This window comes from Ovis aries, chromosome 18 (genome assembly GCF_016772045.2).
Source record: "Ovis aries strain OAR_USU_Benz2616 breed Rambouillet chromosome 18, ARS-UI_Ramb_v3.0, whole genome shotgun sequence".
Taxonomy (NCBI): domain Eukaryota; kingdom Metazoa; phylum Chordata; class Mammalia; order Artiodactyla; family Bovidae; genus Ovis; species Ovis aries.
In genome coordinates this window covers 56951500-57022904 of record NC_056071.1, presented here as the reverse complement: position 1 = coordinate 57022904, position 71405 = coordinate 56951500, and the positions used below count along the sequence as shown (strand labels likewise).

Below are 71405 nucleotides of genomic sequence, written 5' to 3'. Positions count from 1 at the left end.
TTATGTCACTTCACTCTCTCTCTCTCTCTCACACATACACACACACACAATACTATCCCATAAGAAAACTTGCCCAGAGAAGTTGCTAGCTCAGATTCCAAGGTAGGATTTGCACTCTGAACTGATCTTTCTCTACGTGGACAGACTGTCACTCTGCTGGAACATCAGCTCCAGTTCTGTTCACTGCTCTAACCCAAGCACTAGGACAGGGCATGGCATACAGTAGGGGCGCCGGCAATATTCACCGGGGAAATGAATGAAGGAAAGATGCTTATTGATATTCGGGCTCAGGCATGTGAAAATAAATGATTTGCTCTTCGCTAGTCCACAGTCTGGGTTTCTGCTACTTGGTCTGCCTTCTGCAATGAGTTAGAGGTTGATGCAACAGCTTCCAGGGGTCAGCATGTGCTTGGCTACAGCTGGAGGGACAGGTAGCCTGACCCCACTGCACACAGTGACTGCCCTTTGGGTCCTGACACCTGCCCCTGTAATGCTCTGGACAGAGGTTGTGTTTGGGTGTTAGACACGCTCTGCTATCACTGTGCTGTGTGACCTTGGGCAGGTCACTCCACCTCTCTGAACCTCACTTTCCTCATCTGACAAATTAGGAGTGCTTACTGTTGGGAAGGCTCATAGGAGGGAATCGGATGGCATCCTAGCGTGTGCCCAGCTCCATGTCGGTTTTCCTCTTCCCTTTCTGCAGTGGTGGGGTGGAGTGGAGGCTCAGAGAGGTTACCTGTCTTGCTCGAGGTCACACAGCTAGTAAGTGGGAGAGCTGGGATCTGAAACCTGGCATCTCTGCCTCCAAAGCCCAAGATGGCAACTTCCACTTCTAACTATTGACATCAGAAAGGAAGTGGTTGCCTTTTTCCAAAGACTAACATTGTTCAAATGTGGCCCTGAGGTCCTCCACAAGAGGGACACTTGTTGAAAGAAGAGAATCAGATTTTCCCCAAGTTTCTTGAATCAGAATCATGAGGGTGGTGTAGAGTGGATCCAGACATCTGCCTTTTTAATCAACTCCCAAACGTGTGTGGAAAAGGAAATGGTCACCCACTCCAGTATTCTTGCCTGGAAAATCCCATGGACGGAGGAGCCTGGTGGGCTACAGTCCATGGGGGTCAGTGTGTGACTTCCCTGCAGTTTAATATTTCACCACCAGAGGGCTCACTACTATTTCTTAATGGCACAGGCATCTCCTCTGATGTCAGGTATTCCCAAAACCCTCACCCTGGGAGTTTGGGTGAAAAAAAGGTGGCTTTTGTGGTTGGGAAAGCACACCCTCTGCTATTCTAAAAGAATGTTAAATCTAGCTCATCTAGCCAAACATTTTCTTTTATAGAGGGGGATAGGAGCCTGGTGGGCTGCAGTCCATGGGGTCGCTAAGAGTCGGACAGGACTGAGTGACTTCACTTTCACTTTTCACTTTCATGCATTGGAGAAGGAAATGGCAACCCACTCCAGTGTTCTTGCCTGGAGAATCCCAGGGATGGGGGAGCCTGGCGGGCTGCCATCTATGGGGTCGCACAGAGTCGGACACGACTGAAGTGACTTAGCAGCAGCAGCAGAACCGGCTCAAGGCAAGTAAATTGCAGAATTGTGCTCAGAAAAATATACACACAGCACTGTCCATACCACCACACACCCTCTCCTGAGCTCAGACTTGACTACAGGTTGGAAGGGAAATAGAAACTATCAGAGGCTCAGGGGGGAGATTTCAGCCTGTCTCTGAATTCATTCATTCATTTATCCAGCTGCTTACTGCGCTCCTGCTATCAGGAGCAACACTGTTACATTCTCACTGGCTGGATCCATGCACTGTAGCATATAGTTGTGAAGGGTAAGTTCAGGAGTTTGGACTGACTGTACAGGGACTTACTTACTGGTCGTAGGTGGAGACGAGGGTTAGGAAGGGATTCCCAGGGAAGGGACATCAGAGCTGATATGAATGAGGAGTTACCAAGTTAGAGGAGAGAGGTTGGGGCAGGGAACAGCGTTTCAGACAGGTGAACACTATGAAAACATGTTCTGTGGAAGAATGAATCGTGGGATGATGATGGGTGCAAAGACCCCACTGTGCCCAAGGATCAGGGCGTGAATGATGGGGATGGGGGAGGGTGGGAGAGCTGGCATGGGGGACACACAGGTGCCCAAGGGACCACCTTGGCCTTCGGAAAGCAGGAGACAAGGTTTGACCACAAGCAGCGACAGTGTGAGGCCGCCCTAGGCAAGTCCATGAGCCACAGAGCAAGGGATTGGAAAGGAGAGACAGGGCAGGCTTCACGGAGGAGGAGGCATTTAGCTTGATCCTGCTTTGGTTTGATTCTAAGACATTAGGCTTTTCTCTCTGACTGGGCAGAGCAGGTATCATCTTAGCCATGAGGCTTTTCTATCTGATCCTGAGCAGGTAATTTCAGAAGGTCAAAGTCATTCTGGACAAGAAGGAAGGGAGGAGATCTGGATTTCTGCTCTTGAAGGGCCAACTGAGTCCTTCAGACTCTGTCTCCCTCCCTCCTGTCTATGAGCCCTGCTGGCTCTGCACAGCTCTAACCAAAGGCAGGGGGGACACACAGTCTTGACTTTAGGCCCCTTTGCACTCCTTAGCTCACAACCACCTGGGTCTCAGCATTTAGGACTGTTAAGGATTGTGAGGTAAAGGAGGACAGGCTTTTATAAGTGATCGTGCAGACGTGGCTGCAAAGTCTGTGCTGCTCTTTCACTCAAGAGGTAGAGACTATTTTCCTTCCCTCCGCCAGAATCAGAGCTTCTCCCTGTGACTTGTCTTAATAATTTGGAGGAGAAGCGATGCTGTGTGAACTTCTGAGGCTGAGCCTTGCAATCAGCAGCTTCTGCTTTCACATGCTGGTAGACTCCTTCTTGGACGCCAGCTGCTGGGTAAGGAGGCTGACCTGGGGCAGCCATGCTGGGAGGAAGCGCAATGGAACCAAATAGGGAGGGAGGGAGGGAGGGGAAGGGAGGTCACAGGGAGGCGCACGGGGCACCAGAAACGCCAGTGAAGCCTCAGGGCCTCTCAGCCCCGAACAGCCACACTGTACACACAGCTGTGCACACAGCGGAGTGAATGACTTCAGCCAGCACCCCATAGAGCAGAAAAACTGCCCGGCAAGACTCTGCCTGAATTCCCCACCCACCAGCCTTCAAGTAAGTGAGAGAGTGATCGCTGCTTTCAACGACTGAGATTCTGGGTGATTTGTAATGTGACTGTGAATCTTCCAAACAGTCCAGACTTAGGGTTTTTTTTAGAGCAGATCTTTTTTCTTTTTTTTTCTAAGAAGGACTCTAAAAGCACAGGTCACCTGACAGACGTTAAGTAGCAAGACACCACACAGGACAGGCGCTGTTCTCAAGAGTGAGGAAGGCGGAGGCTGGAGAGGAGGCACAAGTCCATTCACCAGGTCATCAGTCATTTACTGAGCACCTACTGTGTGCCCAGTGCTGTGCAAGGCTCTGGGAGTTGGGCTTTGGGGAGGACAAAGTCCCCGTTCTCATGGAATGCATGCCCCAGTCCAGATGATGAAGGGGGCATAAATAAACACATAATTAATAGACTATCAGATCACAATCACTGTTGGAAGGAATGTGTCGGGGGGAGATACAGACTGATTGGGGGGTGGCTGGTCAGGGCAGCCCACCCTGAGGAGGTAACATTTGAGCCAAGACGTGGATGAGGAGAAGGGACAAGCATGCAAACAAGCATGGCTGGGAGTCCAGGCCGAGGGGAGAGGGGGAAGCCCAAGTCACTCAGGACATCACTGATGAGGCAGGCGATGGGGCATCTGAGACACCCCAGGGGGATCTGCACCCACGGCTCCTGTTGCCACAGACATCTTCTGGAAAAGAAAGTGGTGTCCCTCCTCCTCACTCCTCACTCACCATAGAAACCCTGCAGAGGGAGCCGGGGCAGGCGGAGGAGAACCAGCCGGCAAGGGCACCAGCCTCCTGCAGGTGCATGAGCAGAACCAAACACAGGAGAGGCAGCTAGCTGACCATGAACTCTGCGTCAGTTCTGATCACTGCTTTCAGCGCAGGCATGGATGGATTGGGTGTACACAATGCTTTTTAACTCACAGTGAGTTAAAAAAAAAAAAAAGCAAGAACCCGAAAGAGGCTGCAAAGTCACTCAGATAGAAGTCTTTGTGGGTTCTAATTAGTCAGTTGCCTTTGAGACCTGGGCAGCGGGAGCCGCTGGTGCTGCTGAGGACATGCGGATAACAGGAACTGGAGCGGGGAGGCGTGGAAGTAACAGGCTCCCCAGCTAGAGGCCGAGAGGAGGGCTGTGTAGCTGGGAATGGGTACTGGAGAGCTGGGTGCCAGTTCTTTGATGGTCAGGGGTCTCTGGGTGGCCTTCAGCAGGTTCCTTTCCTTCTCCGGCCTCAGTTTCCCCCTCTGTAAATGAAGGTGGCCAGAGCAGTAACGGCTGCACATTGGACCTTCTCAAGGACCAGGCTGTTAACAGGACAATGAAGCAAGTTTCAGAAGCACCGTGAGACATTCTCAGTGCCCAGGTCTGCGTCTACCACATAGCAGATTTTTGTTGTTCAGCCAATCAGTCATGTCTGACTATTTGCGACCCCATGGACTGCAGCACAGTAGGCTTCCCTGTCCTTCACCATCTCCCGGAGTTTGCTCAGACTCATGTCCATTGAATCAGTGATACTATCTAACCATCTCATCCTCTGTCATCCCCTTCTCCTCCTGCCCTTAATCTTTCCCAGCATCAGGATCTTTTCCAATGAGTTGGCTATTTGCATCAGTGGCCCAAGTATTGGAGCTTCAGCTTTGGCATTAGTCCTTCCAATGAATATTCAGGGTTGATTTCCTTTAGGATTGACTGGTTTGATCTCCCAGCAGTCCAAGGGACGCTCAAGAGTCTTCTCAAAAACCACAGTTTGAAAGCATCAGTTCTTCAGCATTCAGCCTCCTTTTTGGTCTAACTTCATAAACATTTGTTGAAGGTCTAGATGAACCTGGTGTCTGACCTTCTGACAGCCCCAGTGGACCTTCTGATTGTCCCAAGAGAGTTGTAAATCTGGATTTCTTTCTTTCTTTCTTTCTTTCTTTTTTTTTAATGTGACCTGTCTCGATTTTGGCTCACATAGTAAAGAATCTGCCTGCAATGCAGCAGACCCAGGTTCGATCCCTGGGTTGGGAAGAGCCCCTGGAGAAGGAAATGGCAACCCACTCCAGTATTCTTATCTGAAGAAGTCCATGGACAGAGGAGCCTGGTGGGCTACAATCCATGGGATCGCAAAGAGTCAAACACAACTGAGCAACTAACAACAAAGCAAGGAGTCATCCCAATTTTAAAATGCGGGTCTCTAATGTAAATAAGTTTTATAAATCTGTCCACACCAAACAGTTCAGCTTGTACTGGTTCAGCCTGTTTGCTGCCAGTTTGCAATGACCTTGGTGCCAATAGATCTTCAAGGCCTTTTCCAATCCTACGTTCCTGGGAGGAAAAAAAAAAAAAAAAGGTTTATGTTTCATTCAGCTTGTTAAAGGATTTGAGACTGGCTTAAGGGACCTTCCCTAGATTCAAATTTAAAAGTTAAAAATTAAAAAATTAGACTCACCATCAGGAGAAATGTAAATAAAGTCAGAATGCTGATCAAAGCCGTGATAAAAAAACAACAAACCTGGAGGGCTTGCCCTACCTGATTTCAAGATATTATCAAAGACACAGTAAATTAACAGAAACAGAACGCCACAGCTGGAAAGTCACAGCAAGTGCATATTTATGAGTTAGAAGTTTTCACTAGGCTATTTGCTGCTGAGTTTCCTAGAGACCAAAGTCACAAGGGTAGAATTTTCATTGCTCACACGCGCAAGGATGCTGGTCCCTCCCTAAAGCAAACCCCAGCTTCTCCCTGGGGAACAGCTCCAGCTCTCACAGCCTACACACCCTTCCTCCTTCCTCCCAGGATGCAGAGGAGAAGGGCTGTCTGGATGGCCAGAATAGGGGGTTTAGGAGCCGCCTCCCTCGGGTCCACTGGGAGAGAAGGAGGGCTCTGTGCTCAGGCCTGTCCCACGTCCAGGCTGGGGAGGACGATAAACAGGAACGTTGGGGTGCTCCGGGTCCAGCCCGCTGTGTCCAGATAAGGGTCAGGCCGAGACGCATCAGTGCCATGCTGGCTTCCTCGTCTTACTCACGCTGTTGTCCCACATCCTGGAATGCTAGCTCCTGCTCATCCACAGCCCCCTCTCTTCCCTGATCCCACCACTCAGCCCCCAGTGCCAAGCTGGAGATGCCTCTTCTAGACACTCCTTCATATCACCGTGGATGTTTAGGTCAACAATGGCCAGGTGCCAGAAATTCATATAGTCGATGCTTCAATCTAACACATGGGGTTTCCTGCCCTTCCCTCTCCAGCCAGCATTAGACCATGTCATCCTCCACACTTAAGCATTCTGCCAAACATCCATAATATCCCCTCTTCGGGGTCTGCCGGGAATCCCAGGTGGCACAGTGGTAAAGGGTTTGCTTGCTAGTGCAGGAGACACAAGAGATTCGAGATCCATCCTGAGATCAGGAAGATCCCTTGGAGTAGGAAATGGCAACCCATTCCAGTGTTCTTTCCTGGAAAATTCCTTGGACAGAGGAACCTGGTGGGCTACAGTTCATGGGGTGGCTAAGAGTTGGACATGACTGACGGTTGACCATACATACATGCAGGGTCTACCAGCATTTATTCAGGCAATCCCCTGCCCCTGGATGTCACAGCCCTGCCCTGGATGCCCCTGTAACAGCCAAGTTGCAGCCTGTGCTCCCCCTTAGCTAACGTGCCAGGTCTCCGGGCAGTGGAGGGGACGTTCCAGGCTGAGGTGGGGACACCTCCATCTGCCCTCCCAGGTGACCTAGGGTCCAGGCAACTGTGCTGTGCCAAGCTTGCAATCAGACAGACCTGCCATCTGGCCTGGCCTTGGCACTTGCTGTTTATAACCTCCAGGGGCAGGGATTTCCTTCCCTGAGGGCTGAGCCTCAGCGTCCGCATCTGGAAAAGAAGGCTGTCCTTCCAACCACAGAGGATTTTCCGAGGATCAGCTGGAAAAGGAAGCAGAAAAGAGCCTTGTGAATCTCCAAGCTCGGCTCAAACACTGACACCTGGTCATCCCATGCCCTTCAGTGGGGACCGGCCATGCTCCCTGTGTGCCGCCTTCCTTTCCAGAAACCAGCACTCTGCTCTTCACCTGGCTCTCCCTGCACTGACGGCATCATCTTGACCTTGATGGCAGGTGTGTGGCCACGTTCTCCTGCATAGGTGCTGAGGCACCTATGACCTCAGCCCCACTGAGAGTGACCCTACTATGTGTCATTGACTTCCCTGCCCTGGCTTTGGGTGGGGAATCTCACCTGCAGCTCACCCCCTCCGACAGGGGCTACAGGCCTGGGTCGGGGCATAGGCCTTAGGGGTGGCCACAGGCCTTGGAGGGGTCACTGGGAAGCCCAGATCCCGGCCAATGATTGATTGACTGGTGAGAGCCCCTTGCTCAGGGAGGCACAGAGTGCATTAAGGTGGGAGGGCAGAGGCAGGAGCAGCCAAGGCAGAGAGTAGCTGAGTCACCCTCAGGGCAGCGACGTTCACCCCCTCGTGAAGGCCTGGAAGCTGAGCTGATGGCGCCGAGGGCAGTTCCAGTCCTGAGGGTGAGCTGACGGTGCCACTGCCCAGCTCCTTCCTCCCCTGCTGACTTCCTTCAAATGAGCCCAACTACTGTGAAAGCTTAGTACTGCTGGTATTATGCCCATTTTACAGATGAGGAAACTGAGGTCTCCAGAGGTCAAATCCTTTCCTCAACTCACTGGTGAGAAAGTGGCCGAGCCAATGTTCAAGGACAGTGTTTCTTTCCTCAGAAATGCCAACCTGGGTGACCAACTCACTTGTCCACTCAGCCCAGGGCTGGGTCTGTAGGAACTGTCAGGTAAATGTGCTGCAGGTGGATGGCTTGCTTCATAAGGAGGGAAAACAACCCTGCTGGCTGGGTTTAAAGCAAGTCTGCCCTTGTTCCAACCCCCTCTAACCCTGCTACCATACCTTATTCCAAATGCAGTTCCCATGAAGTCTGTGCATTTCTCCACACTCCGCAGGTGTGCATTGGAATGTATCTATGAGCACTCAGGCCCAGTCTGCCCCAGGAGGCAAGGAACACTCTAGAAAGCTCAGTGATTTGTTTAGAATGGAATTTCTCAACACAACACTATTGGCATTCAGGGCTGAGTTATTCTTTCCTGGGGGGAGGGGTGGGGGTGCTATCCTGTGCCATGAAGGATGTTTAGCAGCACCCCAGTCTCTACCCACTAGATGCCAGTTATCATGCTCCCCCCCAGTTGTGATAACCCCAGACTTCCCCAGACATTGTCAAATGTCCCCCAGGAGGCAACATCGCTCCCACTGAGAAACACAGTGGGAGAGAAGCCGACAGCTCCTCACCAAGGACCCAGTCAGCCTTGGTTTCTGCTCTAATTTGTGAATCTTACACAAAGCACAGACACGAGTCTTACATTCTCCTTTTTCTTTTCCAGCACTTTCCCCAGGCTGAGCCTCAGAGCGTCCACCTCTCAGGGATGTTTGCATCTGGTCGTCTGCAGGGCGGCTCACCAGGCTCAGCAATGACAAGGTTTCTAGTCGCCAGCAGATGGCGCAAAAAATCCTTCCCAGGCCTCTGTGGTTGCTGCTTTCTTCTCCGATCTGAGTTACTCTGAGAATCTGATGCTGAAAGGGGCTTTAGTGCCCCGGTTCTGAACTGTGGGGCCGGCGTTGGATTTTGCCCCCCAGAGAACCTGTGAGACATTGGATTGTCCCAGTGGAGAGGCTGATACTGCCACCTAGTGGGCAGAGACCAGAGACACGGCTGAACACTTTAGGGTGCACGGGACAGCCTCCCCGACCAGGAATGATCCAGCCCAGAATGTCAACTGTGCCGAGGTTGAGAAGCCCCAGTTTATAGATGAGTAAACTGAGGACACCGAGGGAGAGTTTAATTGTGTGGGTGGCTTCCCAGCATGGTTTTGGGATGTGGTGATAAGATGAGGTGAAAACTGTGATGAGGGTTTATAAGCACTTATGCTTGAGGGCAGAGGGTCTGATTTCTTTGTCTCTCTCCCTGCATCCACAGAAGTTCTCAGGAAAAGTTGGCTGAACTGGATTGAATCAGCCCCTCCACATCTGAAGATGGGCAATAGCTATAGCTGCATTTTGACACTGCCTCCTGATCAGATACTAACGCTGCCCAGACAACTGGGTTGAGAAGTGCCATACTCAGCAGATAAGAGTCCTAGAATCAACTAGTCATGTCTGCTAAGAGTGCAGAACCAGATAATCAGAAATTCAGCCTTTTGCTGATCCCAGAATAAATGATCAGAAGCCTGGGAGCAAAAGATTCCATTAAAGAAGACTTTTCTTGTAAATCATAAGCCCTCTGAATTGATTTACTGTAAAACAGATAAACAAATATCAAGATGCATTTAGGACATCCTAGAAAACATGGACAGTGCTTCTGAAGAGTAGCAGGTGTAGACGAGTTTTGCGATTTCATCTTCTGTTTGCAAGATGGAGAGCACTTGGCTCGCCTAAATTGCCCTGCATCTCTTTGAGGAGATGCTGGGCACATGTCTGCCGACTTTTGCCCAGGTTGCTTCATGCAGGCACACTGTCTTCATGGATACTGCTTCCATGCTCACCTTTCCTCTGTGGAGTATTTGAAGCCAGACACACCAACATATCCTGACTTCCATCTTCGCCACGGCTCAGCCTGGCTGAGTCCATCTCTCACCCGAGCTGCGAGTTCTTTCATCCGTGAACAGGAGTAATAATGCTCCCTTGCATCACCGGAGGATGTATTTCCCCAGGTAAAGGATGGGGATGTGTTTCCTAAACTTGGAAGAGCCGACACCTGCCACGACTCACTGAAGAACTGGGCAGCAGATTAGGCAACATCATCGTGTTCTCCCTATGAAAGGCGTAATTGTGAGGGCTTTTTGTTTTTTGTCTTAGTTCCCTCATCCTTCAAAATCCTGAGACTGATAAACCTTTGAACTGTTAGCTCCAGCATGCCCATTGCCCTCATTTTATTGTCTCTGTTAGGTTTTTACCAGACAAGGATGATCTTGGCTGGGCTCACTTTTCCAGGTGACAGTATTGCTACCTGGGGTTTCGGGGTTTCCTGTCTCCTACTTGTTCGTCTGCCCTGCACCCATGCCTCCCCACTCCCCTCGCATCTCAGAGCCTGACTCACTGAGCCCAAAGAGGTTCTCGCATCAGCTCCCCGTGGGCCCACCTGGGGGTCCTTTAATTGTGTCTTGAGCTTCGTCAGCCCTCACCACATTTTCCAAGGGGTCGCCACCAAGGCCAGCTTGGAGATCAGCTGACCGATTCCAACTGTTTGGAGGAAATCAAGACTTAATAAGGCCCATGAGGATCGCGGCAGGGTCCGAACCCGGTTGGGTGGGTGGCAGTGTTCATTCCGTCTGCCCTCTCCATCAAGGAGTCACGGGGCCACGCTGCTGTCGTTTGCTGGGATGGGGCTGAGGTAACAAAAGCATGGCAAAGCAGGAGGAGGAGATGGAAGAGAGTGATGGAAGGCCATCAGCGGGTCAAAGAGAGTGAACAACTTCCTAGAGGGTGAAGCAGAGCTAAGGAAACTGTCAGAGAGAGAGGGGGACAGTTTCCCTCTGGAGATGAGACATCTGAACAGAGGCTTCTGAAGCCAGACAGTATCTCCAGATCCCAAGAGGCTTCTGGAAGCACAGTGGTCCCCAGGGGCTGAAGCTCACCTCCATTTCTAAATTGCTGGGGGCACAAGTCCCTTGGCTCTCTTAGCCTCAAATTCCTCACTTATTGGTGGGGACACCTACCCCATAGGGCTGTGGTTAGGCATAAAGTAAGTCATGCGCATGACCTGCTTGGCATGTAATAGGTACACAGTGTTACTCTGTTTGTCTCACATCTATAAGGTAGTTGCATTAAAATAGATTCATGTCAATGTATGGCAAAAACCACTACAATATTGTAAAGTAATTAGCCTCCAATTAAAGTAAATACATTTTTTAAAAATTAAAAAAAATAAAAGTAGAATAGAATCTAGAATAAAAGAGATGAAAGACGCCCAATTTCCAACAGGTCCCATCCAGGTGCCCCTCCTTTGGATACAGATAAAGGGAGCATGGCCAGAGCAGACAGGGATGATGAGAGCCCTGGAGACGAGGCCCTGAAGCCTGGCTAAGGGAAGGAGGCACTTACATGGGATGAGAGATGATACAGGCATGAGCTGGGTGTGTGGGGAGGAGCCTGAAGGCCAGGCAGCCCGCATCCCCCCAGTCCTCACTAAGTCCCCTGCAATGCAGGGCCCTGGGACACTATACCAGGCACATTCCTTGCTCCCAAGGAGTCTGCAGACTTCCCTGCCCATGGATGTCTGGGGAAGAGGAGGTTCTAATGCTCCAAGGTCCACAGGCCTCATGTTTCATGCAAGATGGTACCCGGAGTCCTTCTGATGACCCAGGAGGCACCAATGGCCCAGCCTCACTTCCTTTCCTGTCTCACCTCCCACCAGCCTCCCCTTCACTTATTCCAGTCCGGCCTCCCTGCCCTTCTTTCTGTTCCACCAACACACTAAGCTCGGCCATACCCCAGGGCCTTTGAATGCCCTATTGCCCCTGCTTGAGAACTCCTCCAAGGTGGGTTCCTTTTTTGTGCAGGTCTCTCCTCAAATTGGCCTCCGTAGGGAGGTCTTTGGGGACACCCATGGGAAAAGCTTTGCCCAGCCTCTCCCCAAAGTCACTCCAAATCCTACTGTCCCGCTGTCTCTTCAAAGCAACGATCTTTACCTGCAGCCACTGTGCCCATTTATCTGTTGTTTCTCTGTTTGCCATTTCACCTCATTAGATTTTTTTAAATATTTTTATTTTGTAGTTTATTTTTAAGTAAAATATTTTAATAAAAATTTTAAAAATTACACTCCATTTACAATTATTATAAAATATTGGCTGTATTCCTGTGTTGTACTATATATATATATATATATATATATTTTTTTTTTTTTTTAAAGCATAATTAAGATTCATTTGGGGCTCCCAGGTGGCGCTAGTGGCAAAGAACCCACCTGCCAATGCAGGAGACATAAAGAAACTCATATTCGATCCCTGGGTTGGGAAGATCCCCTGGAGGAGGGCATAGTAACCCACTCCAGTATTTTTGCCTGGAGAATCCCATGGACATAGGAGCCTGGAGTTCATGGGGTTGCAAACAGTTGGACAAGACTAAAGTGACTTAGCACACGCATGCAAGATTTATACAATTTTCACAGAGCAGTAGGATACAAATTCTATTAAAGTTCCCATAGACTAAACTAAGAGACACTGGAACATATCCAGGGACATAAAGTTAGGTGCAAAAATTTCACAGTCTAAGGGCATTAAAAGACACTTACTCCTTGAAAGGGAAGCCATGACAAACATAGACACCTTATTAAAAAGCAGAGACCTTTGCCAACAAAGGTCCGCATAGTTCAAGCTATGGTTTTTCCAGTAATCATGTACAGTTGTGAGAGTTGGACTATAAAGAAGGCTGAGCACCGAAGAGTTGATAGTTCCAACTTGTGGTGCTAGAGAAGACTCTTGAGAGTCCCTTAGATTGCGAAGAGATCAAACCAGTCAATCCTAAAGGAAATCAGTTCTGAATATTCATTGGAAGGATTGCTGCTGAAGCTGAAGCTCCAATACTTGGGCCACCTGATGTGAAGAGTTAACTCGTTGGAAAAGACCCTAATGCTGGGAAAGATTGAAGCCTGGGTGAGAAGGGGACGACAGAGGACGAGATGGGTGGATGGCATCACCATTTCAATGGACATGAGTTTGAGCAAACTCCGGGAGATTGTAAAGGACAGGGAAGCCTGCTGTGCTGCAGTCCATGGGGTTGCAAAGAGTTGGACATGACTTAGTTACTGAACGACAACAAGAAAGGATATTGAAATCATACAGAGTCTGTTCTCTCATCGCTGTAACCTTCATGGGAGCAGACACCTGGCTCTACAGGGATCTCAGGGTCTCCAAATTAAAGCATAGGAGATGATCCACTGGGACAGGAAGAAAATATCAGGTTTTTTGGTTTATGTTTTCTTGTTTTAATTAAAAAAAAATGAAGTTCCACTCCTATATAATACATGGGTTAACACTGGCTCTGTTACTCAGTTACCTGACACTCAGGCATAGTCCATGTGCAGAATCCACGTTATGTTGATGGGGACACCCCACAGTGCTATCCTTGGTCCTTGGTTCCACTTCTGATGATTGTAGTTTCTGGGTGCCTGGCTCAGCGGGTTGACAGAATATGCGGAATATATTACCCAGGGGTTAATTAAAGCAACTCTTACAACATGATTAGCCCACTTAAAGAGATTCCTACAAGGCAGCTGTGGATTATGGGTAATCAAGCTTACTATGCACGGAAAACTGTTCACATAGGAACTGGCGGGACCAGCATGTGTTGCACTGACGGCTGCTGGACACAGCTGTGCAGGTTGCAAACTGCACAAGGGCGCTTGCACAGGAGGCAGGCGGCGGCTGACATCAGTCCACACTCTAGTGGCCAGTCCTTCTTCCCAAGTGCAGGGCTGTGTCCTCCTAGACAGAATGCCTTTTCCCCACCTCCCTCTCCTGTTTTTCATACTGGTTCCCCATCAGCCCCATCACACGGGGCTCTGATACTCAAACCATTTCTCACAAGGAATCAGCCAAAGTGCTCAAGACGTCTCGAAGACCATTTGAAATACAGATTATCCGCAATCAGTAACCACTCCAGGCCTTGCCTTGTGACACTGCCCAGTGATTCTTCAATAGCCAACTCCTCCCCTCATGCCAGCAGAAACCGGATTTTATACGGAGTAGCCACATGTGCTACAAAAAAGCCCATTTTCCAGCTTCCCTTGCTACTATAGAGTTGCAAACAGTTGGACACGCACTTCCTACTAAAGATGATAATCAAGCAGAAATTTGGCTAAAGAGAAATAATGGGATGTCTTCTAAGGATTTGGGGGGAATTTTCTTTTTTTAATGTAGATAATACCCTTCCTCCTTCCTCCTTTCTGGAATGCAGATGTGATGATGAGAGGTGTGGCAGCTCCTTTGTGATCTTGAGAGAAAGGACAAGGCAGTGGTAAAGGCTAGTGCTGACGTCTCTGCTTGATGCCAAGCACTGTTATCTTTCTGCTGTATGAAAAAAAAAAAAGAAGAAGAAGAAGAAGAAACAACCCTCATTTGTTTAAGCTGTTATTTGACCAAGTTTTGGGTTGCTTGCTACAGAACACAGTTCTAGACAGTTGACTCCTCAGCAGATGTTGTTGTTTGCACTATTAGCTCCGATTGTATGGAATAATCACAATTAGCCAGCTATTTAAAAACTAATACTAACCTTTAGATATTTTCAGCAGTGTTTAAACTCATGTATATTTCAATCAGTTATGTTGTAAAATGCTATCTAATTTAATAACACTTTTTAAGAATCTCTTTAAATATGCTTTCTTTAAGTATAATACACATATAGAACCAGTCACATATTGCTTAAGTGTGCAGCTTATTAATTATTCACAAACTAAACCCATCCAAATAGCCAGGACCCAGATCAGGAAAGATGATGTGACCAGTTTCCCAGAAGAAGCTTCTTTTTAGATATCTTTCTTAATAATGAAAGCGAAAGATCTCATACTGTTTGCTTTAGAACAATGACTAAACTAATATATGGAAAAATAATATGACAAAAAACTGAGATGGACCCATTTGTTAGCAGATACTGCTTAATGAACCAGAGAAAACATTGCTGGAGACTTAAAATGGGGATTTGAATCAAACGAATTCCTCACGTGGGTGGTTGGCTCTATAGTTGGATGACAGTATCGAGACTAACATGTCTCAAATTAGGACGTTTGCAAGATTTGCAGATGTTGTTTGAGCAATGAAATATGCCTTAAAAAAAAACTATTATTTTCGGTGAAACACTAATGGAAAGGTGTACTGGAGAATATTTTTCAACATTTATTTCTTAAGTCAAAACTATTTTTATGGGGAAAGAGTATAAGCACAGATGCAGTATTTGTTTAGACTGGAAGATATGAAGGATTCAGGGTATATTTTCAGAAGTAACACCACATGTGAAATTCTTTTCTTATATACATGTAAGCAAACTATACTATCAATGTGTTATATTATCAGAATACACTTTATAGTAAGATAGTCATTTTCAAAGTCTTGATTTGAAAGATATTATCAATATAATAAGTTTTATAAAAAGAATCTTTCAGACTGACTCTTTAGAAAATAAGGAATTATATTGAAAGCTTTGATACTACAGAGAAATTTTCAGCTTATCTTTTGTAAAGTACTTGAAAGTATCATTCTTAAAGATGAGATGTGTTTTGTGTGTGTTTGTTTGTGTTTTTACACAGCATAGGTATTTCAAATTTGTTGACTTTTTCCTTTGCAATAAAAGTGGGTCTCATTTCCAACTGGCTTTGTTTCCAGAAAACAATCTATCTCTGATATAAAAGAGGTTTTACTTAGGAATAAGAAAGTAACCGTTTTCAAAAAACAAAAACCATCCTCATGCTTTGGATATCTTTTAAAAAGAAACATTTCTATTTTTACCCAATGTTGTTGTTGATAGCCATGTAAATATGTTACCTGTAAAAATCTTATTTGTAAACTTGAAAGCACTTGGCAACAACAGTTTCCAACCTATTTAATTTTTTTTTCCCCCCCAACAAAGGATTTCAGGGGTTTTGAACCTGGAGTATATTGCTGTGCCTTCCCTGGGAAAAGGTGACGTGTTGACTCTGGACATTCAAACAACGCAGAAGCGCAGAAGTGATGGCGTGTCCCTTCTGGGAACAAGCTTTAGGAGCATGCGCAGCTCACCCTGCTCGCATTTCCCATCCCCAGCGTGACAGTGTTTGGGAAGGAGTTTGGGTTCCAGAGTGAAGATGTTTTGGAGCAGACCAGCAGCCAACCTGTGACTGACATGGAGCACGCGGCCTGGCAGACATGGCAGAGGATGGGTAGTGATGCTGCCTGACTGAGCCGCAGGGTAGAAAGGGCAGAAAAAGAAGAGATGAGGCAAGCAGAGCAAGTTGGGACCATACTGAAAAGGACCATGAATCGAACTGAAGCGCAGACTGTGGCTGGAGGCCCTGAGCAATCTGGGAAAGGCTGTGAGTCCGGGGAGACTAGGCAGGAGCTCTCACTGCTAAGAGGATTGGAGAGAGCATCACTTTCATCGATGCAGAGGAGCAATGAGGTACATCTGAAGTGGGTTCACTCAGCACTCTCACCAAGAATAGGGACCATTAAAGTCTTCATTTTTATACGTTGTCAGGATCCCAGTCAAGCATCCGTGGTGTAGATTGCAAACACCACCCCGACTCCGCGCGCTCTCCCTCCACGCATGCGCTTTGCACATGGACGCATAGTGCGGTCCATTCAGATCCCGGTTCGACAGCAAGACTTACTTTGATCTACAGATTAAGGTGGCTAGTTCTCAGCCCTGGCCTTGCATGTTTCCACTTGAGTTCTTTTGTCTCTGCCATCACCAGGAGAAGATAGACAGGCTGGTCTAGGGGAGAGTGAGAGAGAAGTGGAACACAGCTGAGTCACTCAGGCATACTGGGGGAAGCCAGCTTAGATTAGGTGGCAGTCAGCCAACTTCCTGACACACCAGCAAGCCCAGAAAAAGTCAAGAGCACCCAGTCTCCTAGCTGGCTTTGTATGAACATACCAGCAAGGCTGATCCTATACCACTGAAGTCCTATGGTTGTTTGTTATTATTGGGCAATGAATAACTGATCCCCTAAATACTGCTGAGAGCATCCTGGGTGCTTTTGAATTGTCTTCTTCTTTCTTCCTCTTCCCCTTATCACTCTCTCCTCCTTGTCTCCCTCTCCATTTCCTTCTTCTATTGCTTTATATTTCTCTCTTACTGTACACCAGTTTATCCTCTCTTAGTCCACATGGCATGTGACGTTGTACAGGAGACAGGGATCAAGACCATCCTCATGGAAAAGAAATGCAAAAAGCAAAATGGCTGTCTGGGGAGGCCTTACAAATAGCTGTGAAAAGAAGAGAAGTGAAAAGCAAAGGAGAAAAGGAAAGATATAAGCATCTGAATGCAGAGTTCCAAAGAATAGCAAGAAGAGATAAGAAAGCCTTCCCCAGAGATCAATGCAAAGAAATAGAGGCAAACAACAGAACAGGAAAGACTAGAGACCTCTTCAAGAAAATTAGAGACACCAAGGGAACATTTCATGCAAAGATGGACTCAATAAAAGACAGAAATGGTATGGACCTAACAGAAGCAGAAGATATTAAGAAGAGGTGGCAAGAATACACAGAATAACTGTATAAAAAAGATCTTCATGACCCAGATAATCACAATGGTGTGATCACTCACCTAGAGTCAGACGTCTTGGAATGTGAAGTCGAGTGGGCCTTAGAAAGCATCACTATGAACAAAGCTAGTGGAGGTGATGGAATTCCAGTTGAGCTGTTTTAAATCCTGAAAGATGATTCTGTGAAAGTGGTGCACTCAATATGCTAGCAAATTTGGAAAACTCAGCAGTGGCCACAGGACTGGAAAAGGTCAGTTTTCATTCCAATCCCAAAGAAAGACAATGCAAAAGAATGCTCAAACTACCACACAATTGCACTCATCTCACAGGCTAGTAAAGTAATGCTCAAAATTCTCCAAGCCAAGCTTCAGCAATACGTGAACCATGAACTTCCAGATGTTCAAGCTGGTTTTAGAAAAGGCAGAGCAACCAGAGATCAAATTGCTAACATCCGTGGCATCATGGAAAAAGCAAGAGAGTTCCAGAAAAACATCTATTTCTGCTTTCTTGACTATGCCAAAGCCTTTGTTTGACTGTGTGGATCACAATAAACTGTGGAAAATTCTGAGAGAGATGGGAATACCAGACCACCTGACCTGCCTCTTGAGAAATGTGTATGCAGGTCAGGAAGCAACAGTTAGAACTGGACATGGAACAACAGACTGGTTCCAAATAGGAAAAGGAGTACATCAAGGCTGAATATTGTCACCCTACTTATTTAACTTATATGCAGAGCACATCATGAGATAGGCTGGGCTGAAAGAAGCACAAGCTGAAATTAAGATTGCCGGGAGAAATATCAATCACCTCAGATATGCAGATGACATCACCCTTATGGCAGAAAGTGAAGAGGAGCTAAAAAGCTTCTTGATGAAAGTAAAAGAGGAGTGAAAAAGTTGACTTACAGCTCAACATTCAGAAAACGAAGATCATGGCATCTGGTCCCATCAATTCACGGGAAATAGATGGGGAAACAGTGGAAACAGTGTCAGACTTTATTTTTTGGGCTCCAAAATCACTGCAGATGGTGATTGTAACCATGAAATTAAAAGACGCTTTTAATTCCTTGGAAGAAAAGTTATGACCAACCTAGATAGCATATTGAAAAGCAGAGACATTACTTTGCCAGCAAAGGTCCATCTAGTCAAGGCTATGGTTTTTCCAGTGGTCATGTATGGATGTGAGAGTTGGACTGTGAAGAAAGCTGAGCACCGAGGAATTGATGCTTTGGAACTGTGGTGTTGGAGAAGACTCTTGAGAGTCCCTTGGACTGTAAGGAGATCCAACCAGTCCATTCTAAAGGAGATCAGTCCTGGGTGTTCTTTGGAAGGACTGATGTTAAAGCTGAAAATCCAATACTTTGGCCACCTCTTGCGAAGAGTTGACTCATTGGAAAAGACTCTGATGCTGGTAGGGATTGGGGGCAGGAGGAGAAGGGGACGACAGAGGATGAGATGGCTGGATGGCATCATCGACTCGATGGACATGAGTCTGAGTGAACTCTGGGAATTGATGATGGACAGGGAGGCCTGGCGTGCTGCGATTCATGGGGTCGCAAAGAGTCGGACACGACTGAGCGACTGAACTGAACTGAACTGACTGAGTCCACATGGCGGAGCAAAATCGCCAAGGGCTCCACGCTCACATCTCTTTTCTCCAGCAAACAGTCAGGTGGAGCGTAAGTTAGTTTGGAGTCCAGATTCTGAAGGGCCCAGCCCTCCTCTGGAGCTCTCTTGGGGCTAATCAGTCATGTATAGAGTTTGGGTACATGTTGAACCACTGTGGCAGCTGCCATAGCAACAAGAAACATCCAGAGATCGGGAAGGGAAAGTTTTTGGGTAGTGGGTTCTCAGCAAATAAAAATAAAAGACATCAGCTACAGCTCTTATAGGGTTTCCCTGATGGTGCACTGATAAAGAACCTGCCTGCCACCGCAGGAGACGCAAGACACTTGGGTTCAATCCCTGGGTCTGGAAGATCCCCTGGAGGAGAAAATGGCAACCCACTCCAGTATTCTTGCTTGGAAAACTCCATGGACAGAGGAGCCTGGTGGAGTACAGTCCTTGAGGTCACAAAGAGTTGAACACGACTGCATACGCATAGCACAGCTGCTCAACTTTTTTAATTTAATGAATTTGTGTTATTTTATTATACAGCCTTTATGTTGTATAATATGGAAGGCATCATCGACTCAATGGATTCAATGTGCATGAATTTGAGCAAATTTCAGGACATAGTGAAGGACAGGGAGGCCTGGCATGCTGCAGTCTAGGGGGCTACAAAGAATCGGACATGACTTACTGACTGAATAACAACATTATGCAACTTTTAATATCTATTCCTAAAGTGTCAGCTTATATACAGTATTTGATTTCTTAGTATAATACCTGTGGTTGCTCACAAGATAAAAACATTACTTACAAAAAAAATTCCATGTCGGTGCTCATCTCATAGTCAGAACTCCTCATGTTCCCTTCCTCATGAACTAATATACATAATAAACTGTTCAACTAGTGTTGAGCAACTTGTGTCTAGTGTCATTCAGAGAAGGAAATCTCACGATGATGGTCTACTGTGTTTTTCCGAGTTCGATGAGTACACTGAAACTCATTTGAATGGTACACTTCAAATGCCTGAGTTGTTTGGAACAAGAGTTATTTCTCAATAAAGCTGTTAAAAGAAAAAGGCTATCCACCCAACAAATAATTGCTGAGCATCTACCAGCTACCAGAAACTGTTCTAGCCACTGGAAGAAAAGCAAGGAGGTGCCTGTCCTTACAAAACTTGCATCCTAGTGCTGGCAAACAGCAAATAAGTAGGGTGACACATGCTAGGGAGGAAAATAAAGCAGGACAGGGTTGAGGGAGAGAAAGCAGGGTGTTACTATTTGTCCCCAGGTCATCAGGGGAGACAGCATTGAAGCTGAAATTTGGGTTTGAGGAAGTGAGGACACATACCTGCGCTTCTAGGGTTCCCACTGGCCAAGGTCCAGGCTCACTACCAAGGGTCTGGCTGTCCAGCCAGGGCTTCTCCACTGCGGGTCATGGCACCCCAGACCTCAAAGGCCAGCTAGTGAAGGTGCCATGGCCGGCGTGATTACCTTCAGTCCTTACCACCCTCCCCTTTAATCAGAAAGCATCTCCCCTTTGTGCTCGTTATATCAGAGTGAGATATAAAATTGTGCTTTAAAAAAGAATTGTGCTGCCAAATAGAAATAATGATAATTGTTGCAAATCTAGATGTTGGAAAGGGGATGGAGGAATGAAGAAGGTGATGCCAAGATGTGAGACTAAGGTAGAGGCCTGGCAGGTGTCATGGGCTGAAAAGATGTGTTGAAGTCTTCAACCCTCATGTCTCAGGATGCGACTTATTTGAAAGTAGGATCTTTACAATAGTAGTTAAGTTAAAATGACTCCGTTAGAGTGAGCCCTACCCCCATGCAATCTGCGTCCTTCCCCAAAGAGGAAATTTGAACAGAGACAAGCACACACAGATTTAGGATGATGTGAAGAGACACGAGGGGGTGTCACGTGATGATAGAGGCAAGGATTAGGCTGATGTTGCTGCAAGCCAGGAGACATCAGGGACTTCCGCCCACCACCAGAAGCTGGGACAAGACAGAAAGGATCCTCTCCAGAGTCCCCAGGAGAGTGCAGCCCCAATGACACCTTGATCTCAGACTTCCCGCGTCCAGAACTGTGGGAGAATAAACTGCCGCTGTCCAAGCCTCCCAGTTTGAGGTTCACTGGGACACTGCCCCAGCATGTTAATACACCAGGTGCTGGGTGATCCCAGAGTTGGGAGTGCTTCATTTTGGGAGACCGGTGAGGGTGGGGTCAGATGGAGGGTTTATAAAGAAGGGACGCTGGGTCTGGATCTCAAGAGCGAGGAGGATGGCGACAGAGAAGGGCGACCTGTCAGGTGAGTATTGCAACAGCTGATGACAGGTGCTGGTAGCTTGCGACCGGCTTGGGGGTGTGGTCACCGCAGTGGCATCAGGACCTGGGGATGAGGGGCTGGGAGGGGGATCAGGGTTGAGTCGTTGGTGACAGAGGTGGCATCTCCTGAAATCATAAATACAAGCAGAGGAGTGTAGTAAGGACTGGGGACACGGGAGGCCACTTGGAGCCTAGGAGCATTTGGTAAAATGTCCAGGACGCAGTTAGACAAAAACAACCACACAGAACAGGCTTCCCATGTCTGGCTCCTTCTCAGCCTTTATCACTCACATCAGAGTTCTCTCCCTCACAGAAGCTTTTCCTCACCCTCCTGCTCCATCCAGGCTGGTTCCCTACAAGTCACTCTCTGATCCATCACCTGTCTATTCTCACAGCATTTACACAATCTTATTCGTTTGTTTGCTGTTTCTCATCTCTCTTCCCACGTATCTTCAAGTCCCACATATTTTACTGCCAAATTTCAACTGCTCAGAACGGTGTCTGCATGTGGTCAAGGCTGGATCAAGATTTGCAGAATGAAAGAAGAAACAGAGAAGCCCGGGAGAAGGCCCAGCGCCGCTGACTGTGTTCTCGGAAAGCAGGCAGCACTGAGTTGGAGTTTGGGGTAGATGACCCTTGGTGGGGATCAACATCGTGAACAGAAGTGAGAGGAGACAGGATTAGGGCAGATGAGAAAGGGGAACTGGAGTGCCAGCTCCCCAGAGCTTTGGCCACCCCTGAGCTCAGGAGGGAACATTGTTCAGTAGAGTTGTCCATCTTGGGCTGAGATGGCTGGACCTTTACATCCCCATCTTGCTTCGTCATTGGATGTATCCTTCCCCCGGGAAGGGCAGACCCTGAAGGAGTGGAGAGCTGGGCTCTGTCTGCTGACCACACCCCCATGGCTGAAGGAAGTAAGTCCCCATGTCCACCAGATGCGGGCTGGACACACAGGTTCATAGGGTCAAGGGTGCTGGTGGTGGTGGTATTGAAACCAGGCAGAGAAGAGATGACAAGCAGCAAATAGCCTGTGATCCATGCTATTGGAAACGTGTGTCCTCATCCAGCTACAAGGAATCAGGGATGCTCTCCGGACCTGGTGGAATTTGACTTGAGGAGTCTCTGTCTGCAGCTCTAGAGAGCTGGAGGGCAGGGAGATGCTTGGGAGAAAGGATGCATGGCGTTTAGCTGCAGCCTGGACATGTGAAGGGTTAGCAGCAATGCTTCTGGAAAGGTGGGTAGGGGCCAGCACTTGAGGGAGTGGTGACCTGAGAAACGCTCAGCTGTGAGGACCCTTACCCAGCACCGGAAGCTGCCCTTGATTTCTCTTTGACGACCCAGCGGCGCCGCAGAAACAGGAGGTCAGCCAGGCATCCTGATGGTGGGAGGTCGGTCTAAATTGACGTTATGCAACTGCTCCAGAATCAAAGTCCCATTGAAAGAGGAGTTCAAGGGAAAGCTGGCTTACGGCATCGCTTCAGAAAACCACTGGGAAGGACAGAGAGGAAATGATCACATGTCGCCCCAAAAGTGACAAAGCTGCTTCCTGCCACCATCCTCCAGAGGCCAAGAGGAGCTTTCATCTTCCCAAGAAGGCCCTGTGGCTGAGGCTGTCACCCGCCAGGTGGGAGGTGAGAGCTGCTGGCATACATTGTCCCTTTAGTTAAAGATGGAGTGAAGGGAAAAGCCAGCTGGTGGCACCCACCAGCCTGGGGCCACGTGGTCATGCTCACTGCCTCCTGTTTGCGCAGGCAGGCAGCATTCCAGGTCCCAGAGGGACCTCTTTTCACCTGGACCCCTTGGCCTCCTCCTCACCTCTCTCTCACTTCCTCCCAGGCCCAAGCCTGAGGCCCCAAAGATTTCTAAGACTCTGGGCACCCCGATTGCCATCTCAGTTCCTTTGCTTCTCAAGCAAGGGGTTCAACTGTATTTTTTTTTCTTTTTATTAAACTTCAAAGTTTGAGGACTTAATTATCTTGATAGCAGGCTCTGGCATAGCAAACCTAGAGATGAATCTTAGACCTTTCTTCCACTGGATTCCAGACAAAAGGAAGAGGAGCCATTGTACTTTGTCTAGGAAAACCTGCATTTGTGGCACCTTGGGGGCATTTTTTAACACTATACCCCCAGAAGCTACCAGCCACAGAGAAATGTTCAGTGAAGACATGTAATGGATGAGTGAACAGACGAATGGATGGTAGTGGAGGACAAGCTGAGGGGGGAATCCCATCTTGAGCACCCCTTTCCCACTCTAGGAACCCTCTGCTGTTTCTCCTACCTGTCTGTCACCGATACCTGGCTCCCTTCAGAAACTTCATTCCCATCCAGGGATCCATGGCTGAGAACTCCTGAAAGCTGAGGTTCCTGAAGATTGAAACATGTTGCAGTTTCAAGCAGAGGAAGGGAAATAACAGCATGTATTCTGTCAGCTGGAAGTTGGCAACCCATCCAGTATTCTGGCCTGGAAAACCCCATGGACAGAGGCTCTGTGGGGCTACAATCCATGGGGTTGCAGAGTTGGACATAACTGAGCGATTGATCGTGTTTATTAGGATAAGGATTTGTTGACTGTCTGCTCCACCACCAACACCATCATCACCTCCATCACCTCCACCACCTCCTCCGTCATCACCACCATTACCACCACCAACACCACCATCACCACCGTCATCTCCACCTCCACCATCACCACCTCCACCACCTCCTCCGTCATCACCACCATTACCACCACCAATACCATCATCACCACCATCACCTCCACCTCCACCACCTCCTCAGTCATCACCATTACCATCAACACCATCATCATCACCATCACCTCCACCTCCACCATCACCACCTCCACCACCTCCTCAACATTACCACCATTACCACCAACACCATCATTACCACCATCACATCCACCACCTCCTCAGTCATCACCACCATTACCACCACCAACACCATCATCACCACCGTCACCTCCACCACCTCCATCACCACCGTCATCTCCACCTCCACCAACACCACCTCCACCACCACCACCTCCACCACCTCCTTAGTCATCACCACCGTTACCACCAACACCACCAACACCATCATCACCACCATCACCTCCACCACCTCCATCACCTCCACCATCACCGTAATACAAGCCTCATGAAGGCCAAGTCTCTGGTGCCTTATGAGCTACTGTATTCCTTATGCTAGATATGTAGAAAGTGCCTGGATAGTTTAATGAAAATGAGAAAGGAAAGATAAAGGAAGAGAGGAAGGGAAGATGGATGAATAAAAGGAAGGAAGGAGGGGAGAAAGGAAGAGAGGACAGGGAAGCTCTCCTGTCCCCAGTGGGGAGACAGAGTGGACAACAGTAACTTTTCTACACTGAGATCTGGCAGAAGCAGCCACAGGACAGTGGACCCAGTGCAGAGAAGCATGGTGTTGAGAGCAGAGAGGAGAGGAGTTCAGAAAAGGTCTCCCGGAAGAAGTGATGTCTAAACTAAATTTTGAAGATGAGTAAGAATCTCCCAAGTGGGCACGAGGCAGGTACTGCCAGCCAAGGCCCAGATGTGTGAAGACAGGATGGGGTTGTTGAGGAGCGAGAAGCTAAGGATTTGGCCCCTCTAGAGAACAGTGAAGGGAAAAAAAGCTGAAACAGCTGGTGGATTGAAGGGGTGGGGAGTGGTAGGTGCGGATGTTTTAACACAGCATTTCTTCTCTGTTGCAACTTTAAAAGCTTTGATTTTCTTTCATAGGCAAGAGGATTTTAAAGAGAAAATCACATTCATTCATTTGTTCTTTATTCAGTAGTTATTTATTGAGTGTCCTTTATGTGCAGAGCCTAAGGACAGAGCAATAAATAAAGCCACAAAATGTGTTTCAGTGATCTCATCAATAATAAACCTCAGATGTTGTGATGGATTATCTGTTTTATAGTTACTGATAAAAATCACTCCCAAGCCCTAAACTTGACATTCCCACAGTTGCTCTTCATGACAGCCCTGTGTGGGAGTAGGAAGTTCATTTCAGATGAACATGGAGCTGAGAGGCTGACTGTCCAGTCAAGACGCATCAGCTGAGAAGGGCTATGGCCAGGCTGGTCTGACAGCCAAACGCACTCTTTTCCTTTCAAAGCCCTGTCTGCAGCACGAGGGTGAAGCCATGAGGCTGGAACTTGACACCAGGCCGTCAGGTGAGTCATGCCCTGTGGGATGTTTTCGATATGTGATTTGATGTACTTGCTGTCGACGGTGCTTTCAGCCTGCCTTCTTTGCACCGGTGCTTAAATGCAAGGACAGTCTTCTCTTTCCAATATTTCTCATTTCTTCCCCCACTCCTCCACCTGCCGGGGTGGGAGAATGCCTGGGGCTCCCCAGGGAGTTTGCTGAGCATGGACTCCCATTGGCTCCTACCAGCCAGGGGCTCCTGAGGTTTAGAACATACTCATGGGTTTCATTTCCACACATCCCAGTGCTGTTTCAGCCTGAGCCACCTCTGAGAGACTTGGTGTGTCACAAGATGAGAGCCCCTCCCTGGATATTGAGGACGGCCCCCCATCCCCTGGGCAGACAGTCCTCACCTGCCTCCTGGCTGATGGCTGGCTGGCATCTGCAAGGACAGAAGGTTGGAAACCTGTTAACCTTTGTCTGAAACTGAGCCCTCTCCATGCCTTAGTCGAGCCCAGTCTGCTGAGTCATCGTCTGAAGTCTGGGCCATCAATTATACCCAGGGGAGAAATAAGGCAAAGCTTCCAGTACTCGGGAGGGAAGGGAAATATCAACCCAACATGGAAAAAGAAAGCAATCAACACCCAGGTAAGCGGGCATTCCACATAGGCGGACGCCCTGGGCCAGTGGTGGTCGTGGTGACCAGGGTCTCTCTCCCTGACGCCACTTGCAGCTTCGCAAGGATGTGGCCAATGTCAGCTTTAGCCCATTTCTGTGTCCCAGTCTGCAGCACACACTTGGTGCTAAATGCATGTTTGCAAATGAATGAAATGAAGGAAGGTTGAAGAAGGATTTAACCAGAAAGCTGGGTGGCGCCTTCCTGGAGAAAAGAAACCTGTAAACGCTGCCCTGTTGGCTTTGAGGAGACAGATGGCAAATAATGAGACACTGGTGCTCAGAGTGAACCCCCAAGCCCACCTGGATTCCCCCTTGTGCTTCGTGCTGTGACAGGTCCTGTCAAGGGTGCTGAGTGGTGTCGGCCATTGTCCCCACGCTCCGAGGTCATGGTTGAGGGAGGGAGGAGCTGGTGCACGCATGGAGACTGGGGGCGCTACGTGTGGTCCAGTTCCTTTCCTCCTCTGGTCCTTGGCTGCTAGGACCCAGAGGACTATGGGTTATTCTCCCTAAAGGACAACGGCATTGACATTTGTAGTCAGCAGACTAGCTGCCCTTCTCTTTCTGCTATTTCTTTCTCTACATTATCCTTCTAAGGTGTGTGTGAGTGTGTATGTGTGTGTAATAACTGAGGTAGCATAGAGTTTCATCCTTTCCGTCCTTCAGGAAATCGCCCCAGCTCAGGTGCCTGCAGGCACTGCCATGCTATCACCTGTCCTGCCCTGACCTCTCGTCCAGAGGTTTTTGGCTCAAGACTGGGCCCTTGAGGGGAACGACAGGTGGTTGGATGGCATCACTGCCTTAACAGACATGAGTCTGAAGAAACTCTGGGAGATGGTGAAGGACAGGGAAGCTTGGCATGCTTCAGTCCATGGCGTCGCAAAGAGTCAGACGCCACTTAGCAACTGAACAACAACAACAACAGGACCCTCGAAGCAGGCAGGGAGGATTCAGGTCCTGGGATGAGGGATTTGGACCAGGGAGAATTAAGACAATCTCTTATGCAGAAACTGGAAGATACACATTGGGGAAGATATTGGGAGCAACAGTGCTGTGTCAGCTGAGTTCAGAAAGGATCACACTCCCAGTGTGATCACACTCCCAGTGCTTCTTCTCCCTTCTAGGTGAGGGTTGATCAGAAGGGAAGTGTCCTGGAGGTTTGGAAGGTAGAGGCCAAGTGGCAGCCAACACTCTCTAAAGGGTAGCATGGGTGCCAGGCACTGCTGGGCTTCACCTGCCAGGGAGCTCTGTCTTCATGAAGCAGCGTCCCCATCAGTGGCTCATCCCCTGCCAGGCTCCTCTGTCCGTGGGATTCTCCAGACAAGAATACTGCAGTGGGTTGCCATGCCCTCCTTTGGGGGATCTTCCCAACCCAGAGATCAAACCCATGTCTCCTACGTCTAACCTGCATTACCAATTGGCAGGTGGGTTCTTTACCACTGGCACTACCTGGAAAGCCTGCCCTGAGCACACACCTAGTCTATCCCAGGAGCAGGGGGTGCAGCTGCGGTCAGTGCCAAGTTCTGTACTCAAGGAGCTGGTCTCCAAATGTTGGAAGGCCAGCAGTGCAGAAGTAGGCAGGCAGGTGAAAAAAAGACCATTTCAGAGGTGCCAAAGGCTATGAATGAAATAAGCCAGGGAGATGTGCTTCAGACTCGGGGAGATGGAGCCAAGACCAGAGCAAAGAGAGAGAATCGAAGGTCAGAGCCAGCTGCCCCTCCGCCCCCCACCACTGCCCCTCCGCCCCCCACCACTGCCCCTCCGCTAGAGTGAGAACGTGCAAGAGAACTGTCTGGATGGCATAGAAGACCTCTGGAGAGCCATCTTCCAGGTCTTCATTTATTGCTTCTTCTGCCTTCCTGACCCCTCACCCTCTCGTCCCCCTGCTCATTCCCACCTCCTATCACCTGGACTCCATCCCCAAACTCCTGGCTACTGAAGCCCTGATTCAAATGACCGTGGACTTTCTCAACTGACCGTGGACTCGAAGCTCCGCTCTCTACTTGTCTCTAGCCCCCAGCTGCCACCACCTCTGAAGCCCCTTGGCTCGGTACCTCCTGTGGGCCCCCTAAGTACCTACCTTGGCCCCTGAGATCAGATGCACTGGTCCAGAGGACATGTGGCCCACCTGCCGGCCTCCTCCCTGACACCCATGTGGACCCAAATCGCATCTCACCCCAGTTCCCACCCCAGGGTCAGTAACTGTGCTCAATTCAGGCTTCAGAGCCACCTCCGAGGACCTACCCAGGTCCCTGTCCTGCCCCAGCTCTGCCCAGTTTCTCCCGCACCCCGACCCAGTGTTGAGCTTAGACCATTTCTCCCCACCTCCACCAGCTGTACCTGAGAGGTGAGTCAAAGCCGCCAGGGGCTGCCTGAGAGTGCCTGCCTCCTGCGGCCTGCACCCAGCCCCACAAGTGCATATGTGGTGCACGCCTCCTGCCCAGCCCAAGGCTGCCAGGGGATGCCAGGAGGGAGACAGCTGTCACTGGGAGGTGGGGTGGGTGTGTCAAGGAGCTGTGGACATACCTGTGGAGATGCTCTGCCTTCTGGGGTTCCATCTCCATGACCAGTGTCACCATAAAGGAATACTTCAAATGATATGTAATAATGATAACAATCAAGCAATGAAACCAGAGTGCCTCCACAAGCCAGGCACAGCACAAAGGCTTTGCTGGGTTATCTCAATGGTGGGGAGGGAAGTATGCCCATTTTATAGGTGAACAAGTTGAGGCACAAAGATATGGTGAGATTCAAGGAGTACAAGGAGTCTGACCCCTTTCAGACCCACATCCCTTCTCAGGCAGTGACCGGCAGGAAACATCCAGAATGACTTAGCTGGTCATTTGAGTTGGAAAACCATTTCTGGCCTTTGAAGTCACACAGAGGAGCTGACAGGTCGGGCTTTTTCTGGTGTTTGGAAACATGTCTGGAGGGTGTTGGCAGTTGTGTGATGTGTAGGTGTTAGTCCTTACACTGCAGATTTCCAGCTGGGCACACCGTATGTCTTCATTCATCCCAGAAGGGAAGGATATGAAAAGCAACTGGTCTTGTCTTGAGGGACCCTTGCGAAATTCCGAAGTCATGGAACAGTTTATCCAGAGGTGCAGGTGCTTTATACTGTGCCGATCAAAGGCTCTTGCTCGCTGAATCCTCCCAGTGGATTTCTCAAGCATTTCCCTGGTTTTATGGGTGAGAAAATCAAGATCCTGAGAGATGGAGTAACTTCAGGAGGTTGTGAAGCTGGACAGTGGCAGATACAGAGTCTGGACCCAGATTGTCTAACTCCAGATTGAGTCTTCCAACCCCCACCCTCTGCATCCCTGTTCTCTGATCTTTTCCACCGGGAGGGGGGGTCTTTCTCCCCTGCTTCAGATTCCCAGGGCTCTATGGCTTCTTTCCTTGTCTCCATTAATGGTATCAGTTATCTACGTCTTAGTATGATATAGTCTTTTCATACTGTTCATGGGGTTCTCAAGGCAAGAATAATGAAGTGGTTTGCCATTCCCTTCTCCAGTGGACCACATTTTGCCAGAACTCTCCACCATGACCTATCCATCTTGGGTGGCCCTACACAGCATGGCTCACACAGTTTCATTGAGTTAGACAAGGTCCATGTGATCAGATCAGTTAGTTTTCTGTGATTGTGGTTTTCAGTCTGTCTGCCCTCTGATGGAGAAGAATTAGAGGCATATGGAAGCTTCCTGATGGGAGAGACTGACTGAGGGGGAAACTGGGTCTTGTTCTGATGGGTGGGGCCATGCTCAGTTCAGTTCGGTCGCTCAGTTGTGTCTGACTCTTTGCAACCCCATGAACTGCAGCATGCCAGGCCTCCCTGTCCATCACCAACTCCCGGAGTTCACCCAAACTCATGTCCATTGAGTCGGTGATGCCATCCAGCCATCTCATCCTCTGTCGTCCCTTTTCCTCCTGCCCCAAATCCCTCCCAGCATCAGAGTCTTTTCCAATGAGTCAATTCTTCACATCAGGTGGCCAAAGTACTGGAGTTTCAGCTTTAACATCAGTCCTTCCAAAGAACACCCAGGACTGATCTCCTTTAGAATGGACTGGTAGGATCTCCTTGCAATCCAAGGGACTCTCAAGAGTCTTCTCCAACACCACAGTTCAAAAGCATCAATTCTTCGGTGCTCAGCCTTCTTCACAGTCCAACTCTTACATCCATACATGACCACTGGAAAAACCATAGCCTTCACTAGATGGACCTTTGTTGGGAAAGTAATGTCTCTGCTTTTGAATATGCTATCTAGGTTGGTCATAACTTTCCTTCCAAGAAGTAAGCATCTTCTAATTTCATGGCTGCAATCACCATCTGCAGTGATTTTGGAGCCCAAAAAATAAAGTCTGACACTGTTTCCACTGTTTCTCCATCTATTTGCCATGAAGTGATGGGACCAGAAGCCATGGTCATTACTAAGGGCCATGCTCAGTAAATCTTTAATCCAATTTTCTGTTGAAGGGCGGGGCTGTGTTCCCTCCCTGTTATTTGACCTGTGGTCAAACTATGGTGGATATAATGAAGATAATGGTGACCTCTTTCAAAATGTCCCATGCACATAAAATTAGAAGACTCTTGTTCCTTAGAAGAAAAGTTATGACCAACCTAGACAGCTTATTAAAAAGCAGAGACATTACTTTGCCAAAAAAGTCCATCTAATCAAAGCTATGGTTTTTCCAGTAGTCATGTATAGATGTGAGAGTTGGACTGTAAATAAAGATGAGTGCCGAAGAATTGATGCCTTTGAACTGTAGTGTTAGAGAAGACTCTTGACAGCCCCTTGGACTGCAAAGAGATGCAACTAGTCCATCCTGAAGGAAATCAGTCCTGAATATTCATTGGAACGACTGATGCTGAAGCTGAAACTCCAATAATTTGGCCACCCAATGTGAAGAATTGACTCATTTGAAAAGCCTATGATGCTGGGAAAGATTGAGGGCAGGAGGAGAAGGGGACGACAGAGGATGAGATGGTTGGATGGCATCACCGACTCACTGGATATGAGTCTGGATAAACTCCAGGAGTTGTTGATGGACAGGGGGGCGTGTGCTGCAGTCCATGTGGTTGCAAAGAGTCAGACACGACTGAGCGACCGAACTGAACTGATGAGTAAGTCTCAATCAATATATTCTCTCACCAAAAGCAATTGCCTTCATTTTATTCTGGATTGTAGAGCCAGTCCTCTGCAAAAGGATAATCTCTGATCAGGAAACTGGTGGCACCATCTGAGAGCAAATAAATAAAGTGCATCTGCTTACTAGCCCATGCATTGTTTTCAAAAGACTGCTTTTTTTCATCTTGGAAGGAATGCTGAAAACATGGATGAATGAAAGGAATCTCCACCACCCCCACCCTCCATTCCCCACACAAGCACTTTCTCGATGTGCCTGAGCTTCCTTCCATCTGCAGGGTGAGCCCCTGATGATGGCTTCCAGAGCTCCGTCACTCCTCATCCCTGCACTCATGGCTTGTGGCTGGTCCTGGACCCCAGGAGGGATTTGCAGAGCATTGCTGGAGGATGGATATATAATCTTGAGGGTTTCCTTATCATTTCTTCACCCACACAGCTCGACTTCCCCAGCTCTGTGACTTGGTCCTTTCCTTAGTCTAAGGTAGATAGCCATTCTGTTTTCCTCAATTCCTAAAAACTCAGAAATGAGTGCTTCCCATCCTTGACTGCATTGCAGCACATAAAACACCCAGAAGTTACTCAAAAAGGGTCAGCTTTTCCTGTGCTAAGTTACCTACAAACCTCAGCCTTCCTTGAAACCATTCTTGCTACCTGATCTGTTAATTATAGCATTTTTCCACTCGATGGGGGAAGAATGGTCCTGCCCCTGGGCCTCCAACAGCATTAAGCCCCCTGCACTCTATCTCTGATGCTGAATCTGAAGCTCCAATACTTTGGCCACCTGGTGTTAAGAGCTGACTTATCAGAAAAGATACTGACGCTGGGAAAGATTGAGGGCAAGAGGAGAAGGAGCAAAGGATGAAATGGTTGGGTGACATCGCAGACTCAATGGACATGAGTTTGGGCAAACTCTGGGAGATGGTGAGGGACTGAGAAGCCTGGCGTGCTACAGTCCATGAGTCACAGAGTCAGATAAGACTGAGCGACTGAACAACACCTCACTGTCTTTAGTGCCAGAGGATTAAAATGATGAGCAGTGTGTGACCCGGAAGAGCAGAATCAGCTGTTCCTCGTGTCTATTATCTCTACTACTATTATCATTATTTTTTACTGCTATTATTATAATTATTATCAAATTGCCACCTTCACATTGCCCATTGCATTTGATAGCTAACATCTTGGTGGAGTTGGCAAAGCAGGTGCTTCCGTATCCCATGTGAACAGAGGGCAGGAGTGAGGCAGAGAGACATGAGGGGACCTGGGCAAGGTGGCCCAGCTAACGGACCACCATTAGTCCAGCTAATGGACTGACCAGGGTTAGAACCCAGGTCTCCGTGACTTCAGGAGCTGAGCTACACTTGAGTGTCACAGTACAGCCCTGAGATTGGGGCTGAGGGGTCGACTGGGGAGACAGATGGTGCTAGGCTTTTCTTAGAGGCCTTGACTTCATTCATTGTGCACCTGTGATGGGCCCAGGTTACAGTGACCGCCCCCCCCCCCCCCACTGAGCCTCTGCCTGTCCTAGTGTGCAGCAGCTGCAGTCTGCAGCATCTTAAAGCCAGATCTTAGCTCCCTAACTGGGAATCGAACTCCAGCCACAGTGGTGCAGGCGCTGAATCCTACCTGCTGGCCTAGTAGGGGTGAGAGGCTAAAGGCAGGCTCTTCTCTTCTTTGGAGGAAGAGTTCCAGCAAAGAGATAGGAATTTGCTAAGCTGATAGAGTGTTTATTAAGAGTAAAGTACTTGTGGGGAAGACACATGGACGGGCCCAGAGGGAGCCGTGTGCTTTTGGAGTGATTTAAATCATTTATAAGGGGGCAGTTTTCCGGGTTCCCTCTGGCCAATCATCTTGCTTTTATGACTCCATGTGTCCATATCTGGTCTGCCTCAGGGCCCTTCCAGATGTGCATGGCATCTTTTATTCAAGATATAATCAAGCACGGGGATCTCTGGGAGGTTGGCAGGACATATTATGGGCTAGTGCCCTCTCCCTTTGCTGACCCCTGAGGAACCTTCCTGTGCATGTGAAATTTGTGAGGCTTCCTTGACCTTGACTGGAAGAATGAGAAGTGTGTAGCTTCCTTAACTTTAGATCCATGTGGGGCTCAGCTCTGCTCTGCTGCTGACATCTTTATCTTGAGGTGTCTGTCCTCAGGGGACAAATACCAGCCACTCAGCCTGGGGCCCATGTATCTCCTCCCTCATCCTGTCTGTCCCTGCTTCCCTCCTCCTAGCCTGCTCGTGTCTGCCTTTCTCTTCTCTCTGTCCCCAAGCCCAGGGTGATGGGAAAATTTGACAGAAGAGCTGCAAAGTGTTGCCAAGGGCTCAGCAGCTGATGGCAACATGGAGCTGTGGAGAGAGTCCTAGTTTTTCCTCAGTTTCTCCCAAACTTTGTCACTAAATGGCTTCTACATTTAATGTTTCTCTTTCTTTCATATCAAAATATTCTTAACAGGACATACATCTACTTAATAATGATATGATATTCCAGGGATTGTTCTCTATCTGGCTTGAGATAACTTCAATTTTCTAATCCCTATAGTGGGAGTGAGGGGTCCCCAGGTGGCGCTAGTGGTAAAGAATCTGCCTGCCAATGCAGGAGACTTATGAGATGTGGGTTTGATCCCTGGGTCGGGAAGATCCCCTGGAGAAGGGCGTGGAAATCCACTCCAGTATTGCTGTCTGGAGAATCCCATGGACAGAGGAGCCTGGTGGGCTACAGTCCAGAGGGGCACAAAGAGTCAGACACGACTGGTGATTCAGCACTCACACACACATAGTGCGTGACAGCAGTCCATGCCTCATAGGCTTATAAGAATTACATTTACGTGTGTGCATTTGTGTGTGCATGGGCACACGCGGCCAAAATCAAATTGGCATGTGTAATATCGTTATACAATAAGAAATACGTGTTCAGTCTTTACATACCCACCACCCATGAAAGGGCATTCCACTTTTCCACACCAGGGAGCTGTCAGTCCTAGCAATTTCAGCAGTTCTGGAAGGTGGGTAGTGGTATCTTGTTGTGGGTTGTTGTCGTTTTATTTGGTCGGTTTTTGGTTTTTGTGGGTTTGTTTTTTTTTTTTGCATTCCTGATGACTGATGATATTCAGCCTCTTTTTCAGATGCCTCTTGGTAATTTGGATATCCTCTTTGATGAAGTATCTGTTCAAGCCTTTGCCTTTGCTTCTAAGTTATTGTCTTTTCCTTATTGATTTGTAGAAATGTTTAAGAGTCGGATAGTATTAGTCCTTTATCAGACAGACATCTTGTAAGTACCATCCCCCAGTCAGTGTCTTGCCTTTGCATGCTCTTAGGTAACTTTTGGTGAACAAAAATTCCTAATGTTCATGAAGGTCAATTCATCACGTTTTTTATGGCTCATATGTTTTGTGTGCCATTTAAGAAGTCTTTGCTATCTCAAGATCATGAAGATATTCCGCCACACCTTCTAGAAGACCATTGTAGTGGGGTTTTTGTTTGTTTTTTTGCCACGCATGCAGATCTTCGTTTCTCATCCAGGGATTGAGCCTGCACCCCTTGCAGTGGAAACACATATCCTTAACCGCTGGGCCACCAGGGAAGTCCAATACTTGTAGTTCTTGAGGTAAAAATAATATTGACTATCAGCAATTAGTATGATTCATTCTACTATCTTTCACATTTGGGTCTATTATTTCTTAAATTAGTTTTGTATGTGGAGTGAGATGAGGTCAAAGTTCTTTTTCCGCCATGTGGATATTCAGACCTTCCAGCACTGTTCGTTGAAAGGACCTTTCTTTCCCACTGAATTGCAGTGGTCTCTTTGCCGCAGAGCAGGTGACTCTTCTAAGGTGTGTCTGACCTGGATTCTCCAGTCTGCTCCATTTGTCAAGTAGTACACCTGTGCCAATGCTTCGCTGTCTTAATCGCTATAACTTTACACCCATGACTAATAGCTGGTCATGGAAGAAAGCTCAGCGTTTTCAGAGATGTCCCAGAATCTTCCCACAATCATCAGGCAGGAATTACTTGCTTTAGAGCAGAGAATCTCAAATTTGGATGTTTATTATAGCCCCTAGGAGAGGTTCTTAAAAGTGGCCTCTCACTGGCTTTTTCCCAAACCAACTAAATCAGAAGCTCAGAAGGGATATTCAGGGAACGAATATTCTTAAAGCTTCCAGATGATTTTAACATGCTCCCAGACCTGAGACAACTACTTTAGAGATAGCAAGAGGGTAACAAACAGGAAGGCCAGGGGTCTCCAAATGGAGGAAATAGCCCGCAAGCCTTTGCCTTTGCTTCTAAGTTATTGTCTTTTCTCTCTCATTTCTATCTCTCTTAAGCAGCAGGAGGAAATAAACTAGCGATATTTTTTCCTTCTTTGTACAAATTTAAAAGGAGATTTCTCTTAAAATTCTGTGTTGCCATAATGACACATGGTTTCACTTGAAGTTAACCATTGCCTTTTTCTTATGGAAATGTTTATGTGAAGCTATGCTAATGTACTATGCATTTACCCCAAACTCTGTCTTCAAGTCGGTTCCGCCTTTTGGCTCAGAACCTATTTGATAAATCAGTATGTTATACTCCAATATTGTTCCTCTAGTCTATATAAATGATATTATTTGTATGGTGCTCTGCCCTTCTTCAAGATTCAAGTCAATCCTTTTATGGCCCAAGATAAACCATATGGAGCCAAGTTCAGTTCAGTCGCTCAGTCATGTCCGACTCTTTGCAACCCCATGAATCGCAGCACGCCAGGCCTCCCTGTCCATCACCATCTCCCGGAGTTCACTCAGACTCATGTCCATCGAGTCCGTGATGCCATCCAGCCATCCCATCCTGGGTCGTCCCCTTCTCCTCCTGCCCCCAATCCCTCCCAACATCAGAGTCTTTTCCAGTGAGTCAACTCTCTGATGAGGTGTCCAAAGTGCTGGAGTTTCAGCTTTAGCATCATTCCTTCCAAAGAAATCCCAGGGTTGATCTCCTTCAGAATGGACTGGTTGAATCTCCTTGCAGTCCAAGGGACTCTCAAGAGTCTTCTCCAACACCACAGTTCAAAAGCATCAATTTTTCGGTGCTCAGCTTTCTTCACAGTCCAACTCTCACATCCTTACATGACCACAGGAAAAACCATAGCCTTGATTAGACGGACCTTAGTCGGCAAAGTAATGTCTCTGCTTCTGAATATACTATCTAGGTTGGTCATAACTTTTCTTCCAAGGAGTAAGCATCTTTTAATTTCATGGCTGCAGTCACCATCTGCAGTGATTTTGGAGCCCCCCAAAATAAAGTCTGACACTGTTTCTACTGCTTCCCCATCTATTTCCCATGAAGTGATGGGACCAGATGCTATGATCTTCATTTTCTGAATGTTGAGCTTTGAGCCAACTTTTTCACTCTCCTCTTTCCCTTTCATCAAGAGGCTTTTAGTTCCTCTTCACTTTCTGCCATAAGGGTAGTGTCATCTGCATATCTGAGGTTTTTGATATTTCTCCCGGCAATCTTGATTCCAGCTTGTGTTTCTTCCAGTCCAGCATTTCTCATGATGTACTCTGCATACAAGTTAAATAAGCAGGGTGACAATAGACAGCCTTGATGTACTCCTTTTCCTACTTGGAACCAGTCTGTTGTTCCATGTCCAGTTCTAACTGTTGCTTCCTGACCGGCATACAGATTTCTCAAGAGGCAGGTCAGGTGGTCTGGTATTTCCATCTGTTTCAGAATTTTCCAGTTGATTGTGATCCACACAGTCAAAGGCTTTGGCATAGTCAAGAAAGCAGAAATAGATGTTTTTCTGGAACTCTCTTGCTTTTTCCATGATCCAGTGGATGTTGGCCATTTGATCTCTGGTTCCTCTGCCTTTTCTAAAACCAGCTTGAACATCAGGAAGTTCACGGTTCACATACTGCTGAAGCCTGACTTGGAGAATTTTGAGCATTACTTTACTAGCATGTGAGATGAGTGCAATTGTGCGGTAATTTGAGCATTCTTTTGCATTGTCTTTCTTTGGTATTGGAATGAAAACTGACCTTTTCCAGTCCTGTGGCCACTGCTGAGTTTTCCAAACTTGCTGGCATATTGAGTGCAGCACTTTCACAGCATCATCTTTCAGGATTTGAAACAGCTCAATTGGAATTCCATCACCTCCACTAGCTTTGTTCGTAGTGATGCTTTCTAAGGCCCACTTGACTTCACATTCCAGGATGTCTGGCTCCAGATGAGTGGTCACACCATCGTGATTATCTGGGTTGTGAAGATCTTTTCTGTATAGTTCTTCTGTGTATTCTTGCCACCTCTTCTTAATATCTTCTGCTTCTGTTAGGTCCATACCATTTCTGTCCTTTATGGAGCCCATCTTTGCATGAAATGTTCCCTTGGTATCTCTAATTTTCTTGAAGAGATCTCTAGTCTTTCCTGTTCTGTTGTTTTCCTCTATTTCTTTGCATTGATCGCTGAAGAAGGCTTTCTTATCTCTTCTTGCTATTCTTTGGAACTCTGCATTAGATGCTTATATCTTTCCTTTTCTCCTTTGTTTTTTGCCTCTCTTCTTTTCACAGCTATTTGGAGCCAAGATTATCCCAAGATACATCTTATGGGTGAGGGGCCTGGTGCCATTCTAAGTTTTGAGACATTCCTTTCTTTCATTAACAGACTGCTGATGACTATATAACATCCAGCTAAAGACTAGCAGGGGGTACTCTGTCTGCCCCCTTCTGATGCCTATGTCAGAAGCTTTCTCTATCTCCTTTACACTTTAATAAAACTTTGTTACACAAAAGCTCTGAGTGATCAAGCCTCGTCTCTGGCCCCGGATTGAATTCTTCTCCTGCGGGGGCCAAGAATCCCGGCATCGTGATTCAACAACAACCTTTCAATAGGATATGCCCATTTTTTGAGAAAAGGAAACAGAAGAGTCATTGTTTTCTAGGTCATCCACTCACTTTTTCCAGGCTGCAAGACCTTTGTTGTGCTACCCTTGCTCTCAGCCTTCACTTAGAGGACTCCTACTCATCCTTCAGGACCCAGTTCAAGATTGCCCCATCTATGAAACCATCCCAAGCACTTCAAGAGGAATCTGGTGCCTCTCATCCGCTCTCACCTCCCACAGCTACCTCTACCTCAGTCTTTACCAAGCTTGTCTGTGTCTCTGGACTCCCCTGTGTTCCCACCAGAGTCAGGCTCTTGGAGTCAGGGCCTGGCATAGTCATTAATATATTCCTAGACCTCTCACAGGCCCAGCATCTGGGAGAACCAAAGAGCAAGGGCAAAATGGAAACTCCTAGCTCCCCTCTCACCCCTGCACATGCCCAGGCTGTAAAAACATATTCAAGCTACTGCCCAGTCTCAGGGCGTTGCCTCTCATCTCTCAGCTTCCTGCAATGTCCCCAGACTTGACTGTCATCTTTATCCTCCCCGCCATTGATAGACACTAGGCTCCAATCCCATTATCCACAAAGGATTGGGGAGGCCTCAAGTCTAAGCTGTGGTCCCTTGAGGTGCTCGATGGGGGCTGGACCTCCCATAGCCGACCCCCTGATGCTCCACACTGACCCTACCGCTGCAAGTCTACCTTGGCTGATGGACGACTTGAACATGGCTTCCTCTTGCAAGGGTGAGCAGCTCCTCACTGAGATTTAGTGCCTGGCCTGGCCTCTAGCCCACCCATGGCTGCTCTCTGCTGTGACCTATTGGCCCCTGGGAGCTGTGTGTGCTTGGGCATCCCCGGCGGCTCCGTGGGCATCCCCACTCGCCCAGGTACTGACCCTCCCAGCCTCACCCATGCATCTTCATGGGAGTTTGCCCTGGAACCGAGCGCGTCTGGGCCTGGCTGGCAGGTGTGGCTGGCAGACACCCACTGGCCTCACCCTGTCATTAGCAGGCAGGGGTATTTCTGGCCTGACCTGGATTCTGGGCTGGCATCTGGCTGACTGTCAGCACCCATCAGTGTCAGGACCGCCTTCCCATCCGCCCGTCCTTCGGTCAGGGGCTCAGGGAGCAGATTCGCACAAGGAAGCCTCTCACCTGACCCAGGTGCGTCACAGTGGACGGGCCCGCCTCCCCGAATGAGGCGAGGCAGCAGCTTTCTGCTTGGCAGCTCTGGGGCCCACATCCCCACTGCATGATTAGCCTGGTCTGTGTGTGAGTTTGGGGCTGAACAAGCTCAGGGAAGACCCAGGGTCACCCCTCTTCTAGAAGTCATTGCTGGGTCATCTGCTCTATACATTGTTGGGGATGAGAGTCAGGTCTGCCAAAAGTAGTATCCCAAAGGAAGGAAAACTCCTGGTGCTTTGCTCATACAGAACCTATTGTGAAACACCTCCAAATGGGGAAGGAATATTCGAATGATTTTTCTCCTCATTAGCGTTCATTAATGAAAACAGACTTGAAAAGAGGTCCCTTGGATCCATTGCATCATCAGTGGATCTGAAACATTTTCAGACATCATCACCACCCTCTGATAAAGAAGATAAAAATGCCATCTTATCTTAAATCTTCTTAGAATGAACTCTAAAGTAATACCTGTTCCTGAAGGACAACTTGGAAAATACAGAAGAGCCAGGAGGCAGAAAACCAACCCTCGTCTCATCACTCAGAGCAACAAATACGCCATCAAAAGCCAATTTGTAATTTTCTTGAATGATCACAAACTTCCATGTGAAGTTTTGATTCCTGTTTCTCCCTAACCGAAACTATACACTGAATTGTCTATTCATCTCTCTCTGAGTTCTCTTTTCTCAAAGGACTCCATGTGAGCTAAGCTGATAGAACCGCCAACCATAAAGAACCTGAAAAAATTATCAAAAGAAAGAAACGGGAGTTAGAGACCAGAAAATCCTGTTTTCCACCTCCCACTGATGACAGTGGTGATATTTGGGTCGAATATTTAGCATCAGAACTACAGAATGATCTACCTGTAGAATATCCCAGGTTGCAGGGCCAGCATGATTGGGAAATATAGTAGTTGCAAAAGTTATAAATTGACTTCATTAGGGAAACCACACCCCAGTGGGTGTGGTCTAAATATCAGGCAGCTGCCTCCTGAGATGAGAAGCCCCGGAGGAAGTGGTGTGGCCTTTACTTTGGAACCTCCAGCACCTGCCCAATCAGGCCATCTAATTTTATTGGTCTATGGTCTACTTTTCCAAGAGGCTATGGAAGTATAAATAATAAAGCAAGAAAATCAGATCCATTTGCCTGGCTGCGTAGATTTCTTCTGAATGTACTGTGAGTATGAGGCCTTCTCTTTGAAAAGGTCAAGAGCTTCTTATTTATTCCATACAAAGTTTGCTTCAGCTTGAAGGAGGGTACAGTCGCATCCTGGAGGGGTTGTCTAGAAGAAAATTCTGGAGGAGTTCTAAAGCCTGGAAACCCCTCCTTTGAAGAGGGTGCTGAGCATCTCTGGTGAGGCCCTGATCATTTTCCTAGATGTCTATCTCTTGTGCTTTTCTAGAGGATGTGGGGACGGGGATTGCCTAGGAAGATCAAGAGACCCCTCCAAATTGGGTCTGTGTCTTCCCTATAGTTCTGGCCATAGCCAGTCCTGTCTGTGAGCTTTTTGTGTATTTCTATCTCTTCCCAAGTACAGAGGCTGCATCCATCAATGTACTATTCCAGCATTGGGAAAGACTCTGATGCTTGGAAAGAGTGAGGGCAGGAGGAGAAGAAGGTGACAGAGGATGAGATGGTTGGATGGTATCACTGACTAAATGGACATGAGTTTGAGCAAACTCCAGGAGACAGTGAAGGACAGGCGAGCCTGGCATGCTACAGACCATGGGGTCGCAAAGAGTCGGACATGCGTTGGCCGACTGAACAACAAACAACTATTCCATGGAGAAAGTGAGGCCAAGCAGCCCATTTCATGAATTTTTGCCGAATTGCCTTAACAATTAGATTCCTGTTCTGATCCATCAGAATGCATGTTTTGACCTCAGATAGCTCCTTTGTCCACTCAGGGCCTTGGTTTTCCCTTTATAGCACAAGTGGCCCAAAGTCGATGGTCATTCAACCCACATAGTCCCTCATCCTAGAATGAAGTCATAAGGTAGGAGGAACAGGCCAGGCAAAGAGCTGGAAAGTGGTTGAGGATTTGGAGGTCTTTGGGGATGGCTGTTGGCACTGCCTTAGGAGAGGGAGCTCTGTGCTTGCGTTTCAAAGGAGACCCGGGCTGGTCAGCAGCATTGGCATGGACCACTTCTTGGGCATTGCTCAAATGCCCTAGTGCCGAATGCATAGCAAGGGCTCAAAATAGTTCTTAGAAGGATGAAAGCAGAAATCTCCAGGGTTAATCCAGAGATGAGATGGTGGACCTGGGTTTCAGCCTCTTCTTCCCGGGAAGGAGAATGAAGTCTGTTGCCATAGTCACTAGAGATCTTTCGTGGGTCGGTCTTCTGTCACTTTCAACAAGGGAAGGAGGATGTGTCTCACCACCACTGAGTTCTAAACTTGCTTTGAAAAATAATAACTTCTAATATGTCCAGAGTGATCTCTTTTAACAATATCAATCCCTTAAAACAGGTTGGACCACAGAGCATGCCTGAGATGTCTCCTCTGGTGTGGGGCTTTTGTGCTGGTCTTTGGGGATGCTAAAGTACATCTTTAGGAAGGAAGGACCCCTCAGGTGCCTTCTGAGTTTATCCAGGTCTTGTGCACTCTATGGAGAACTTTGGAAAGGCTTGGAGAAAAGCTGGGATCTCTGAGGGCCTGAGGCTCCTTGGGATGGAGCAGGATGCCTGTGTCCAGCCTTTGGAGACAGAGATCCCCGCCACCTCTGGGAGATGGTGAGGGACAGGGAAGCCTGGTGTGCTGAAGTCCATGGGGTCACAAAGAGTTGGACACGATTCAGTGACTGAACAAAAACAACCCCCTCACTGAGTGGAGTCCTTGGGCTGGTGGATCTCACTCATTAGGGCTCGAGTTTTAGGGGATGGGAGCTCGTCCCAAGCATCCTAAACTTTGACTTGAGGATGGATACCACCTAAACTTTTCCTTGTTGCTCGGTTTTATCACAGGGAAGAGAGATAGAGCAGACAGTCAGGAGACAGGAGATCTGGGGAGGGTGGGCAGAGGTCTTTTCTCTTTGAAGACAATGGCTCCAAAGCACCAGGCATGGAACAGTTCTCCAGGACCCTGTGTGTGTTCTCTTTGTTTGTGCTGCTTCCTCAAACTACTGGTGATAACAAGGATGAAAGTACTTTGTAAAATTACAACTACTCTTATTGTTAAAAGTGCTATTTTAGCTCACTGCCCTCTGGTAGCTCAGACAGTAAAGAAGCCACCTACAGTGCAGGAGATCTGGGTTCCGTTCCTGAGTCGGGAAGATCCCTTGGAGAAGGGAATGGCAATCCACTCCAGTATTCTTGCCTGGAGAATTCCAGGGACAGAGGAGACTGGTGGGCTACAGTCCATGGGGTTGCAAAGAGTCGAACACGACTGAGCAACTAACACTTTCACTTTCACGCCCTCCCTGAGTTGCTGGGACAAGGAGATTCCAGTTACTGGGCTTGGCAGGATGGTGTTGCGGGTAAATGCAGTGCCAACTGCCTTTCCCCTCCATGGGTAAAGCCACCCCCACCCCATATGTAGACTTCAAGCACCTGAACTGCTTGTCCAAAGGGTTTCTGGTTTATACCTGGAATATATTTGGTTTGGATCTGTCTTTAGGATAAGTAAGTCCTGAGTCCATGCCATGCTATTACTAGTAGTAAGAGAAGAAAAAATTTTCCCCAAATTACTAGGGAATGTAAAACCAAGATGGTCAGAGATGAGCTGAAATTCTGCTACAGATTCATCTGCCCCCTGTGTACTCCACAAAGTTAGGTTTCTAGTTTGCTCTTTTCCTTTATTTACCTATTGAGTTGGCCAAAAAGTTCACTTGGGTTTTTCCATAGGATGTTATGGAAAAATTCAAACAATCTTTTTGACCAACCCAATATTTCGGTTGACTACCAAATACACACACCCCAAAACAAAAATGAGCAAAGACTTGCTCAACTTGGACAATCTATCAGCTTATTGGGAAATAACCAGTCCCTTGGGTATTTTAACTGATGGGATTTAAAAAAAAGTAGCCTTTTCAGGCATCAGGGACTGGTACCCATCTGACGAGTTCAGGTCGGTTTAGGGCCTGTGCTAACAGATGGAAGGGCCCAGAACTGGGGGTAGAGTGGGCTGCTTGCAGGGGAGGAAGGCCAGACCGTCAGCACTCCGTGAGCCTAAATAGGAGGCCTGTGGGGGCCGCTGTGACACAGGTTATAGAGGTAGGGGACATTAAGGCTTGGCAAGGTGTGGGCTGTGTCCTAAGGGGTGGGCGCAGTGAGCTGATTAGCAGCATCTAGTGGGGAGAAGGGTAAGATATCACTTCTTCCCCATTTATTAGATGAAAACGTGGAGGCTCTGTAAAGTCAAGTTTTCTTGGGAGTCGCCAAACAAACATGTAAGCCAGAGATGACCAATATCCAGACCTCCTGTTCCGTGTGTGTGTGTTAGTCACTCAGTCGTGTCCAGCTCTTGCAATCCCATGGACTGTAGCCCATCAGGCCCCTCTGTCCACGGAATTCTCCAGGCAAGAATACTGGAGTGGGTAGCCATTCCCTTCTCCACGTCTTATTCCAATAGTCAGATCTTATTCCTAAAACTCAGTGAAGTAGGGAATCAACTTTGGGGGTCACGGACAAGACATAACTGTAGAACTATGTATGTGAGTCATCTGTGCTTCTGGGATGGAGTTCCAGCAGTTTCCTTTCCCTGCTCCAAGTTCTGGCCCTATCCTGCCCTGATTCGTGCTCAGCTCCTGGGGCAAGCTGCTCAAACCGCTTCCCAACCCACCTGGCTGGTTATCCTGCTGCTAGAATGTTCTCTCAGCTCCTTGCCAGCCACATCTTCACTTCTTGATTCCCAGGCATTGGAAAATAATGCATATGAAGGTGGCCTGCCCCTCTGGATGGGAAAAACTTCTATTTTTAATCCAGGCAGTCTTTGCATGGTCCAGCCCCCTAACCTGAGACACTGAATCTTTCCCATTTTCTTGTTTTCTTGCCTTCATCTGAAACAACCCTGGGAATTTTACTGATCTTCATGTCTATACTCTATTTTCAGACAGCCCCTAGAGCCCTGGTCCATCACTGACTGTCTTCAATTTTTACTAAACAGTGAGTCATTAGGAGTGAAAGGTATTTGAAGATCACCCAGGCTCAGAGAGGGGAGGGCGCTTCTTCAGTGTCACACATCAGAGTCAAGACTCTTGTCTGCCCGGTAGTCCCAACATTTGAAATAAAACAAAACTTGGCATTTAATAGGATGCTTTTGCCTTGAAGTAACTAACCACATATCTCACACCAGCATCACGGAAAGTCTTAAGGTACAGTGGGCTCCAGGTGAGCTTACTCTGGGACCCCAGCCTCAGTTTCTCAGCAAAGCCCTTGTGGGCATCCTCTTTGTGTTCTGGGTTTGCTCTGGAGTCGTATGGGACTAAGGGCTATGGGAGCCTCTGGGTCTACATCTCCCTGGTCAGGGCATCCAGAGGAAGAGAGAGGACCGCAGCACCCCAACATTGCAGCAAAGAGAAATGCCCCCTCACTGATCACGTAAGTCCTCTGTCCCTCTCTGAAAACTAATAGAAGAAACTCTGTGCGCTGACTGGATTAGGCCTGGCTCAGGCCCCGGTCAGCAGTAGAAGAGTGGAGGTTACCCTGCCCCATTCAGGGCTATCCTTAGAGCTGGGGTTGGGGTCCTGCTCCTGAGGAACATGAGCTGCCCGAGGGAAGGGTAGATACCTGGAAAAAAAAGTTTCCTTAGGAAGACAGAAAGGGATCACGGCAAGCAAAGGCAGTATCTAATAGAATTTTCAGACGCAGGGTCCCAAGCTCCCTGAAGACTCATGTCTGCTGTAAAGATGGCTGTATCCACAGGACCTGGGCATAGAGGGTTTGGGGGCATGAAAAAAGCGAGGATTTGGGGCTCCCCTAGGTGCAGGCCTTATGCTGCTGCTAAGTCGCTTCAGTCGTGCCCAACTCTGTGCGACCCCATGAACTGCAGCCTACCAGTCTCCTCTGTCCATGGGTTGCTCTTCATTTATTCTCTCTTTCAGTCAATTGAAAGGAGCCTAATTGGTGCATGCCCCTGGGGCTGGTGATGCTGTGAGAGTTGGCTGCTACCAGCTCACAGCTCCCCTCTCCTCTCTAGGAAACTTTAGCTCTGGTTGTAAGGAAAAATAAACCAACTCAAGCCAGCCAGCTCTAAAAGGGATATTTATTGACTCTTATAACTTGGAAAAATGGAAGTGGGTGGGCTTCAGGTAAAGTTCAATCCAGGAACTTCGAAGATGTCACCAAATACATATTCTCCTTTCTCTCCTTCCATCTGTCTTTCCATCTCTCTCTCTCACCTTTCCTTCTATATGTGGATGTCGTGTTCACATTCAGGTCCCAGGCTTTAATATTAAGCCAGTTACCCCAGAGTTAGAATGGACTTTGCATTCTCAAAGAATGACACTGATTGATCCAATTCTTGTCCCCTTCTCATTCCTTAAGTACTCGGTGGCAGGGGATGGAGTACCATGATGGCTTAGTACTCGGTGGCAGGGGGATGGAGTACCATGATGACTTAGTACTCAGTGGCAGGGGGATGGAGTACCATGATGACTTAGCTTGGGTCAGATGCCCACACCATGGATTATTCTCACTGTGGTCCAGTGTAGAGAAGGAAGCAATCCCTTAAAGGAACTGAGGTCCTGTTACTATAAGACAGGGGAAGGGGTAAGCAAGAGCTATCCTCTACACTCAGAGTTCTCATTCATGTCATCGTTTCTAGTCTCCGAGGTGATTGCAAAGGCTAGATGCTGTAATGAATGTCAAAGCATTTATGAACTGCTGTGCCCAGCACACGCTGGTCACAGTATCACTTCTTTCATTGGTCTTCCTTGTGGATAAGACAGGAGTAATGGAGTTCTTTTGTTCTCTTTTCTGCTAACCTCACTTCTACTACTCAACAGGACAAGTTCCAAGAAAAATGAACCCCTTGCTGGGCCTGGGCCTGCTTCTGGCTGGCCTCCTCACTGTGGAAGGTCTTCTGAAGCCCAACTTCTCTCCAGAGAAGCATGAAGCTGTGAGTCAGGGCCAAGTAGGGAAGGGAAAGGGGACAGCTCAGGAGCTTGCAAAGCGAAACACAGACTTTGGACTCAAGCTGTTTAAGAAACTGTCCTTCAGCAGCCCTGACAATAACATCCTCTTCTCCCCCTGGAGCATCTCCATGGCCTTCTCCATGCTGTCTCTGGGTGCCCAGGACTCCACCCTGGCTGAGATCAAGGACGGCTTCAACTTCAGGAACATCCCTGACAAAGACCTCCATGAAGGCTTCCATTACCTCATCCACAGGTTGAATCAGAGGAACCAGGACCAAAGGCTGGGACTCGGGAATGCCTTGTTTATTGACCAGAAGGTAAAGCCCCAGCAGAAGTTTCTGACAGAAGTCAAGAACATGTACAAGGCAGACACCATCCCCACCAACTTCCAGAACTCAGAAAATGCTCAGAAGCAGATCAATAACTATGTCCGTCAGAAAACCCAGGGGAAAATCAACAACCTAGTCAAGAACATAGACCCTGGCACTGTGATGCTTCTTATCAACTATATTTTCTTTCGAGGTAAGGCTTAGGGTACGTTGGCATGTAGATTCAATGGTTGTGTGCTTACTTGCTCTGTGACCCTGAATTCACATGTAATTGTAATTTTTCTCTTTGAATCCTACTTCTCCTGTCTGAAAAAGGAGTACCTTGATACGTAGCTCATAAGATGGTTATTGGGATTCAAAGTGAAAATTAATGATAAGCAAATGTTTTGAAGTCTATTCCCCATATGTGTGTTTTTATGATTACTGATTATCCTAACACAACATTGGGTGTAGAGGTTGAAGTGTCCTCCTTTCCCCCATTTCTTAGATCAGGAAAGTGAAATTCAGAGAGAGATTAATTAATTTACTCAAAGTTACAAAGCCAGCTAATGAAAGTCAGGAGTAGAATCCGCTTCTCTTGACCTCATGGCTATGCTTTCCATCACTCCAAGTAGAGGCCCAGGATGGTGACTGTGCTGATGATCACATTGGGACCAGAATCACCTTGGTAGTTGCCTTGGCCTTCTCACCACATGTTATAGACTCCCCAAGTCTGAGGGTGAGGTATTGAAAAAGAAGATGAAAGTATATTCCCTAATTCACGCTGCATGCACCACACGATACACACCCAGTCACACCACACACACACAAATGTTGGTCAACATAGGTGAGAATGAGAAACCAACATCCCTCCAACCAGGCAAGGCTGTGGGGCTGTCAACAACATGATCCTGAATATGGAAGCTCAGCTCTCCCAAAATCCGCAAGGAGATTGATGGTTATAGGGTAAAACAGGAGTGATAATGGTAGACTGTCCAAAGCAGGGAAGAAAGGAAAATTAGGAATTTCCCAAAGTCCCTACATCCTCTGTATGACAGCAAGAACTATAGCAACAGTGAGGTGATGACGCCTAGCATCCGCTCAACACTTAGCTACACACAGTCACTGAGCTGAGTTGCCTTTCCCCACCAAGTCTCACAGCAGCCCTGAGATTCCCATCAATATCCCCAGCTGGCACATAAGGACACTGAGACCCAGGGAGGTTGGGACACTTGACCAAGGTTTTCCTTCTAGAGCAATAAAGCCAGACATTTGAGCTTGGGGAGTTGGACCTAGGGGCCTTATACTGGGGATTCTGAGGATAGCAAGTGAAAAGACCCAGGTCTGAGTCTATGCCATTAGAGAGGTCTCAGGGTCAAACACAGAGAGAATCAAAATGCCCAGTTTTAAGAGTTCACTGCTCTTCAGCATGCTCCCAAGGGCAGCCTGTTAGTTTAGTCTTCTTAGTCCTACGTGAGAGTGCCTTCCCCAGGGCTGACTTGGAATAGATGTGAGAATTTTCACTCAGACCCAAATAGCCCCCACTAAGTGTGATCCAGGGACTGCTTCTGTAGGAGAATCCACAGGCTTTCTCAGCCTCAGGAGCCTTGAGGTTTGGGGCAGCCTGAAGTTCCTGTCTTAGTCAGCAGCCCTGGTCTTGGCTTTACTGGGATAACTGATAACTGGGACCAAGCTCACGTCCCCTGAGGTGTTCAGGGCATGGTGTGAGGCCAAGGATTCCTGTGCACCTGCTCTGATACACCAGAGCAACCAAACACCTTCTTTAAGTCCGTGGGAACAGAGACCTCATGGTTAACTGGATCCAGTAGCTCCTTCTCCCTCAGGACACCTGTGTCACCGTGTTATTCTTCAATCTTAAGCCAGGTGGCAACATGAGTTCGACCCAAAGGAAACGAAAGAGGAAGATTTCATTCTGGACAAAAACAAGAGCGTGAAGGTGCCCATGATGTTCCGCGTGGGCGTGTATAACGTGGGGCGTGATGACCAGCTTTCCTGCACTGTCCTGGAAATACCTTATCAGAACAACTTCACGGCCATCTTTGTTCTTCCTGATGAGGGCAGAATGAAGCAAGTGGAGGAAGCCCTGGGGCTGGAGACTTTTGCCAGATGGAAGAAATTACTCGTACGAAGGTAAAGAGGGTGCCTGACATATGCAGTATCTTCCATCTTCCTCCCTCTCCTCCCTCTGTCTTTGCTTCTCCTTTCTCAGATTCATTGAGCTCTTACCCCATGGATAAGCCCATTCTGGGCTCCATGATGAATTTATATTTTGGTAGGAAGCACGCTAGAAAACAAGTCATAGAAATGTAAATGCTTAAACATTGTAAAAGTGCAGAAGATGAAGCAAACTTGGTGGTCAGTGGTGGTCAGGGAGGGCTTCATGGAGTAGGCGGCATTGGTGCCACATCTTCAAGGCTGAATAGCAGTACATATGGAAGGATGAGGAGTGACAGAATCCTAGGCAGAGGGAGGAGAAATCCTAGGTGAGGTGTCCTAGGTGAGAACAAACCCAGGTGGGGTGTCAAAGGGAGCTGTGAGTTGTACATTGTACATAGGATATTTTCAACTGTGGTGTCATAAGGAAACCAGTGAAGGGTGAGCCAAGTAAGTTGTATTAATAATAGTTGAGGGACTCAAGTCACTAAATACTTTTCTTTTCAAACATAAAATTAGAACAGATTTAAGGTAAGCCTCCAGAATCTCACCCAGGCACGTGCCTACTGACAGCTTTTCTTGGGAAGGATGAGAGCTAGAATTAAGAACTGAGGAGCTGACGTCAGTGTAGACCTGTGAGGTGCCTTGAAAGCTCCTGGGCTAGGACAGGGTCTGTGGTAGCCAGGAGACATGGCGGTATTACCAAGAGTGGAGGTCTTGCTGCTCACTCCTCAAAAGCCAATAAAGAGGCAGAGTGATGGCAAGGAACGTTCACTTTGGATGCCAGCAGCGGGCAGGGAATGGGAGGAAGGGCAGACCGCTGTCTAAAGGCCAATTGACAAGCAGCGACCAAGAGCTTTTATAGAAGGAGGGAGGGGGCTCCATGCAGAAACCTCTGGCAGTCATGTTGAAATTGGTCATCAGCGGTGTGACCATCATCTTGATTGTTTAAGTCTTTAGATCCAGGGTTGGTATGTTCCCTTTCATTTGAGGCCAGTTCTCAGAACTGTGACAACTTATGTCCTGGCCATCATCTGATCATCACGTAGCTAGCTGCTTCTACCTGGTAGCATTGTCAGTGTCTACAAGGCAGCTTGAAGGATATGGTTCAGAAGATTATCCGAACCCTTGCTAAGCTAAGCTAAGTCACTTCAGTCGTGTCCGACTCTGTGACCCCATAGATGGCAGCCCACCAGGCTCCCCCGTCCCTGGGATTCTCCGGGCAAGAACACTGGAGTGGTTTGCCATTTCCTTCTCCAACGCATGAAAGTGAAAAGTGAAAGTGAAGTCGCTCAGTTGTATCCTACTCTTAGCGACCCCATGGACTACAGCCCACCAGGCTCCTCCATCCATGGGATTTTCCAGGCTGGAGTGGGGTGTCATTGCCTTCTCCTCTGAACCCTTGAGGAGGAACTAAAAGTCCTTGACCTTGCTTGATGATTAAACTGTTATTATTTGGTCCCATTTGACTGCCTTCCTTTGTTTCTGCCTTTTCCTCACTTCTCTGATTAAACTTATTCTTTGGCTAAAGTTTTCCCACAGGCAGAAAGCAGGTGGAGAGACCACAGGGTCCTGCTCCATTTCAGGGGGTCTATGAGACGGAAAGGGAAGCTTCCACTTCAGTAGAAACAATGTCAGGGTATCCTTCGCCTTGGTCCTTCTGTTCTCTCTCCCACCTTGACTCCACCATAATTCTCTGTCCAAAAGGCCTTTACTGAGAACCTCTGCCACGCCCAACATGCTGTCAGGAGTGGCGGAGGGTTCTAAGAGAGGCAGAGACGATGCTAGGACTGAGCTGGGCTGTCCATGAGTGAAAAGTGAACCAAGTTTCCTTCACATGGGAACAAATCTTTGGAGAAATTGAAGAACGCATCTTAGATATCCAGATTTAGCTGCAAGCTCATGGGAGAGAAATTCTATTTCTGAACAGTAAAGTCTAACTCTACTATGACTTCCCATTTCATTCAGAAAAAATAATAGTAATAACCACAAAAAAAATAACTTGCTGCACTCCTCTGCCCCCTTGAAAGCTTGCTCAGACTTCCCCTTTACTCAGGCATTCCTGATCCCCAAGTCAATCGTATAGTTTTCCCCATGGTACTTACTAAGACTACCAGCCCATGGGTCTACCCTTTTGTCTCCCTTTTGTTGTGATGGTTTTATTGTCCTTCTTCCCTAGTAGAGCACAAGTTCAAGAGCATGGATTTTTGCCTGTCTAGATGCATCTAAGCACGTAGAACAGAGCCTGGTATACAGTAGGCACTAAATAAGCTTGTGTCAAATGAACAGATAAGTGGAAAGGTAAGTCTGAGAGTCATTGGGCCTATTGTGGGTGTTAAAATCCAAGGCACAGAATGATATCCCCCAAGAGGGAAAAAAGATAGAAAAGACAATGGGGGAAAAAAAAGAAGAAGGGAGGACCCGGTGGGCGGGAGGGAGGCTGGGAGCACTTCAATGGTGAGCAATGGGTGAGGAGGTGGAGCCTGCAAAGGATGAGAGAAGGAGCACCCAGGGATGGAGGGGAGGGCAGAGGGCATGGATCTGGGTGGGAAAGCTTCAAAATGGATTGACTTTCTGGTGCCACTTCCTGATTTTTGGCCACTGGTTCTAACAAGCCAAGGTCAGTGGCCGCTCTGGACAATGGTTTGAGCCAATAATGGAAGTGGCTCCCTAGTGGCTCAGTGGTAAAGAATCTGCCTGCCAGCACAGGAACCGTGGGTTCAATCCCTGGGTCCAGACAATCCCCTAGAGAAGGAAATGGCAACCCACTCCAGTATTCCTGCCTGGGAAATCCCACGGATGGAGGAACCATGGGGTCGCCAAAGAGTCGGTGCTACTTAGCAACTGAGCAACAACAGCAACAAATAACAGGAGGACAAGTTTTGTTTTGTTTTCTCTCTCTGCTCTGAAAGAAAGACGTGGGCTGGAAGCTGGAGATGTGACTAGAGGCCAGGGGAGCTGATTTTGCTTTTGAACTGAGGACGAGGGTTGTTAGAGCCTGCAGTCTGCCCCTGAGGGCGGTCCAGTACAAGCCATTTATGGACTGTACAGGAGGAAGAGGAAACATAGTCAGGAATGAGGTCCTTGGAGAGGCAGAGAGAAACGGCATCCATGACCCCGTGGACAGGAACCCAGGTTCCACGGGTGCCTCAGCACGGCTGACCTCAGGGCAGGGACGCCGACCCAGGTCCTGACCACAGAGGATCTGAAGCGGCTCATTCAAGGCTGAGAGGATGAGCACTTGCTCACTGCCTGCTGAGCCTCCAATGCACGATGCGCGCACTTTAGCCCCTTCTGGTCTGCGGTTGCTATGGTCACCGTCCTCATTGTCATACAAATAGCTTAAAGAGGTGAGGTCATCTGATCCCAACCACAGAGCTCCTGGAAGGCAGAGTAGATCTGAACTCAGTTCTGCCAGCTTCCCATCTCAGGGCCTTGCTACCTCTAGCACCAGATTGCTGGGATCAGCTCAGCACATGGGTGTGGCTGAGGCTATAGTGGAGAGACCCTCCACGGCTGCCCTGAAGGGGTCCTGAGACAGGGGGCTCAGGGACATTGCTGTGGATGAGGGCTCAGGTAGTTTGATAGAAAAATAAGAACACAAGTCAGAGAGCCTGGATGTTTTAACAACCCATCCCAGGAGACTCCTTTGATGGTTCTGTGGATAAGGCTGAGCTCCCGATGTAGGAGGCCCCAGTTCAATCCCTGGTCAGGGAAGTAGACCCCACCCGGCACAATTAATTTTTTTTTTTTCTAAGTCCAGGCTTAAGGAATCTCTCTTTATTCTGTGGATAGAGAGAAATTCTGAGAACTCAGGGGCTGGGAGGACAGATGCCTCATCACCATCCTAAAGCCTGCCTGGAAAAACGGCAGGGCCCAGCTGTTCACCTTTGACACTTTCTCCTCCCTAGGGTCGCAGATGTGTTTGTGCCCAGGTTGACCGTCACCGGTAACTACGACCTGAAGAAGACGCTTTCCCACCTGGGCATCAGCAAGATCTTTGAGGAACATGGTGATCTCACTAGGATCTCCCCTCATCAAAATCTGAAAGTGGGTGAGGTAAGCCTGCCTGGCCGGGATGCTACCCTCCTCCAGCTCAGGGAGCCTTCTTACCACCCCTGGCCAGACACACTATCACAGCAGCTGTACAAGCCAAGAGTGCCCCCACCAGTCAGGCCAAGCCTAACTGCCCCAAACTGCCTATGGTCCTGGGCAAATCACATACCCTTCCAAGCCTCATGTTTCTAGTCTTCAAAATCGGAACTGTCCATGTCCTATTCCTACTTTGGAAGTTGATTCAGTGCAACAGCGGATGGTGGCTTGGAGCAGTCATCAGGCCTAGAAGTGACCCAGGCTTGTGACGAGTAAGTTGTGAACATTTTTCTGCATAATGTAGAGATAAGCAAGGTAAGGACCCCTCGGTCTCCAGCAAGGCTGAGCCCCTGCCTGCTTGTGACAGTCAGAAGGACCAGATGGCGGAGGTGCCCAGATGTAGCAGACAGACTGCCATACACCAGGGACTGCCCTGGTGGTCTGGTGGTTAAGACTTCGCCTTCCAGTGCAGGAGGTTAGGGTTCAGTCCCTGGTCGGGGGATCTAAGATCCCACATGCCTCATGACCCCAGAAACCAAAACATAGGACAGAAGCAATGTTGGAACAAATTCAGTAAAGACTTTAAAAATGGTCCAAGTTAAAAAAAACTTAAACTAATAAAACACAGGACATCAGCGAATTCAAATTTCATATAAGTGATGAATGAATGTTTTTTGTATAGCCTAAATATTGCATGGGATATACTTATGCTGAAAATTCCATCGTTTATCTGCAATTCAAATTTAGCTGGAAATTCAAATGTATCTGTACTTTATCTGGCAATCATACCTGGAGATTCAAAAGGCACTGAGATCGGGGAAGATCTCAGTAAGCAGAGACAGGTGGGAGGAAGATCTTTCAGGAGGAAAGCACCCCAGCCTGAGGCTGGGAGGTGAGAAGGCGTGGAGTCTAGGGGGTGAAGTTTACAGCTGTGATTCTATGTGTAGACATCAACTATTGACTTGTCAGTAAAATAATTAGCATTCTGTAGAACAGAGTGAGATGACGCTAGTGGTAAAGAACCCACCTGCCAACGCAGGAGACGTTAAGAGACTCGGGTTCTATTCCTGAGTTAGAAAGATCCCCTGGACCAGGGCCTGGCAACCCACTCCAGCGTTCTTGCCCAGAGAATTCCACGGACAGAGGAGCCTGGTGGGCTACAGTCCATGGGGTTGCAGAGTTGGACACGACTGAAGGGACTTAGCAGCAGCAGCAGCAGAATAGAGTGAAATGTATCAATATTTAACAGAAGCCCATTAATTTTCCAGTGTCCATTACTTCCTCACGGATGTTGATGCCTTTGGGGTGGATCTGGGACCTGAGTCATCTCTAACAGCTACCCTGGAATCAGACTCCCTCTTAACATTCCACCAGGAAAATGAAAGGAGTTCAGAGGGGCTGGCTGCTTTGGGCCAGGGGTGCCTTCATCTCCCTCCCATCCAGCTAAAGTTCAGCCTTTCTGCGATTATTACCATTGATGAATCCCTGCAAGTCTTGGGAAATATAGAAAATCCCACTCCGTCTCCCCTCCCAGTAACTGATGCTCTCCTGCATCACTTTTTTGTCAAGCTGCATCTCCTTGCTGAGTATCCTTAGCTGATGACAGCAGAACAGCCATGAGCCCTGGGGTCACTGGCACCAGTCAAGTTACTGGGTGACGCAGGCAGAGGCTTCTTCTCTGAGCCTTGTTGACTTAAAAAACAGTCACAGTTTCAAAGTTGAGAGTTATGTTTTATTCAATGGGAATTTTTAGGACTGCAAGCCTGTGAGACAGCATCTCAAGTAACCTTGAGAAAACTGTTCGGAGGAGGTAAGGGTGTGGGGGGTGAAGGAGCTAGGTTATATAGACGTTGGTGACAAGGGGCAGGTAGTCTGAACATCAAAAGATTATTGTTAATTAAGGAAAACCAGAGATTTCAAATAAAGGAATTTACTGTTTTTCTATGTCTGGGAAGATGCAAGTGTCTGGCTTCACTGAAATCATTCCATTCATATGTATCTCAGCTATCTGGGGCCAGCATCCTGTGATTTGATTTTTCACATCCTTAGTTCCTTGACCATCGTTGGATCCTAGGCACTGTTCTTTCTGAATGCTCTCCAGGCTCAGAAAGTCCCATCTGGAGGGCCGGAATAGCTGATGGCTCTGACATCCTTGTTTATTGATATGGCAGGAAATACTTCATTTCAAGGATTTCCCTGGTGGTGCTAGTGGTAAAGAGCCTGCCTGTCAAAGCAGAAGAAGTAAGAGAAGAGGATTTGATCCCTTGGTTGGGACGATCCTCTGGAGGAGGGCATGGCAACCCGCCCCAGCACTCTTCCCTGGAGAATATCACAGACATGGGAGCCTGGCAGGCTGCCATCCGTAGGGTCACAAAAAGTCGAACATGACTGAAGCCACTTAGCACGCATGCATGCACTCTGTTTCACAGCCTCTTGTTAGCTTTTGCCCATCCAGGGCCTCCAAGTGGCTTCCCAAGCACTGACCCTACTCCCGTTTCCCGCAGGCAGTACACAAGGCTACCCTGAAGATGGACGAGAAGGGCACAGAGGGAGCCGCAGGCTCTGGAGTGCAGACGCTGCCCATGGAGACACCGATTCGGGTCAAGATAAACCGCCGCTTCCTGCTGATGATCTGGGAGACTAAAATGAATAACCTGCTCTTCTTTGGAAAGATTGTTAATCCTTCTGGGAGATAAGGCGGAAACCCGACCTCCTGCAGACCCCAGCTATGTCCTGGGGTTGGATACTTTTTGTCTCCTTGAGACCACAGGAACTTTCTCATCTTATCTCACATTATCCTGAGCTCTCCACACCACCATCCAAACAGGCAGCACCACTGGCTTCTGGGCACCATTCCCCACCCCCCCACCGCCTTAGCCCCCTCACCGCCTATTCAGATTTCAGGATTAGATGCGCCATCCCTACCCAGTTGATAGTAACCTTCTCCCCTGCCCCTGGTAGGCAGAGGGATTTTGTGATTTAATAAACGACACTCCCAAGATCTGCTGACTGTTGGTGGATAATATGGGGATGCTGTGAACCAAGGAGAGTACCCGCCTGGGGTTGAGAGCGAAGGAGACCTGGGTTCAAATCTCAGAAACAGTCTTTGGGAAAGTCATACCCTCTCCGCACTTTTGTTTCCCCATAGAACTAGACCAAGACTGAGGACAATGATACTTCTCCAGGGCTCCGAGGAAGCTACCACGCCACTTGAGTAAAGTTGGTTCCTCTTTGTGAGCCCTTGGCTTGGGGTGTTTGGCATGTGAGCTACACAGATATCCTCTGCACAGAGTCCACTTGGGAGCTTTGGGCTCAGCCAAGCATCCAGGCAGATGACAAAACAGGAGTGGGGCTGGACCAGCATTAGGCGGATGAAACCCAGAGTAGAGTAGCCAGGAGACCCAGAACAAGGTTTGTCTGACTCCAGAGCCGCTGTTTCAGGCACAGCGTGGAGAGCATGGGGTTTGAACCTGTCAGCAAACTCAGCTGAAGTCATCGTTTCGGTGCACCTGCCCGGAAAGCATGGCCATGCAGGGTCTGCCTATAACCACTAGAGGGCACCAGTGTTCGCAGGACTAACTATGCCTGTGGGGTTTCTTTAAGCACCAGATTGCTTGGTGAATACTCAAAGCCAGTGCTGAAGGTGTTTAAGGAGGAAGAATCCTCACTGGCTTGGCACTAAGAAGTCTGAGCTGGCACCAGTTGCCGTCCTCTGTCAATTCACAGCTCACCATGCCTCTCTGTCCTGGTTACATCTACCCTGTCCGCAGCCAGAATGGACATTCGTATGAGAAGATGTGGGAAGTGAGGCTCGGAGAGGAGAAGTGACTTCCCTGTGTCTTTGTGGTTAGTGACAGGCAGCAAACAGCCGTGTCATCTGGTCTGGGGTGGGAAGGGAGGGGTTCCACATAGACCTGGGGGCCCAGCTAGTCATTGCATTTCTCAGATCCAGTCCCAGGTGAGAGAGCTGCCCTGTCCCATTTGGCGTGTGTGTGCACGCACGTGTGTGTGTGCGCGTGCACGTGCGCGCGCGCGTGCACGTGTGTTCAGTAAGCACCTCCTCCTCTGTCCTGGACCCTTGCAGGGCCCTGGAGACCCAGCTGCCACACAAGCTGGTAGGGAAGGTAGCCTAGAGAGGGAGAGGACTAGTTTAAGATGCTAAGTGCTAAGATCAGGCAGCACCAGAGTAAGCAGCCTCTGTCTGAGAAGGTGGGAAGGGTGAGAAGGTTGAGATTCTGCACCCAGGACACAGATGTGGGGGGCAAAAGCACCCCCTGGAGCACTTTGCTGACGATCACCATTTCCCAGGCACCAGCCTGGGGGCTGAGGGGAGGGAGGACACCAGGGGAACCCCAGAATCGCCAGGAACTCACTCAGGTCCATGACATGTGCCACTGAGGGCAGGGGACAAGAGGGTAAGCCATTTAGTAACTGGGTGACTTGGGTATGTCATTTAAAGCCTCTGAGCCTGAGCACCTCCTCATGTGTTGAAAGTTGCTATCTCCTCTACCGGTCATGCTCACCTTCTGCCTAATGAGCTCCTACTCATCCTCCAATGCCCAATCCATAATAATCTCTTTATGGAATTTTGTCTACCAAGCAGTTGTCCGATAAAGTACTCACCTCCCATCCATTGTGATGGCTCATGGATCTGAATTTCCCCACCACTCCCACATGGGTTACAATCAATCCTGCATGAAATGATGGCTCATGGGACAGCAACCCCTGGGCTAGTTGTTGATATGAACAGACCTGGCCCCTGCCTTCATGGAGCTAATATCCAGTAAAAGAAACAAGCATGAGTCAAATAATGACATGACCATGAGCTCTAGTGAACATGATGCCAAAGCTGGCCACGGGTGCTTTAAGAGTTTGTAATAAGTCGGTCTGACCCAGCCTGGGGACTCAGATACTGAGAACATGACAACTGGGAAAAGTTCTGAATGTGGAGAGCATGTCTGTTTTGAATTATAGCTATTAATTAAAACTGCATAAGGGTGTGCTTTTCCTCATATAGTTAATAATATGTAAAACCCTGATTGGTCTTTCAAATATTAATAGAAATGAAGGTTAATGTCTCATGCTCCATTCATCTTTATTTTAACTAGCTTTATTCTAAATAGGACTGGTGTTGTTGGTCAGTCACTAAGTTGTGTCTGACTCTGTGACCCCATGGACTGCAGCACACCAAGGCCTCTTTCACTGTCTCCCAGAGCTTGTTCAAACTCATGTCCATTGAGTCAGTGATGCTACCCAACCATCTCATCCTCTGCCTTCTCCTCCTGCCCTTAACTTTTCCCAGCATCAAAGTCTTTTCCAATGAGTTGGCTCTTTGCATCAGGTGGCCAAAGTATTGGAGCTTTAACTTCCCCACCAGTGCTTCCAATGAACAATCAGGGTTGATTTCCTTTAGGATTGAAGGGTTTGATCTCCTTGCAGTCCAAGGGACTCTCAAGAGTCTTCAACACCACAGTTCAAAAGCATCACTTCTTCGGCACTCAGCCTTCTTTATGGCCCAAGTCACACAACTGTACATGACTACTGGAAAAACAAAAGCTTTGACTAGACGGACCCTTGTTGGCAAAGTGATGTCTCTGCTTTTTGATATACTGTCTAGGTTTGTCTTAGCTTTTCTTCCAAGGAGCAAGTGTCTCTTAATTTCATGGCTGCAGTCCCAGTTTTTCTGTAAGATTTCCTACTTATTTATTGTTCAGCCATTCAGTCATACTTGCCCCTTTGCAATCCCATGAACAACAGCACACCAGGCTTCTCTGTCCTTCACTATCTCCCAGAGTTCGCTCAAACTCATGTCCATCAGGTCAGTGATGCCATGAAACCATCTCATCTTCTGTCATCCCCTCCTCCTCCTGCCTTCAATCTTTTCCAGGATCAGGGTCTTTTCCAGTGAGTTGGCTTTTTGCATCAGGTGGCCAAAGTATTGGAGCTTCAGCTTCAGTATCAGTCCTTCCAATGAAGATTCAGGGTTGATTTCCTTTAGGATTGACTGGTTGGATCTCCTTGCAGTCCAAGGGACTCTCAACAGTCTTCCCAACACCACAGTTCAAAGCATCAATTCTTCATTGCCCAGCCTTCTTTATGGTCCAACTCTCCCATCCATACATGACAACTGGAAAAATCATGGTTTTAACTATACCGACCTTTGTCGGCAAAGTGATGTCTCTGCTTTTTAATACACTCTCTAGATTTATCATAGCTTTCTGTCCAAGGAGCAAGTGTCTTTAATTTCATGGCTGTAGTCACAGTCTGCAGTGATTTTGGAGCCCAAGATAATAAAGTCTCTCACTATTTCCATCCCCCCCCCCATCTTTTGGCCGTGAAGTGATAGGATTGGATGCCATGATCTTAGTTTTTTGAATGTTGAGTTTTAAGCCAGCTTTTTCACTCTCCTCTTTCACCTTCATCAAGAGTCTCTTTAGCACCTCTTTGCTTTTTGCCATTAGGGTGGTGTCATCTGCATATCTGATGTTACTGATATTTCTCTTAGCAATCTTGATTCCAGCTTGTGCTCTTCCAGCCCGGCATTTCACATGACATACTCTGCATATAAGGTAAATAAGCAGGGTGAGGAAATACAGATTTGACATACTCCTTTCCCAATTTAGAACCCGTCTGCTATTCCATGTCTGGTTCTAACTGTTGCTTCTCTACCTGCATATAGGTTTCTCAGGAGGCAGGTAAAGTGATCTGGTATTCCCATCTCTTTAAGAATTTTCCAGTTTGTTGTGATCCACACAGTCAAAGGCTTTAGCATAGTCAATGAAGCAGAAGTAGATGCTTTTCTGGAATTCCTTTGCTTTTTCTATGATCCAACAGATGTTGGCATTTTAATCTCTGGTTCCTCTGCCTTTTCTGAAGGCTTGTACCTGGAAGCTCTCGGTTCACGTAATAATGAAGCCTAGCTTGAAGGATTTTGAGCATTATTTTGCTAGCATGTGAAATGAGTGCAGCCATATTTTCATTCTTCACTACAGAAATAAATTCTATCTGGGTAACCAAGAGAGGGAAGGCTGTGGTGGGGAGCAGAGGGAAACTGTCCCAAGCAGAGAGGATGGTGTGTGCAAAGGTCCTGAGGTCAGAAGGTGATGTGGACAAAAAACTGAAATGAGATGAATATACTAGAGTAACAAAATAAAGCAAGAAGAAGTGGGCAGTGAGGCTGGAGAGGTAGACTGGGTCCTCCTGGGCCACAGGGAAAATGGTGGTCTTGAACTGAAGGACTATGGGGAACTTCAGCAGGCGTTTAGTTAGAGGGTGACCCAGACAAACTCTGTGTTGTAAGTGTCCCTAAGGCTGCAGACTGGGCATCTCCAAGTCCCCTGGGGCCCAGTTGTCAATGCATGAAATGGAGAAGATGCCCAGCACATGTTTGCTGAAAAGAAAGAACACCCCAGTCATCGCCCACGTTCCAGGCATGGCCAGCCCCTGCCCGAGCTCTCTCCTGCTCAGGGAGGGAAGGCCACGTGCCTTAGCCCGCCTGGCAGGCCCATCACGGGGCTCATCCATGCCTCTTTTTCACATGGATCTGCGGAAAACACCCTCTGCGTCACACCCTCCTGCCATCCCACCCCTCCCAGATACCTCCCGTGTTTCCCATACTCTCCGCCTCCCGGAGTTCCTCTCAGCATGCTACTCATCTTTCTAGAAAAGACTGACCCCTACGTCTTCTAAGAAAGACACAGGAGTCAGACGCAGGCCTCACCAGGCCACGTGTTTGTGGACTGACAGACCTCATGAGCAAATGAATATGTTTAAATGCCTCTTAGGAGCCTGGCACTAAATAGGACTTGCCCCCAAGCTCCTGTCAGCCCAACTCTTCAAGTTAGTATGGCCATTCCATTTTACAGATGAGAAAACTGAGGCTCAAAATCACTTAATTTGCCCAAATCTCCACAGCTAGAAAGCCATAGAGTTGGGACTCTGGAACATTTGTCCAGCCAGCCATCCATCCAACAAATATTTGCCATGTCTACACGGTGCCAGGGATTGTTCTAGGGGCTGGCACGTATCAATAAACAAAATGTGCCAGACTCCTTGCCCCTGCAGGAGTTCCAGGCTTGGAGGCAGAGGCAGATCATAAACAGTATGAGTAATAAATAAATAAGAACATTGTGTAGAGCAGGTCATGGTGATTGGAGGGACAGCGGTGGTCAGTTTGCCCTCTTTGGGAAGGTGGTACCACTGAGATACTCCTTTCCTCAGTCTGTGAGGCAGTGCCTGGAGACTTCTGAGCCAGGAGATGCCCATGGGTGGGTGTACTCCTCGAGAGGAGAGGGATTAGTCTCCATCCTCCACCCAGGATGGAAGTGCCTGACATCACAATCCCAGAGTAGGAAGGACCCTGGGATGTGATCCAACCTGACCTTCCAAGTAATGCAGAACGCCTTCGGGCAGCTTCCGAGCAGATGGCTTTTCAAGTGCCCGGCAGGTGCCAGGAGGCTGGCTTCCTGTCTTCCCGAGTGGAGGTCATTCCTGTGGTCACACACTGGAAGTGACAGGCTGGCATGCTGGCGAGAATAATCACAGGTGAGAAGCTCCTTCCCAGCCCTGCTCTTCCCCGCACTGTGTGGTTCGAGCAAACACCTCCTTCTTCCCAGACCTGTGTTTCCCATTTGTGCCATGATGGGGTGTCCCTGGATGGTCCCCCAAGGCCCTGCTATCTTGGACAATACTTTGACACTCGTACTGGAAATCCTCAGAACTAACTCCAGAGCTTTATTTGCATTTTCATTCTTCCACGCCTTTAGTCAACAAATAGTTTTTGAGCATTTGAGTCTGGGCCAGGCAGGGTCCCAGGCTTCCCAGGTGACCCTAGTGGTAAAGAACCTGCCTGCCAATGCAGGAGACATAAAAGATGCGGGTTTGATCCCTGGGTAGAGAAGATGCCCTGGAGGAGAGCATAGCAACCCCCTCCAGTATTCTTGCCTAGAGAATCCCATGAACAGAGGAGCCTGGAGGGCTACAGTCCATAGGGTTGCAAAGAATCGGACTTGACTGAAGCGACTTAATACGCACCCACGCAGGAAGGGTACCAGTGTGGTGAAGCCAGGTGAGAGTTTAGGGTCCCGTGACTGACTTCCTCTGGCTCAGGTCCAGCCAGGAGAGCATTTCCCACCCCTCCTGGGTCACCAGGTCAGTGATCAGGTGTAATCTTAAGCTGTCAAGGCCAACACATCCTCTCTCTTTGTGAAATGTTGCTTCCATTTCCACTTAATTTCCCAACTTACATCCATTCCTGAAGCCCTTTTCTGATTGTGGCTGAGTCCTCATCTCTTTCCTTCGGTTATTGACCTTTAAATCAATTAAAAAAATGTTTCAACAGGAAAATTAATATCACAGTCGTATATAGAAAACCCCCCAAAACTTGCATAAATAAAAATTAATTATAAAAAATATACAGCAAAACCAAGCCAGTGATTAAATTCCACTGAGACTATTGTTTCCTAAAGCCTCTGAACATGAAGCCTGGTCTACTTTGTTGAAAAGGAAAGTCAGCAGCCATCCAATGGCTGTAAAGACGTGCTGGAACCAAGGAGAGACTATCTCCTTGAGGAGATCAGGAGGCAGAGCTGGTAAGGGAAGGATACAGTCACTTCGTGGGTCCATGTCAGGGGAAAAAAGCACAGACTTTTAATCTGTGAATGCAAGGAAGTTACCTTCCCCACCCCACGCCCCACCACGCAGAGTCTCAGATCAACGTTGGAATGTGTTCATGACTTACATACCTGATTGGCTATTCTCTTTAAGATAAATTTTAAATTTTTGAATAATTTTAGACTTACAAAAATGGTATGAACATAGTATAGAGTTTCTGCATTCTCCGGCCCCGATATCCTCAATACTAATATCTTATATAACCTGTAAAGTGAAAGTCGCTAAGCTGTGTCCGACTCTTTGCAACCCCATGGACTACACAGTCCACGGCATTCTCCAGAGCAGGAAACTGGAGTGGGTAGCCTTTCTCCTCTCCAGGGGATCTTCCCAACCCAGGGATCAAACCCAGATCTCCCACATTGAAGGCGGATTCCTTACCAGCTGAACCACAAGGGAAGCCCAGGAATACTGGAGTGGCTAGCCTGTCCCTTTTCCAGGGGATCTTCCCCACCCAGGAATCGAACTGGGGTCTCCTGCATTGCAGGAAGATTTTATACCAACTGAGCTATCAGGGAAGCCTTCATATAATCAGGAGACATTTGACACAAAGAACTAAAACTGGTACAGTACTGTTAACTGAATTTTATTTGGATTTCAGCAGTTTTTTCACTAAAGTTTCTTCATCTGTTCCAGGCTAAAAGCCAGGGTATTGTGTTGCAAATTAATGACTTTTCATTTTAAGGACTTTGGCAGGGCCTTCAAAGGGCTGGAGATTGGGGCAGGAAGCCCTGGTGTCAGACAGGCTGAAGTTCATGTTCAAAGCTCTGCCTTGCATTTGGATTGTGACATTAGGCAAGGCACTTAATTGGGCCCGACCCTTAGTTTTTCCTCTCCGTGAAGTGGGGATCTAGAGAAGGGAATGGTAATTCACTTCAGTATATTCTTGCCTGGAAAATCATCATATCCATCTCACAAGGCATTTGAGGGGGATTAGGTGATGAAATGCGTGTGAATCTACTTTGCACCTGGTGGGCACCCCTCCATATCTGAGATGCCTGTTAAAGGCACCAGATCTGTAGGGCAGTGTACTGTGCGTGCTCCCGTGAAAGCTGCTTGCCCTTCCAGCACGAGTCACATTTTGGCTGTTGTTTTTCTTGGCTTACTGTGAACAGATGATTCACAGATTCCTGGACTAGGAATAACCAACTAGAAACAAACAGAAAAAAAAGCTCCTCGGGGTTTGGGCATCTGTCTAGACCTGCCTCCCATCCCCATCTCCACCCTCAGCTTGGCTCAGATTCCTGAAAGTCAGGCGACCATCCAGGCAAGCTAAGAAATGAGCAGTTCTGCAGCAAAAGAGGTTGCCGGGAGCTCTGGGGAGCCCTTCCCCTTGAGGCAGGTGCACAGGTCCACAGTGGGTTACGTTGGGTCCTTGTTGGGAAGCTCTGAAGGGTCACTTCTGGTTAAGATGGTGTTGCAGGGTCAGCCTTGAGGCACCCAATCTGCTCTACAGTTAAGAGCAAGAGTACATTAAATAGGACTTCTCTGGGGCTCCAGTGGTTAAGCATCTGCCTGCCAATGCAGAGGGCATGGGTTCCATCCAAGATCCAGGAAGATCCCACAGGCTGTGGGGCAACAAGCCCCATGTGACACAGCTGCTGAGCCCGCGCTGTGGAGCCCCCCAGCTGCAGTTACTGAAGCCCCCACACCCCAGAGCCCACACTGTACAGTCAGAGAAGCCGCCACAGTGGGAAGCCCGCACACTGCCCCCAGAAGGCAGCCCCTGCTCACTGCAACTAGAGAAAGCCCCTGCACAGCAGCAAAGACCCAGTGCTCTTCTTGTTCAGGCACTAAGTCCTGTGTGGCTCTTTGAGACTCTCACGGACTGCAGCACGCCAGGCTTCCCTGTCCTTCACCATCTCCCAGAGTTTGCTCAGACTCATGTCCAATGAGTCGGTGATGCCATCTAACCATCTCATCCTCTGTCATCCCCTTCTCTTCCTGCCCTCCATCTTTCCCAGCATCAGGATCTTCTCCAATGAGCTGGCTCTTCTCGCATCAGGTGGCCAAAGGATTGGAGCTTTAGCTTCAGCATCAGTCCTTCCAATGAGTATTCAGGGTTGATTTCCTTTAGGATTTACTGGTTTGATCTTGCTGTCCAAGGGACTCTCAAGAGTCTTCTCCAGCACCACAATTTGAAAGCATTGGTTCTTCAGTACTCAGCCTTCTTTATGGTTCAAAAGTCCCTGGGTCTGGGTGAGTCAGCAGAACCTGGCCCTTGGGGCTCCCATCTTCCCATCCACAGCCTCCACCATCTTTATATTCCCCTTTAATCTTCTCCCCATTCCTCCCTGATCATATTTCCTGCCCCAGAGGAAGCCACCAAAGGTCCAGACTCTCCAGCCAGGGAAACAGACACACAGGAAGGTGGATCACTAGGGTTTGTTGCAGGGGTTTGTAAAAGGAGGGGCAAACATTCTGTGGGATCCAGGAATACTTGGTGCCCAGGTGATTTGGAACTGGAGCTGGAAGGATGAAAAGGAGCTTGTCAGGTGGGGAGAATGGCCAGGGCAATCTAGACAAATGGACAGTGGTGCAGGATCATACAGCACGAGGGGAAAACTGGCAGGGCTGCCTTCATTTCATGTCATTGCATTTAGTCTTTTTTACTTGGGTATCGTGAATATAGGGCGAATTGCACAGTATTTCAGGCAATTATTTCTTCAAAGCTTCTTCTGTCTTCCCATACCCAGCTTTTGCCTAGATTATAATTACAAGTATGTTAGGCCACTTCATTTTGTCCCATGGGTCCCTGGGACTCCTGTTTTTTCCACCAGTTTGCCGTCATCAGTTTGGATTTCTCTTCCTGCTCTATTTTCAAGCTTGTTGATCTCCTCTATAATTTAAATTTTCTCATAAGGCTAGCCAGCCAGTTTTTCATTTTGGATACTGAATTTTTCATCTCTAAAAGGTCAATTTGATTCTTTTTATACATTTGATTTTTCTCATGTTATATCATGCTTGATTATAAAAGCTTCCCCAGTAGCTCAGAAGGTAAAGATTCTGCCTGCAAGGTAGGAGACCTGGGTTCGATCCCTGGGTTGGGAAGATTCCCTTGGGGAAAGGAATGGTTACCCACTCCAGTATTCTTGCCTGGAGAATCCCATGGAGAGAGGAGCCTGGTGGGCTATAGGCCATGGAGTCACAAAGAGTCAGACACTCCTGAGTGACTAACACACACAAACAGCTGTTTTAAAGTTGCTGTCTGTTAATTCCATTATTTCAGTCAGGTCTGCGTCTGTTTCTATTGACTAATTTTTTTTTTTCTGGACTTGGATAACATTTTCCCATTTCTTAGAATATTTAGCCTTTTTGGCTGGATGCTGGACATTGTGGCATTGCGATTTTTAATCTAGATTTTGTTGTCTTCCTCTGTGGTGTGTAACATTGATTTTGACAGTGAAAATTACCTTCAAAACTGTGGAATGATCGCCCCAATTAGGACCCTAAAAAAAAAATCTCTTTTGATCATTTCCAGTCAGTGTCACCCTTCAGAATGGGTACATTTAAACTGGCAAGTGATGTGTTGACACGGAGAACGAGGAAGAAGGAGGTCCAAGCACAAATCCTATGTTTGAATAGCTAGTTGAGTGGTGGTGGCCTGGATGGAGATGTTGAAAGGAAGTTTCAGTTGTAACTCTCCTTGGGAGAGGGTGTTTGGAAAAGAGTGTCAGTTCCATTTGGGTCATGTTGAGCTTAAGGTTCACTTGTGGCATCAGGAGGAAATATCAAGCAGGTGGTTAGATACAGGAAGTTCAGATGAAATGGAGATTGAAAGTAATGAGTGATTTGAATCTTACTAGTGGACCCGTGGGTGTGATGAGATCAGCTGGGTAAAACAGAGATATTAAAGTGAGGAGGGCACCACAGCCAAGTACAGATGCTGAAAGGCTTGCCAACACATGAGGACATGGAGGAGAAGAGGGACGAGCAGAGGGGACCAGGAAGAGGAGCAGAGAGAGAGACCAGGAGAAGGTGGTGTCCCAGGGCCAAGGGCACGACTACTTAAGGGCCGAGTGTGGTCTCCAGTGTCAGAGGCTCCTGGGAAGTCAGGTAAGATAAGAAATCAGGTATGCTCTTGGACTGGTCCTGGGTCTCTGGACCCAGAAGCCAGGCTGGAGTGGACCAAGGAGTGAGTGAAGGGTGAGCCCGTGAATACATAGCTCCTGTGGATCTGGGCCATGATGCGGAGGATGGAGACAGGGCACTGGCTGGAAGGGAATGTGTTGTTGGTCATAGTGGTTTGTCTTACTGGACAAGACTTCAGCATATTTTTAAAAACAGACTTATGGTTACCAATCAACCCTGAATATTCATTTGAAGGACTGATGCTGAAGCTGAAGCTCCAATATTTTGGCCACCTAATGTGAAGAGCTGACTCACTAGAAAAGACTCCTCAATCTGGAAAAGATTGAAGGCAAAAGGAGAAGAGGGCAGCAGAGGATGAGATGGTTGGACAGCATCACTGACTTAATGGACATGCATTTGAGCAAACTCCGGGAGATAGTGAAGGACAGAGAAGCCTGGTATGCTGCAGTCCATGGAGTCACAAAGAGTCAGACACAACTGAGTGACTGAACAAAAACAATGGTTACCAAAAGAGGGGGATAGGGATAAATTAAGAGTTTGGAATTAATATATACACACTACCGTAAATAGCATAGATAACCAGCAAGGACCTATACTGAACTATACTCATTATCTTAAAATAGCCTATAAAGGAAAAGAATCTGGAAAAAAATAGATATACATGTATGCATAACTGAATCACTCTGCTGAGCCCTTGAAACTAACACAACATTGTAAATCAACTACACTTCAGTAAAAGAAAATAAAAAAATAATTTTTTGAAAAGCCTATGGCAAGGACCCAGTTGAGAAGTAGTATTTAAATTCAGAAGAGGGGGCTGTAAGGCTCCTCATCAAACAGACACAAAACTGTGAAACAAAAAAAATGCTGAATTAGATAAGTGGAAATGGAGAGAAACTTGCAGTTTTCAGAAATTTGCAGATAGATGGGGAAACAGTGGCTGACTTTATCTTTCTGGGCTCCAAAGTCACTGCAGATGGTGATTGCAGCCATGAAATTAAAAGACACTTACTCCTTGGGAGAAAAGTTATGACCAACCTAGATAGCATATTGAAAGGCCTAGATACTACTTTGCCAACCAAGGTCCATCTAGTCAAGGCTATGGTTTTTCCAGTGGTCATGTATGGATGTGAGAGTTGGATTATAAAGAAGGCTGAGTGCTGAAGAATTGATGCTTTTGAACTGTGGTGTTGGAGAAGACTCTTGAGAGTCCCTTGGACTGCAAGGAGATCCAACCAGTCCATCCTAAAGGAGATCAGTCCTGGGTGTTCATTGGAAGGATTGATGTTGAAGCTGAAACTCCAATACTTTGGCCACCTGATGCAAAGCTGACTCATTTGAAAAGACTCTGATGCTGGGAAAGATTGAGGGCAGGAGGAGAAGGGGGCGACAGAGGATGAGATAGTTGGATGGCATCACCGACTCAATGGACATGAGTTTGGGTGGACTCCCGGAGTTGGTGATGGACAGGAAGGCCTGGCGTGCTGCAGTTCATGGGGTCGCAAAGAGTTGGACATGACAGGACTGAACTGAACTGAACTGAATTTATCGTTTGTCCCGTCAGACAGAATTTTCATATATAGTTATGTGAAAGTTATTAAGTATTATTTCTGAGTATTAAGTACCAATCTGTCCATTATAAAAATTAGTTACATCTGTTTATGAAAGGTTATTAAACCATGAGGTGTTAGTCGCTCAGTCATCTCTTTTCGACCCCATGGACTATAGCCCACCAGGCTCCTCTGTCCATGGAATCCTCCAGGCAGGAATACCGGAGCAGGTTGCCATTCCCTTCTCCGGGGGAGCTTCCTGTCTAAGGGATCGAACCGGGGTCTCCTGCATTGCAGGCAGATACTTTACCGCTGAGCTACCAGGGAAGCATTAAACCATAGCATGTTCATTTATTTACTTACTTTTTATTTTGACTGTGCTGGGTCACTGGTGCTCAGCTTCTCCCGGTGGCCACTCTCTAGCTGTGGTGTGCAGGCTTCTCATTGTGGTGGCTTCTCTTGCTGTGGAGCACGGGCTCTAGAGCGCATGGGCCTCAGTAGTTGTGCACACGGACTTAGTTGCCCCATAGCACATAAAATCCTCCCAGACCAGGGATCGAACCCTTGTCCTCTGCATTGCAGGCAGATTCTTAACCACTGGACCCCCAGGGAAGTCCAAGCTTCTGATCATATTCAATGCCCGCCCCCCCATCCTTTCAGGCACTCAAGCTAAAAACCCTGGGATCCTCCCTGATCACTCTCTCTTCTCCAGCCCCTCAACCAGTCCGCCAGGGGATCCCAGTAGCCCCACTTTAAGAAATACCTGCAGTCTGGTCCCTGCCCCCCATCTCCATGACCCCCAGCATCTGACCGTGGCACTCAGCAGCTTCCAAATGACAGCAAGAGCGGTCTGGATCCTGTCCTCTGATTCTTCAGAACCAGAGCTGCAGGGGGTGCAGAGACTGCTCCACTCTCCTCCCCCCCTTCCTCCACCCTCCTCTGCCAGACAGGGTATTCTGGCTCCTTCCTTTTTAGATTCTGGGGGTGCCAGTATCCCATACCACCTCAGATGTGCTGCTGCTGCTGCTGCTGCTGCTGCTGCTAAGTCACTTCAGTTGTATCTGACTCTGTGTGACCCCATAGATGTCAAATGTGCTAGGGAGCCTTATGTTGTCTTTTCCAAGTTCTTTAAACAAAAAGAAATAGGGAGAAAAGCAAATAGCATGTATTAACCCATATATAAGGAATATAGAAAAAAGGTACTGATGAGAGTTGGACTGTGAAGAAGGCTGAGCGCCGAAGAATTGATGCCTTTGAACTGTGGTGTTGGAGAAGACTCTTGAGAGTCCCTTGGACTGCAAGGAGATCCAACCAGTCCATTCTAAAGGAGATCAGTCCCAGGTGTTCTTTGGAAGTACTGATGCTAAAGCTGAAACTCCAGTACTTTGGCCACCTCATGCGAAGAGTTGACTTATTTGAAAAGACCCTGATGCTGGGAGGAATTGGAGGCAGGAGGAGAAGGGGATGACAGAGGATGAGATGGCTGGATGGCATCACTGACTCGATGGACGTGAGTTTGAGTGAACTCCGGGAGTTGGTGATGGACAGGGAGGCCTGGCGTGCTGTGATTCATGGGGTCGCAAAGAGTCAGACACGACTGAGCGACTGAACTGAACTGAACTGAACTGAACTGAGCCTATTTGCAGGGCAAGAACAGAGACACAGACCTGGAGAACAAACATGTGGACCCTGGTATGAGGGGAGGGGAGGGTGACATGGACAGGGAGGCTGGCACTGACACACAGGCGCTCCACGTGTAAGGTAGACAGCTAGCAGGAAGCTGCCGCACAGCGCAGGGAGCTCAGCTCTGCGCTCTGTGATGACCTAGAGGCGTGGGGTTGGGGCGGGAGGGAGGCTCCAGAGGGAGAGGATATATGTACACGCTTATAGCTGATTCACACTGTTGTATAGTGGAAACTAATACAACATTGTAAAGCAATTATGTTCCAATAAAAAATAAGTATACAGTGACAATTTTTTTTTTTTTTTTTTAAAGAAAGGAGCAGGGACTTCCCTGCTGGTCCAGTGGTTAAGACTCCGTGCTTCCACAGCATGGGACCCAGGGTTTGAACCCTGGTGGGGAAACTAGATCCTGCCTGCCAGTGTGTTGCAACCAGAGAAACACAGAAACAGTCTTTCTAGCCAATCAGTGCATCTCCCACACCAATCATTTCTTTATTGGAAAATCCCTTTTTGAAAAACCATCCATTAGGCTTATTAATGTGGATTTTGGATCCAACATCTCAGATCAACCTAACATTGATGCTAGTTAGCCAGAGCCAGCCAGCCACCTCTGTCAAATGCTAGGTCCCCCTGAAGTGTCTATTACTAATGGGATTCCTCAGTTGTTAATTCACTATCCCTAGGATGTAAAAAAATATATATATATATAATTGCCACCTCCCTCATGTCTGTGCTGAGTGTTTTAAAGGCATCATATAAACACTTGACCACTCAAAATATTGGAACATCTGGCTTTTCTAGGTGGGTGTTACTTCTCCACCTGCCCAGTGCCCTGCCCAGTGCGTCCATGGGCAGCCATTGAGATGAACTGGGCACACGCTATGGACCAGACAGAGCGCTGAGACTGGGCCTACAACAAGGAACTAATCTTCCTCATAGTGCTTATAATCCTGGGAGAGGGAGATGCTGTAAGTGATGGCTCAATACAGCCTTTCACGAGATTTCAGGATAAGAAATTGGAGCTAGCGATGTGACTCAAAAACATCCTCCTGGGCACAAGCACTGAGAAAGCTCCCTAAGGGAAGTGCAGTCACCCCAAGTGGCATCTCTGCCCCCTGGGGAATGACGGCCACTGTGTGCCAAGGCAGGCAGGAGCTGGGACTGGGGGTGTGGCACCCATGTCCCCATCCACCCCCACCCCTGTGCTGGACGGATAACAGGGCACAGGGATGACGAAGGTCGGGAAAGAGAATTTCAAAAGGTCCCCCGTTCCAGCTCCCAGTCACGGTCGGACACCCTGGGCTCCTGCTTCACTGGGTGGTCATATGAGTCAACATAGACAGTCCTCGGGACAATACCTTGCCGACTGTTGGCACCCCGTGAAGTCTACCCATTAATGTCATTGTTCTGACTGTTTCTATACCAGGAACATTTTAAAACA

General features: G+C 47.9%; 1 protein-coding gene across 2 annotated transcripts; it reads left to right on the top strand.

The window, feature by feature from the left end:
- Window positions 1-25297: 25297 nt before the first annotated feature.
- On the top strand, window positions 25298-55971 carry LOC101118733 (serpin A12). 2 transcript variants are annotated; one of them, XM_042235426.2, is made up of 5 exons: window positions 25298-25497; window positions 46267-46917; window positions 48584-48854; window positions 52790-52937; window positions 55475-55971. In XM_042235426.2, exons 1-5 carry the CDS (start codon window positions 25467-25469, stop codon window positions 55664-55666), a joined length of 1293 nt encoding a protein of 430 aa, XP_042091360.1. In that variant the 5' UTR covers window positions 25298-25466; the 3' UTR covers window positions 55667-55971. The 2 variants fall into 2 exon arrangements, with proteins under 2 accessions (XP_042091360.1, XP_011954391.1); XM_012099001.4 differs by lacking the exon at window positions 25298-25497 and adding an exon at window positions 40321-40499.
- The last annotated feature ends 15434 nt before the right edge of the window (window positions 55972-71405 follow it).

Excerpts from the sequence above, each read along its gene's own strand:
- LOC101118733 (XM_042235426.2), top strand. The coding sequence starts at position 25,467 with ATGAGGCTGGAACTTGACACCAGGCCGTCAG. Across the intron at positions 25,498-46,266 it reads ACTTGACACCAGGCCGTCAG|GACAAGTTCCAAGAAAAATG; the intron begins GTGAGTCATGCC and ends ACTACTCAACAG. Across the intron at positions 48,855-52,789 it reads AAGAAATTACTCGTACGAAG|GGTCGCAGATGTGTTTGTGC; the intron begins GTAAAGAGGGTG and ends TCTCCTCCCTAG.